The 71928-nt window shown below is 49.2% G+C and overlaps 1 protein-coding gene across 1 annotated transcript; it reads right to left on the bottom strand.

Moving 5' to 3' along the window:
* Positions 1–13690: 13690 nt before the first annotated feature.
* Positions 13691–60134, bottom strand: LOC144278447 (uncharacterized). The gene is given in 6 exon segments (XM_077839748.1): positions 13691–15033; positions 17496–17609; positions 52898–53024; positions 53723–53811; positions 55255–55394; positions 60094–60134. Coding segments are annotated over 5 exon segments (1338 nt in total). The 5' UTR covers positions 55268–55394; positions 60094–60134; the 3' UTR covers positions 13691–14038.
* Between the last annotated feature and the right edge of the window lie 11794 nt (positions 60135–71928).

Here is a 71928-nt window from a genome sequence, read left to right on the forward strand (position 1 = left end):
CAAGGCTTGCAACTTGTCCTGGGCATAGGTTTGTGTTGCAGCCTGGTTAGTAATCCGCACTTTTAGTTGCTACATTTCCACCAGCTGTTGGGTACACACCTCTTCCCTTTTTCCCAACTCCTCTTTCTGTCCCGACAATATTTGATACTACATGGCTGCTGCAGTCCAAATTAATCCCACAGCTGCCCCTAGGTTCTTACTCTTCTGCTTTTTATACTCTGCATATAGGTTGAACAAATCCTGTCAAGTCTGCATGCTTCTCTGAAGCTCCACCATGGAACCCCAGGGATTGTATCCCACCTTGGTGAGAGCCCTCTCCAGCCAGGAGAGGTCTTCACCCCCCTCTGAAAGAGGCAGCAGGGTTCCATCCCTCTTGGTTGCCTCCCCTGTGGCTTGGACATCAGGTTCACCTGCCTCCCGTGACGCCAGCTGACCGGGCAGATGGATTACCATGTCCGCACTCCCTAATGCACATATGTCTGGCCTTGAACCCATCATTGATGCCATCCCCCTTGACTGCGGGACTCCCGAGTCCGCAGCTGTACCCTTCTGGTTTTTGAACATGTTGTTACAATCCCTTAGTATAACCTATAAGATTTTTTTCAATCACTTGAAATTTTACGTTGCCCACGTTGGCACCGAGGCCAGGAGGGAGAGACACTAAGCCTCCCTCTGTATTATTCGGTCCAATGCCACTGAGGGTCCATACACCAAAACCCTTCCTGGGCAGAGTGAGACACCCTATGTCCTCCTCTTCAACTCAGTCATACTACGGCTGAAGGCATATACACCGAGGATTATATGTGTGGAGCGAGACTCCCTGAGTCCTACTACTACTACCCCGGACTTCTACAACTGGAAATATACCCACCTGCACCCTACCCACACCAACCAAGGTGGAGAGAGGAATGCTAAACCTCTCTCCAGTTCTCAGACCTACTACGGTTGAGAGTGGGGACACCTTTAATCATAAAATCCTCAACATGTAAAACCAACAGTGCCGGACAGAGCAAACATGAAATACCAAGGGCAAAACAGTTGGTGCACCCCACAGGGCTCCCCCGCTCTGCAATTCTCCACCAAAACTGTGACAGATTTCTGTTACCAATCTGCCTGAGGTGTCAGGTGATCAGGCTGAGGCCCCAGGATCGTTGGGGGGGAGGTGATGGAGCACATCAAGCAACTGAGTTTTAAAGCTTTATTGATAAAATAATAAAATAACAGCAGAGAGTGCTTGGGGGGGGTGTTCCCCACATCACTCAGAGGAAGGAAAAAAGCCCCAAACCCTAACCCACTTTCATACTCACACACGCACTCCCTGAAGCTGGCCAGGCCTGGGTGTAACGTAAGAAGAAGAGGGGGAAGGGTGGATGGGAGTTCTGTCCTGTGTGCACAAGTCATCCAGGGTTCATTGTGATCTCTGAATTATTCCAGCTCTCAGGAGGGTTTTAAGTCCTGGGGTCCTTTGGGGGTGTTCCATGCCATGACCTCTGTTTCTGGTGCTCTTTGTGCCAGTCCAAACCGGCTTTCTGTGGTCTTCTTCACTTTCCCAAAACACAACAGCTACAGGGACACGAAACTCTGTTCCCCCCCTTGTCATTTTGCCTGTGTTTTCCATCTCTGCAGCCCTGGTTTTCTCTACCCTGGCTGTGGCTAGGTGAGAGAGAAACTTCTTGTCTAGCGCTGTGACCTTGGACTGGGGCCAGCATCTTATCATTGGACTGAGCTTGCTAACTGCAGTGTTGCGTTAACCTGTTCTCTGCTCTCTTTCTCCTTCCCCCTTTGGCCTCTTGCAGCCTGCAAAAGAATTTTCCACTCCCCATTCACACCTTTGACCCTCCTAAAAATGCTTTGCAATGCTTACAACAGTGTTAGCAACATGCAGTGCTGATCTGCCTTCCCAGGGGAATCCCTGGGGTGGAGACACAGGCTCTGGGAGGGAGTTTGGGTGCAGGCATCATATGGTCACACTACACCTAATCTCACAGCATCCACTGGACATTTAATGAGTTTTATTTTTTATTAGTGTCATCTGTGATTTATAGATACAAAATCCTTCAGGGATTGTCACAAATCAGTGTAACATTCTCAGCTGTGGGTGTGTATTGGCTGAGCCTGGAACAGGGGGTTGGGGTGCAGGAGTGAGGGGTGCAAGTTCTGGGAAGGCGTTTGGTGCAGGAGGGGGCTCTGGGCTTCTGCAGGGGATTGGGGTGCAGGAGGGGATTAGGAGTGCAGGCTCTGAGGGGGAATTTGGATGCAAGAAGGGAATCCAAGCTGGGGCAGAGTGTTGGGGTGTGGGAGGGGATGCAGGGTCTGGGAGGGAGCTCCAGGCTGGGGGTTGGAATAGCTCAGTGGTTTGAGCATTGGCCTGTTAAACCCAGGGTTGTGAGTTCAATCCTTGAAGGGGCCATTTAGGGATCGGGGCAAAAATTGGGGTTGGTCCTGCTTTGAGCAGGGGGTTGGACTAGATGACCTCCTGAGGTCCCTTCCAACCCTGATGTTCTATGATTCTATAGGCTCTGGCTGGGAGGTGTTTACTACAGGCAGCTCCCAGTCAATGGCTGGCTGTTGGCACACCTGTGCATGCAGCCCCTGGGAGGGAGAGGGGCAGTGGGGACAGTTCTGTGGGTGGGGGAAATACATGGAGCTGCCTCATGCCCCATCCCTTCCCCCAGGGGCCACAGAGATGTGCCAGCAGCCAGCCGCTTCTCAAGTGGCTTGAGGCCATGTGAGGCAGACAACCTCTGAGCCCCACTATGCCACTGGACTTTTAGCAGCCCAGAGATCATGATCAACTGGCCAAGGCTCCAGGATAGACCAGTGATTGCAATCGACAAGTTGGTGACCACTGTTGTAAGGAGTAAAATTAAATGGCCACACGATTGTGCCAGAGTCTAAGACATGAAAAGCTCCATGATACCTCAGTCCTCATTGACTCTGAAAAGGGATTTATTTCAAATCCATTTATTTCTGTGGCTGGTAAACTATAAGGACCAAGTGATTTCAGTAGTTGTGACACTGGGGTTGTGGATGCTGTAACCATATTTCAGATTGAATAATGATTTTATATCTGATTCAAGGCAGGAGGGCTGTCCCTAGCTATTTTGGTGTCCCATGCAGCCCCCTCCCCCCCCCCCCGCCCCGTGGGGGAGCTGTGTGGAGCCCCACCTCAGACCTCCACAGGAGTGGGGGTTGGCCCCAGACCTCCGTGGGGGATGGGGGGGCTGCCCACTTCCTGCAGAAAGTGGAATGACCCAGCCCCAGCCTGCTCTGCTCCCCTGGTTCCCAGGCTTGGGGGAGGGGGGAACCACTCCCCAGCACTCACTGGCAGCGCGGCTGGGAGCAAGGGGAGCAGAGCAGGCTGGGTCCAAGTCGCTCTACTTACCGGTGAGTGCAGGCCCGACCGCTTCTGGAGTCCTCAGGGGAGTGGGGGCAGGGCTGGGGCAGAGCAGGGGTTGAGGCCCTGGGGAAGAGCAGGGGCTGGAGCAGCACACAGCTGTGCAGGGCACCAGGAAATTTGGTGCCAATTTCCTGGTGCCCTACGCAGCAGCGTACTTTGCGTATGGGTAAGGACAGCCCTGCAAGGCAGTTTCCCGAAAGCAATGGTTCTTCCCTAAAATTGGTGAAAATGGGCAGTAGGGGATCTCCTTAATCTGCTTGGGAACCTCTCTGGGTCACATTGTCAGTTCTCCTCTGTTTTCCATTGCTTCAAGTGCTTCTGACTCCTTGAGGAGGTTTTCCTTGCAAGGTCTGTGTGTGAATCTTTGTGTGGATATAAGCAGAGTCAGGATGAGCTCCACCCTGACATCCGGTGGTGAGGTGTGGCAAGTTGTGGAAAAGAACTTCAGGGGCTGATCTCATTTGCATAGGCACACCCACCCCGCCTAGAATGAGGCCATAACTGCACAAATGGTCACTTTGGCTGTTGTGGGATCCCCAGTGTCTCTGTTATTGGAGCGGGAAGAATAAATTATTACCCTGATTATGGGAACTGTGCTTGGAACTGTACTTATTATGATGGAGGGACTCACCATCAACTTAGTAGCACTCGATAGGCAAGGGACATGGGTTCCAAAACTCTGTGAATTGAGAGAGGCTTGAGACAGGTATTAGTACCTGGTGGTGTGGGTCCGAAACACCAATTGCACCTCTGTCTCTCTCCACTGTGGAATGTCAGAGCTAATTTTGGGTCTATTAAGAGTCTTGCTACAGATACTGTGCTGAATTCACTTTGGCCTTATGGTGCACCAGCACTAAGGCTCCCACTACTATGAGCTGAAATCACTGAGCACTGTGTCAAATAGTGGGGAGCTGGAAAATCTAGTGTGCAGTGGTGCTGTTTGTGGATAGGCTGGCGGAGCATTTGTGAGATGGCGAGGTGAGCTGTGCAGAGCGGTGCCATTTGTGAGACAGCAGAGCATTCGTAAGATGGCAAGGCGAGCTGTGCAGAGCGGAGCTGTTCGTGAGATGGCGGAGTGGAGCGTTTGTGAGACGGCGAGCTGTGCAGAGCGGAGCCCTGTGGGGCAGTCAGCTTCAGGACACGTAAGGTGCCCCTTACCTCTTTCCCCACACACAGGCACGTTTTAGCCAGACTGGGGAGTAACACTATGCAGATGAACTTTTGAACTCTGGGGCTGGACTTTTTGGACTTTGGGTGATTTGTGGATTGCTGGACTCAAGAGACGTTTGGATTCTGGGACTCAAGAACCCGAGGGAAAGGATGTGACCCACTATGCTGGAGTGGGTCTTTGCTCATGGTTTGGTTAATGAACACTAGTTGTGGTGTTTCCCCAATTTAATGCTGATGTTGTTTACCTCATGTTATTAAAGATTCTCTGCTACACCGAGACTCTGTGCTTGCGAGAGGGGAAGTATTGCCTCTTTGAGGTGCCCAGGGGGTGTGTAAGATTTTCCCAGGTCACTGTGTAGGGGCTCGAGCCAGTTTTGCATTTGCTTTGATGAGAGGGAACCTCTGTGTACTGAACCCAGCCCTTGCTGCTATCAACTTGGCCTGGCAGAAGGGTTACATGTAGAAAGGAAAGGGCTGTCCTGAGCTGAAGGAGTGAAATGGTTTGTTGAGAGAGATGGGGGAAGAATAAAATAGTCCCAGAATCAGGGAGGCAGAGGGGCCTGGCCCCCAACTTTTAAAGATGGGGGGACTATGCCCTCCAACTCTCTACCGGCCCTAAGGGCAAGGGATTGTGGGAGAGGAGCAAGCAGGGGGCAGGTTCTTGAGGAGATGGGGCAGTGCAGGGTTGGGATATTGGGGGAAGGGTGGAAGCTCAGGGTGGTGTGGTGGGGCAGAGCCTCAGGGGGCAGCATGAGGGGAGGGGCCATAGTTTGGGTGCCTGTGGCCCACAACCTTTTAGGGGGCTTCCATCACTCCTGCCAACAAGGATGAGAAAAGATTAGCAGGCTATTGTTTTAACTACTTGGCCACTTTGTCTGGTGGGCTTGTTGTTACTTAACCGTTTCTAAGGTCTCTGTTGTCTGTAACCTTTTCCTTAGTTCATTGGCTGACTGAGGGTGGTGCGGGGATGGTTTGGCTTTTGAAAAAAACTTTCTCTGTGGTATTATAAAGGAAAAAGTGACAGGTAGAAAACCCCCACATCATTCTTGGTGCAGGGAGCCAGGTTTCCTGTTCAAATTCTGTATTTCACAAATGTCCAGGTCTGGAAATGTCCAACAAGAGCAATTCTAATGGGAAGATGGACACAGGGCACTTAACCTACACAGACATCCTATGGAGGTGGGGTGGGAATTAAGAATATTTTGAGGATCTTTGGGGAAAAGAGACTTTACTGACAAGGTTTGTCTCTGTTCCTGTTTCACCTTGTGGTGTTGTGTCAAGGAATCACTATTTATATTTCTATTATATTAATTAAACCCTAAACATTATTTAAATCAATCATAAACATTAGTGTCACTTGAATTTCCCCACTGCTAGCAAGAATGAACTGAATTTTATGACTTTCTGAGAAGGGCAGAGATATTAAATTGGGGGATTTCAATTGCTGCATTTGTGAGTGGATGTTTTACACTCATATCTCTATCTTCAATCACTTCAATGAGAGAACCTGGATTTGTGCAGGAAATGGCCCACCTTGATTATCATACACACTGTGAAGAGAGTTATCACTTTGGATGGGCTATTACCAGCAGGAGAGTGAGTTTGTGTGTGTGGTTTTTGGAGGGGGGTGAGGGAGTGAGAGAACCTGGATTTGTGCTGGAAATGGCCCACCTTGATTATCACACACATTGTGAAGAGAGTGGTCACTTTGGATGGGCTATTAACAGCAGGAGAGTGAGTTTGTGGGGGGGGGGGCGGAGGGTGAGAAAACCTGGATTTGTGCTGGAAATGGCCCAACTTGATGATCACTTTAGATAAGCTATTACCATCAGGACAGTGGGGTGTGAGGAGGTATTGTTTCATGGTCTCTGTGTGTATATAATGTCTTCTGCAGTTTCCACGGTATGCATCCAATGAAGTGAGCTGTAGCTCACGAAAGCTCATGCTCAAATAAATTGGTTAGTCTCTAAGGTGCCACAAGTACTCCTTTTCTTCTTGAGGGTGAAGAGGCTCTCTCTTTAGCCAGCTGAAGACCAAAATGGAGGGGTCTCCCAGAGGTTTAAATAGACTTTCTCTTATGGGTGGAGACTAGGATTACCATATTCGAACATCAAAAAAGAGGACACTCCACAGGGCGGCTATTTTGCTCATGCCTCCCAGCCCCGGCCCAACTCCACCCCTTCCCCGCCCCCATTGCAACCCCTTCCCCAAAGTCTCCACCCCAACTCTGCCCCCATTGGACCCCTTCCCCAAATCCCTGTCCCGGCCCCGCCTCCTCCCCTGAGCATGCCATATTTCCCCTCCCCCCTCCCTCCCAGCCATGCAAAACAGCTGTTTAATGGCGCAAGCGCTGGGAGCTAGGAGGAAAGAGTGAGCACTCTCTCGAGTGATCAACATTCACTTTCATAGAATCATAGAATATCAGGGTTGGAAGGGACCTCAGGAGGTCATCTAGTCCAACCCCCTGCTCAAAAGCAGGACCCATCCCCAATTAAATCATCCCAGCTAGGGCTTTGTCAAGCCTGACCTTAAAAACTTCTAAGGAAGGAGATTCCACCACCTCCCTAGGCAACGCATTCCAGTGTTTCACCACCCTTCTAGTGAAAAAGTTTTTCATAATATCCAACCTAAACCTCCCCCACTGCAACTTGAGACCATTACTCCTTGTCCTGTCCTCTTCTACCACTGAGAATACTCTAGAACCATCCTCTCTGGAACCACCTCTCAGGTAGTTGAAAGCAGCTATCAAATCCCCCCTCATTCTTCTCTTCTGCAGACTAAACAATCCCAGTTCCCTCAGTCTCTCCTCATAAGTCATGTGTTCCAGACCCCTAATCATTTTAGTTGCCCTTCGCTGGACTCTCTCCAATTTTTCCACATCCTGCTTGTAGTGTGGGGCCCAAAACTGGACACAGTATTCCAGATGAGGCCTCACCAATGTCGAATAGAGGGGGACGATCACGTCCCTTAATCCGCTCGCTATGCCCCTACTTATACATCCCAAAATGCCATTGGCCTTCTTGGCAACAAGGGCACACTGCTGACTCATATTCAGCTTCTCGTCCACTGTCACCCCTAGGTCCTTTTCCGCAGAACTGCTGCCTAGCCATTCGGTCCCTAGTCTGTAGCTGTGCATTGGGTTCTTCCGTCCTAAGTGCAGGACCCTGCACTTATCCTTATTGAACCTCATCAGATTTCTTTTGGCCCAATCCTCCAATTTGTCTAGGTCCCTCTGTATCCTATCCCTGCCCTCCAGCGTATCTACCACTCCTCCCAGTTTAGTATCATCCGCAAATTTGCTGAGAGTGCAATCCACACCATCCTCCAGATCATTTATGGAGATATTGAACAAAACCAGCCCCAGGACCGACCCCTGGGGCACTCCACTTGACACCGGCTGCCAACTAGACATGGAGCCATTGATCACTACCCGTTGAGCCCGACAATCTAGCCAACTTTCTACCCACCTTATAGTTCATTCATCCAGCCCATACTTCTTTAACTTGCTGACAAGAATACTGTGGGAGACCGTGTCAAAAGCTTTGCTAAAGTCAAGAAACAATACATCCACTGCTTTCCCTTCATTCACAGAACCAGTAATCTCATCATAGAAGGCGATTAGATTAGTCAGGCATGACCTTCCCTTGGTGAATCCATGCTGACTGTTCTTGATCACTTTCCTCTCATGTAAGTGCTTCAGGATTGATTCTTTGAGGACCTGCTCCATGATTTTTCCGGGGACTGAAGTGAGGCTGACTGGCCTGTAGTTCCCAGGATCCTCCTTCTTCCCTTTTTTAAAGATTGGCACTACATTAGCCTTTTTCCATTCATCCGGGACTTCCCCCGTTCGCCACGAGGTTTCAAAGATAATGGCCAACGGCTCTGCAATCACAGCCGCCAGTTCCTTTACTTTCTTTCTCAAATGATCAACATTCACTCTCTTTCTTGAATGATCAACTATTCTTTGGAGAAAAATAATAATGGCAAAATCCCAAACATTTTTAGATATTTAAAAATTCCTCCCGGATGGCGATTTAAGAACCAAAAAGCCGGACATGTCCAGGAAAATTTGGATGTATGGTAACCTTAGTGGAGACCCCCTCCTCTCTCCTATGCAAAGCCCAGCTACAAAATGGAGTTCTGGAGTCACTGGGCAGTCCATGCATGACAGTTCCTTACCAGCCAACCACATTCCTGGGAAAGCTCAGATGTGGATTGGCATTTCCAAGTTCATTGTTGGCTTAAGGGCTTCTTGGTTGGGCCCTTACTGAAAATAGTTTTTTCTCAGGAAGCTGACCAACTGTTTCACTAAAACCTACTTAGAATCAGACAAGTATACAGCCAATATTCACAACTTCGAATACAAAAATGATATATGTATGCAAATAGGATGACTAGATTCAGTAGACCATAACCTTTACAGAGATATGTTACATGACACATGTAGCATAAAACATATTCCAGTTATGTCATATGCCCATAAAACATTATGGGTTACAGTGTCACAATGTCATCTGCAAACTTGCTGAGGGTGCAATCCACACCATCCTCCAAATCATTAATGAAGCTATTGAACAAAATTGGCCCCAGGACCGACCCTTGGGACACTCCACTTGATACCGGTTGCCAACTAGACATGGAGCCATTGATCACTACTCGTTGAGCCCAATGATCTAGCCAGATTTCTATTCACCTTATAGCCCATTCATACAGCCCATATTTCTTTAACTTGCTGGCAAGAATACTGTGGGAGACTGTATCAAAAGCTTTGCTAAAGGTAAGGAATAACACATCCACTGTTTTCCCCTCATCTAGAGCCAGTTATTTCATCACAGAAGGCAATTAGGTTAGCCAGGCATAACTTGCCCTTGGTGAATCCATGCTGACTGTTCCTGATCACTTTCCTGTCCTCGAAGTGCTTCAAAATTAATTCCTTGAGGACCTGTTCCATGATTTTTCCAGGGACTGAGGTGAGGCTGACTGGCCTGTAGTTCCCAGGATCCTCCTTCTTCCCTTTTTTAATGATGGGCACTACATTCACCTTTTTCCAGTCGTCTGGGATCTCCCCCAGTCACCATGAGTTTTCAAAGATAATGGCCAATGGCTCTGCAAACACATTCGCCAACTCCTTTAGTAACCCTCGGATACAGTGCATCCAGCCCCAGAGACTTGTGCTCATCCAGCTTTTCTAAATAGTCCTGAACCACTTCTTTCTCCACAGAGGGCTGGTCACCTCCTCCCCATGCTGTGCTGCCCAGTGCAGAAGTCTGGGAGCTGACCTTGTTTGTGAAGACAAAGGCAAAAAAAAGCATTGAGTACATTAGCTTTTTCCACATCCTCTGTCAGTAGGTTGCCTCCCTGTAGCGAGGCAGTGTGATGCCCCACCACCCCGCAGAGGGAAAAACCTCCCCAGATACCAAAGTGGGCAGAGCCAGTGGATCCTGTGCCCGCCCCCCCAAAACTCCAGGCTCAGGACAGGAAGTATAAAAGCCCAACCCCAGAGCTCACTTGGGCAGCAGCTGCTGGAGAGGCCAGACGCCTGTGGCCTGGTTCTGGCTTGGGAGACCCTGGCAATTACTGGCCAACCAGAGGACTAGCCAGACTGGCCAATGCCTAATGCCGACCGGTGAACGGAGGAGCTGCCAAGCCTACCCGTCGCCACCTACCCAGAGGAGCTGCCAAGCTTACCCCTTGCCAGCTACCAGGAGGAACCCATGGTGCTGGAATCCTCTGAGGACACCACCCTGACCCAGGTATCCTACGAGGGGGAGTCCGGAAGTAGTCTGGGGGCAGCTGACCCTCGTCTGGCTGCAGCACCGCCAGAGCCCATGTCAGTGTGTTGCAGCCAGGATCCCACTGACTCAGCAGTAGGTCTTCTGCTGCTGCTAGGATGCAGTGGAGTGGGTGGGCCTGCATCCCCCCGCCACCCACCTGCAGTCTCCCCCTCTCCCTGGTTGCTCAAAGCCAGGAGCCTGGGGTTTGCTGTTGAACTATTTGCTCAGTCCCTGCCTGAGCTTCTGATGTTTGCAGGCCTTGCCCTGTCTCAGGGCACAGGCTTCTCTTGAACTATTTGCTCAGTCCCAGTCTCAGGGCCTGACCCTGTGACTATTTGTTGCTCCCCATTCTGACCCAGGGCATGGTCTTATATTGTACTGCTTTCGGGGCCCTGCCTGAAGGTCTGGGCCAAAGACTGAGTATTCCCCAACTCCGCAGAAAGGGTGTAGTGAGGCGGGGTGGTGCCCCACCACCCTGCAGAAGGCCAAGTCCCCTTACACTCCCCCATTCAGTAAGGGCCCCACACTGTCCTTGACCACCTTCTCGTTGCTAATATACCTGGAGAAACCCTTCTTGTTACTCTTAACATCCCTTGCTAGCTGCAACTCCAAGTTTGATTTGGCCTTCCTGATTTCACTCCTGCATGCCTGAGCAATATTTTTATACCCCTCCCTGGTCATTTGGTTGACCTGGTGGCTGGTAGGGACTTAAGCCTGGACCCCAGAGGGCCTGAGGGGGCTTGGCAAGGCAGGTCCTGCCACCCCCTTTCCTCTTCCCTCTTTGGGGCTCTGGGTTGACCTGGTGACCCGGGTGCCTAGCCAACAGGTCAACCCATTGTACACTATGGGTTGACCAGGTGGCTGGTTTGCTTTCCAGCTCATGTGTCACCCCCCCTCCAAGGGCAGTGCAGTAGTGACTGTGAGGATCACAGAGGGGGTCTTAATAGTAGAGATGGAGCAGATCTCGGGGAGGCTTAATAGTTGTACCCTGGGCAGTCGGGGGGGAGGCTTAATAATTATCCCCTGGGTGATGAGGGGGTCAGTTGTCCCCTGGAAAGTTGGGTTGTCAGGGGGAGGGGATCAGGTTTTATAATTAGTGTCCAGAGGGTCCCTGGACCTGCTACTGCCAACGCTGAGAGGCAGCCTCCAAGGCTAGGAACACAGCACTGAGGTCGGGGAGAGAGAAGGAGGAGCAGCTGCTGGGGTGGGCACAGGGGGTCCCTGGACCACATCCTGCCACCGGTTAGAAGCTTGTGTCCCAAGCTGAGAAGGGAGCACCCAGGTTGGGTAGAGAGGAGCAGTAGGAGCACCTTTCCACAGTTCTTGTAGGGTCGAAGGATTCCCTCCAGCGACTTGGTCTGGGGCCCCTGCGCAGGAAGCCAGGGAGTGGTGGGGAGTTAGAACATGACTCTCCAGCCCCGGGTGCCTGTCAGGCTCAGCTAGGCATGAGGGGCCGGGCCCTTATGTTCGATTTAGGTTAGGCCTGGCATCAGGTCAAGATCTGGGGAAAAGGACTGGAAATTTTTCTTAGTCCCCACTTGGCCACCAGGTCAACCACAGTCTAGCAAACAGGTTGACCTGATGCCCGGTAATATTGTGGTACTATCATGGATGTCCACAGGAGGGAAGAACCCAGGCAGGCCTGGCCTGCCATAGGTGGCCATGGCTGATTCTGGGGTGGTGCCTGCTCCCAGCAGCAAGGTTCAGGGGGGCTGAGCAACACTGGACAAGGCCTCCCCAGGGCTTGGGGTGCCTCCTGCAGTTTTGGGTGCTCTGGGTCCCACATGGAGGAGGCTGCACACTCACTATCCAGGCCAGCCAAGCCAGGCTAGCCCTCACCTGGGAAGCTGCTGGAGGATTTGGGGTGGCTCTGTGGGCCAGCAGCTGGGTGCAGGGGGTTTGAGCAACTCCAGGTGAGTCTGCCCCAGGACGAGAGATGCCTCCTGCAACTTCGGGGGCTATGGGTACCCACTGAGGAAGCCCAGGGGAGCTGGACACCCAGTGCCCAGCCTGCTAGGCCAGGCCTTGCCTGGGTAGGCGCTGGAGGATTTGGGGTGGTTCTGTGGGCTGGTGGCTGGGTGCAGGGGGGTCCAAGCAACTGATGCTGCTGGATACTGATCAGATCCAGCAGCTCTGAAATGCTCCAAATAGGATAGATTTCCAAGCACGAGGCCCCAGTGGTCAACTGGGAGGATATGATGTGAGCACTTCATGCCAAGCAAACAGGAAGAGGAATTTCAACAATTCCTGGGCCTTTAAAGGGAGGGGGTTTACCTAGCTACAGGGTAGTGGAGTTGAAACTGTTGACCAGAGGGGTCAGGATAGGCATTGTGAGACACCTTCCAAAGCCCAATCACAGCACTAAAATCAAGCACAGTGTCTACACTAGCACTTCGGTGACAAAACTTTTGCGTAAAAACCCTTAGAACTCTCATAGAAGTGGTTTTATTATGTCGGTGAAACAGAAGAGTTCCATTGCCAAAAGTGCCTTTGCAGCATGTATACCTCTCTAGACAAGGCCTTAGGTACAACATGGGAGAATGATGTTTGTTTTCTGGCCAATAGAGGTCTGAGTTTTATTGCCTAAAAAGTTCAGACACCAAGCAGTGTGTAGTGTGGAAATTGGGGGGGCGGGGGGAGAGGGGGTTCTTTTGTTTTGTTTTTCTCATTTTAAATGTCCTTGATCATTTTGATGTGGGAAATGTTTGTACAAAGCCAAGGACACATAAGAAAAATTAAAAATTTCCACAGGAGTGAACAGGTTTCCAAATGCCAAGGCAGGAGCGGAGATTTACATGAAGTGGGTTTAGGGAATAAGTGAGAGGCTTTTGTTGCAGCACAGAGGTTTTGCAGTGTCATTTTTCCCAAGTGACAAGTCCCGCACATTGCCCCCTTGTGCTGCTGCCCCAGATCAGCCCCCACTGTCACGCCTAGCTGTCACACCTCCCGCTGACAAACACCCCTGTACATCAGAGACAAACTCTCTTAATCTGCCCCTTCTCCTAGCTAAATCCTCATCCTGCAGAGCCCCAGAACAACTCCCACCTAGTTGGATCTCCTAGGTCTCTGTGCAGGGGAAGCAGCAAGTTCCTTCCACATTAGTATCATGATATGCCCACTTATCACAGGGGAGATTGGGGCATGATTCCCTGATGGGAAAGCTGCAATTTTGACACTAAAGGTATGTATACATTGCAATTAAAATGGGTGTCTGGTCTAGGCCAGCTGACTTGGGGTTACAGGGCTTGTCTGGAATGGTGGTTGAACATCCAAAATATTTAAATAAATGGTATTCTATTATTAACGGTGTGATTAAAAATGCAATTCATTTTTTTTTAATTTCAGGATTAAGTGCAATTAATTTTATTTGATTCACAGCCATAGTTTTTAATATCAGGATAGTGAACTGAAGCTAGCTAACTCCATGGAAAATCCTAGTAGAGTCAAGGTCCAGGTAAATTTAACTTCCATGTACCTAGTTGAAGTCACTCCTAGTTACCCCACCTGGGGCTGATGGACATTCCTATTGGAGAGACACACACTTCCATGACATAGCACAAAGGAGTTGATAAAAAGAGTGTGGGATTCATCCCAAGGAAAGGTGAGCTGCAAAAGGGAAAAGCAGACAACTCAAGTGGAGGAGTTGAGAGACCACAGTGACACAAATGCTGCTTTAAAGTTCAGTATGTGGAAATTAGCAAATGGAAAACAAAATCTTTTCTTAGCCCTAGACAATGTTTTTATGGTCTTTAACTCCCTTGCAGATTCTCTGATGACAAATAAGGGCTGAGCTCTGACGGAAGAATTTCCCACACTTGGAGCATTCATAGGGTCTCTCTCCTGTGTGTATCCTCTGATGTCTAATAAGGTGTGAGCGCCGAGTGAAAGTTTTCCCACACTGGCAGCATTCATAGGGCCGTTCCCCTTTGTGGATTCTCTGATGCTTGATAAGGGTTGAGCACCGAGTGAAAGTTTTCCCACACTCACAACATTCATAGGGTTTCTCCCCTGCATGGATCCTCTGATGTTGAATAAGGTTTGAGCGCTCAGTGAAGGTTTTCCCACACTTACAGCATTCATGAGGTCTCTCCCCTTTGTGGATTCTCTGATGTCTAATAAGATGAGAGCTGTGAGTGAAGGTTTTCCCACATTCACAACATTCATAGGGTTTCTCTCCTGTGTGGATCCTCTGATGTTGAATAAGGTTTGAGCGCTCAGTGAAGGTTTTCCCACACTTACAGCATCCATAGGGTTTCTCCCCTGTGTGGATCCGCTGATGATTATTAAGGGTTGAGATTCGAGCAAAGGTTTTCTTACACTCACAGCATTCATAGGGTCGCTCCCCTGTGTGGATTTTCTGATGTCTAATAAGGTGTGAGCGCCTACTGAACTTTTTCCCACACTCAACACATGTGGTGTTTCTCTCTCCCATGGGGATTCTCTGCTGGGCCGTAGTTTCCTTGAGACATTTGTGAGTTCCCCGATAATAACCAGATTGACCAACTTTCTGTGTTGGCTGGTTTCCCTGCCACGTCTCTGGAATGTGCTGACTCTCACAGGCTTTTCCCTGATCACAACTCCTGGACACAATCCCTTTGCATCTTTGCAATAATGCACCATGTGATTCCACTTCCTCATCATCTTCCTGCTGAGGATTCTGCTCCACGATCTCACTCTCTAGTCCAGCACCTGTAGGGACAGAGAAAGAAAAACCATCAGAAACAGGAATGGAAAAGGGGAGAAAAAACTGGAAGAACACCTGGAGATGGGGAGGGGAAAAAAAAAAAAAGAATAGGCACTGAATTTCCCCAAACTCTTCCCCAAAGGAGAGACAGGAAGGGATGAATTCTTCATCCAATCCCCACCCAAATACTCAGAGAAGGGAGTGCAGGGAGGGATCTACTGCCAGGAGTTAGTCTGAATGGTAGGAAGTAGGGCTATCAATTCACTGCAGTTAAGTCAAGTGATTAACGCAAAACTAATTAACTAGATTGAAAAAAACAAAAGAAAAGTCACGATTAATGGCAGTTTTAATCCTGTGGTTAAAAAATAATAGAATACCGATTGAAAATTATAAATCTTTTTGGATTTTTCTTCTATATTTTCAAATATATTGATTTCAATTACAATACAGAATATTAAGTGTATAGTGTTCATTTCACATTATTTTTTATTATATTTGAACTGTAATAAAGATCAACAAAAAAGTGTGATGTGAATTGAAAAATACTAGTACTGTATTACAAGCTCTTGATCATACAAGTGCACCTTACAAATGTAGAATTATGTGTGTTTATTTTGTTAATTATGTGTATTTATTGAAAACCAAAATAATGTAAAATCTTAGAACCTATAAGTCCACTCAGTCCTACCTCTTGTTCAGCCAACCGCTAAGACAAACAAGTTTGTTCACATTTATAGGAAATAATGCTGCTCACTTCTTATTAACAATGTCACCTGAAAGTGAGAATAGGCATTCACACTTTGTTCACACTTATGTTGTAACTGGTGTTGCAAGGTGTGACAGGTTGTCATCCCCAGGATGCAGTCTGGTAGCTGTGGGAATCACTTTGCCCCCATAACCATTAAGCTGGGCTGGTCTCTCTCACGCTGCTCTGCTGGTGATTCAGCCAGCCTCTCCAGGCCCTGTTATCGCCCAACATGACAGCAGGTGGTGCCACACACTCAACTGAGCTACCTAAGTACTTTACCTAAGCCACTCAAGGATAGACAGAAGACAACAGCCAATTCCCCAGCACTGCACCCTTACTGGAGTATAAATGCAGTATTATACTGTCTTGCACTGCACAGGGATCAATAAAATGTAAGCTCATCAATATAGGTCACTTTCCCCTTGACGTTGGAAAGATATGCAACAGCCTTTGTTTACAGAGCTGAGATTTTTCAGACACTTCACTTAAAACAGATTGGGTAAGGTAAGACAAACAAGTTTATTCACTATAGAAAGATAGATTTTAAGTGAGTATGTGTGACAGCAAAGAAATCAAAGCATATTAAACAAAAATGCAAACTAAGCCTAATGTGCCAGATAGATAATTGCTAATTAGCAATTTCTCACCCTGACTGATGACACAAGCAGGCTTACAGATTCTTAAGGCACAGACTGCAATTGCTGTGCAGCATGGGTTCCCCCTTCCCCATTTCAAGTCCTTTGTCTTTCAGAGCTTGTTTCAGGAGTTGAGTTCTGGGGGAGTGAAGACCAGTCATAATGTCACTCCCTACCTTATATAGTCACTTTATACGGCGGGAACCCTTTGTTTCAAGCTAAATTCCCAGCCCAGTTTGTGGAAAAATACAGGTAACAAAATGAAGTTCAACTCTCATGTGGTCTGGTCACATGCCCTTGCATGCCTTGCTGAGTCACAGCAGTCATTACTCATAGGCTGGCTGAAACATTCACAGGAAGGCTAAGTTATTCCATGGTCCATCCTCTTTGCTGATGTGCCATCAGCACTGTCTAGCTTCTTCATTGTTGTACCTGAAAAGCTAGTTGTGGATGTTACCCAGAGCAAGCACATTTGAAATACAGATACATAGTCAGTATTCATAACTCCAGATACAAAATTGATACATGCATACAAATAGGATATTCATATTCAGAAAACCATAACTTTTCCATAGACACCTCACAAGACACATCTTGTACCAGATACACCATAATTATGTCACAATCATATCCTAATTACACCACTACGATGAATATGGGGTGCAGTGTCACACAAGGTATTTAGTGCCAGAGATGCAAAACATTCGTATGCCCCTTCAGGTTTTGACTTTTTATCTTTTTTACCATAATAAAAATATAAAGTGAGCAACTGTACACTGTGTTATCATTGAAATCAAAAAGTAGGAAAATGTACAAAAACATCCAAAATATTTATAATAAATTTAAATTGGTATTCTATTATTGTTTAAATGTGATTAAAACAATTGCAACTTTTTTTTAATCCCGCGATTCATTGCAATTATTTTTTTAATCCTTTGAAAGCCCAAGTAGGAAGTCATGAGCAATATCTGCCCTAAGGATATGACACCTGCTGGGGACAATCCTGAACCCAGAGATCTCACAAGGTCTTTGTTGGGAATCCCAGCAGTTTCCTTCAGGCACTAACAGTTTAACAACCCCTCACCTGTGCAGTTGCCTCTCAGGATCTCTTTTTCCTCTGAGCCCTGGAGATCTTGGGACAACGGCTCTTCCCCTTGTTCCAGCTGGGAAGTGAAATCAGGTTTGGAAACTGGAAACCCTGCTCAGGGGAAAGAAGACAAGGAAGATCAGGTGAATTAATGGGACTTATGTCCCACACAAAAACTGTTATTTCAATCCCAGCCCATTTTAAATCAATAAAATCTTGGAGTCAGCTCCCCAGATGCTCAAAAGTCCAGGACACTCTTTTTATGAGGGATGTAACTGATCCCATATCTACTGGGAACGCACACAGCCAGACATTCATGATCAAAGGGACTCCTAAAACCCAAAGCAGCTAACTCCATGTCCCAGAAAGGGAAGACTCTAGACAGAGAGGAAGTCCCCTGGACCTGCTTCTTACTGACAGAGGCAGGCCCACAGACAGTGCAGGAGGGGGAAAGGCATGAGACCTGATAGCTGAGGGAGTTGGCACTCAAAGAGACGAGGAAGGGCACAGAGAGGCAGCTTGCCCTGCTAATCACTATGACTCCCTACACACCTTCCTCTAGCTGCTCTCACCCTTCCATACCTCTTAGGACCAGAGGAGAAACCACTACTTGTGTTCTCTCCTCCCCTCTCACCGTCCATAGCACTCCTTGCTACCAGTTTCCCCAAATTTCCTGCTCCCCAACCATTTCCACCCCATCATCCCAACATCTCAATTGTTCCTTGGTCCTGATTCCCCAAGAGCTGCTACCAGAAATGTGTCCCTTTGCTCCCTCCCATTGCTAGCACCCCTATTTCCTGGGGCACCTGCTACCCAGCACCCATGCTCCCTTTTCTCTAACCAGCACCAACCCTTCCAGATCCTTGAGTTCCAGTTCTCTCAGCCCTCCACAGCATCCTAACTTCTTATAGCAGCTGTTCCATGGTATCCCAACCCCTTACCACTGCTCTCAGCCGTCCAGGCTCACAGAAGCGCTTTGCCCCAAACCTTCCCATGCCCGGCTTTCTAACACCCTCCCTCCGACTGCCCAGAACCTCCCCATTATTATTTCCTATTACTGTAGCGCCAGTCATGGACCAGTATCCAATTCTGATGGACATTCTACAAACAGAGAACAAAAAACTGTCTCTGTCCCAAAGATCTGACAATCTAGGAAAAAAACAAGGGACAGATGGATACACACAGACACGGGTGCAATTTTCTGGACCATCCTTACTAAATTAAGTCAAACCTTACTGAATAAATTTCACTATCGTAGGAGTTCACTGCATTAACAATATGTGTGCACACTTATTACTGTGGGATAGTCTGTAACATCTCCAGGCAGAAGACCTGGCAAACATGAACCCTAGGAAGTGTTATGAGCTTCAAAGGACCCTTTGAAATAATGTCCTAGACAAGTTAAGTGGGATACCTAGGAAATCCTTGAGGGGAGGGGAAAGCAACTTCTCACCTCCAGATCAAACCTATGGAAGCTGCACCCTCAGGAAGACGAGTTCAGAGGCCCAAACTGGAGAAAAGGGTGACTTACAGATGCATGGGCATGCTTGTTCTGAGCTAACAACCAGTACCTTTTGACCACAGAAAACTCTTGGTGAGGTTTGAAGGTCTGTTCACCTGCCTGAGCCATTGATGGGGTTGGGGTGACCTCTGGTAAGCTTATTAGCATGAGTACAGGTTCTTTTATTTTTTTTAATATATTCTCTCTGTAATGACTTTGCCTTGAGAATCACTGTTTGCTGGGAAAGGGCTGTTTGATAACTTAACTAGGGGTATTTATGCTGTTCATAGCCTCTGAGGAAGGAAGACAAAGCAGGCCTGCTGAGGAAGAGGATCTGCCTTAGTGGGGAATTCACACTGTAGGCAGGGAGCAGTGCAGCCTGGAGATACAACAGTTAGTAGGCAGAGAGATGTGGGTTTCTACCCAAGAAAGGTGCCAGCTGGGCAGCTTGAGAGTGGGTGCCCTTGCTGGATCACAGAGAGGAAATACAGGTGCGATGGCCCTCAATAGTGAGAGCAGAAGCACAAGGAAACAGTAAGACAACATTTGTAATCCTGATAGTGATCTTAGCACACAACCTGCCAAACCTTTGTCATGTGTTTCTAGGCTTCATAGAACAAGGGAGTTGTATGGAAGGATGGGAAGGAGGATAACCAGGTAGGCTTGGGGATGTTTATGAGGAGTTCCTCCAAAGAGCAAGGAACAGCATGTGAGAAAGCCCTGAACCACAGAAATGTAAGGGTGGAAGGGAGCTCAAGAAGTCATCAACTCCAGCCCCCTGGTCTATGACAGGGTTGTTTCAGATTTGAGGGGTGCATGTACCCCAGAATATGATCATAGAATCATAGAATATCAGGGTTGGAAGGCACCTCAGGAGGTCATCTAGTCCAACTCCCTGCTCAAAAGCAGGACCAATCCCCAATTAAATCATCCCAGCCAGGGCTTTGTCAAGCCTGACCTTAAAAACTTCTAAGGAAGGAGATTCCACCACCTCCCTAGGCAACGCATTCCAGTGTTTCACCACCCTCCTAGTGAAAAAGTTTTTCCTAATATCCAACCTAAACCTCCCCCACTGCAACTTGAGACCATTACTCCTTGTCCTGTCCTCTTCCACCACTGAGAATAGTCTAGAACCATCCTCTCTGGAACCACCTCTCAGGTAGTTGAAAGCAGCTATCAAATCCCCCCTCATTCTTCTCTTCTGCAGACTAAACAATACCAGTTCCCTCAGCCTCTCCTCATAAGTCATGTGTTCCAGACCCCTAATCATTTTTGTTGCCCTTCGCTGGACTCTTTCCAATTTATCCACATCCTGCTTGTAGTGTGGGGCCCAAAACTGGACACAGTACTCCAGATGAGGCCTCACCAATGTCGAATAGAGGGGGACGATCACGTCCCTCGATCTGCTCGCTATGCCCCTATTTATACATCCCAAAATGCCATTGGCCTTCTTGGCAACAAAGGCACACTGCTGACTCATATCCAGCTTCTTGTCCACTGTCGCCCCTAGGTCCTTTTCTGCAGAACTGCTGCCTAGCCATTCGGTCCCTAGTCTATAGCTGTGCATTGGGTTCTTCCATCCTAAGTGCAGGACCCTGCACTTATCCTCACTGAACCTCATCAGATTTCTTTTGGCCCAATCCTCCAATTTGTCTAGGTCCCTCTGTATCCTATCCCTGCCCTCCAGCATATCTATCACTCCTCCCAGTTTAGTATCATCCGCAAATTTGCTGAGAGTGCAATCCACACCATCCTCCAGATCATTTATGAAGATATTGAACAAAACTGGCCCCAGGACCGACGCCTGGGGCACTCCACTTGACACCGGCTGCCAACTAGACATGGAGCTATTGATCACTACCCGTTGAGCCTGACAATCTAGCCGACTTTCTATCCACCTTATCGTGCATTCATCCAGCCTGTACTTCTTTAACTTGCTGGCAAGAATACTGTGGGAGACCGTGTCAAAAGCTTTGCTAAAGTCAAGAAACAATACATCCACTGCTTTCCCTTCATCCACAGAACCAGTAATCTCGTCATAGAAGGCAATTAGATTAGTCAGGCATGACCTTCCCTTGGTGAATCCATGCTGACTGTTCCTGATCACTTTCCTCTCCTCTAAGTGCTTCAGAATTGATTCCTTGAGGACCTGCTCCATGATTTTTCCAGGGACTGAGGTGAGGCTGACTGGCCTGTAGTTCCCAGGATCCTCTTTCTTCCCTTTTTTAAAGATGGGTACTACATTAGCCTTTTTCCAGTTCTCCGGGACTTCCCCTGATCGCCATGAGTTTTCAAAGACAATGGCCAATGGCTCTGCAATCACATCCACCAACTCCTTTAGCAGTCTCGGATGCAGCGCATCTGGCCCCATGGACTTGTGCTTGTCCAGCTTTTCTAAATAGTCCCGAACCACTTCTTTCTCCACAGAGGGCTGGCCACCTCCTCCCCATACTGTGCTGCCCAGTGCAGTAGTCTGGGAGCTGACCTTGTTTGTGAAGACGGAGGCAAAAAAAGCATTGAGTACATTAGCTTTTTCCACATTCTCTGTCACTAGGTTGCCTCCCTCATTCAGTAAGGGGCCAACACTTTCCTTGACTTTCTTCTTGTTGCTAACATACCTGAAGAAACCCTTCTTGTTACTCGTAACATCTCTTGCTAGCTGCAACTCCAGTTGTGATATGGCGTTCCTGATTTCACTCCTGCATGCCTGTGCAATATTTTTATACTCTTCCCTGGTCATTTGTCCAATCTTCCACTTCTTGTAAGCCTCTTTTTTGTGTTTAAGATCAGCAAGGATTTCACTATTAAGCCAAGTTGGTCGCCTGCCATATTTACTATTCTTTCTGCACATCGGGATGATTTGTTCCTGCAACCTCAATAAGGATTCTTTAAAATACAGCCAGCTCTCCTGGACTCCTTTCCCCCTCATGTTATTCTCCCAGGGGATCCTGCCCATCATAGAATCATAGAATCATAGAATATCAGGGTTGGAAGGGACCCCTGAAGGTCATCTAGTCCAACCCCCTGCTCGAAGCAGGACCAATTCCCAGTTAAATCATCCCAGCCAGGGCTTTGTCAAGCCTGACCTTAAAAACTTCTAAGGAAGGAGATTCCACCACCTCCCTAGGCAACGCATTCCAGTGTTTCACCACCCTCTTAGTGAAAAAGTTTTTCCTAATATCCAATCTAAACCTCCCCCACTGCAACTTGAGGCCATTACTCCTCGTTCTGTCATCTGCTACCATTGAGAACAGTCTAGAGCCATCCTCTTTGGAACCCCCTTTCAGGTAGTTGAAAGCAGCTATCAAATCCCCCCTCATTCTTCTCTTCTGCAGGCTAAACAATCCCAGCTCCCTCAGCCTCTCCTCATAAGTCATGTGTTCTAGACCCCTAATCATTTTTGTTGCCCTTCGCTGGACTCTCTCCAATTTATCCACATCCTTCTTGTAGTGTGGGGCCCAAAACTGGACACAGTACTCCAGATGAGGCCTCACCAATGTCGAATAGAGGGGGACGATCACGTCCCTCGATCTGCTCGCTATGCCCCTACGTATACATCCCAAAATGCCATTGGCCTTCTTGGCAACAAGGGCACACTCTGACTCATATCCAGCTTCTCGTCCACTGTCACCCCTAGGTCCTTTTCCGCAGAACTGCTGCCTAGCCATTCGGTCCCTAGTCTGTAGCGGTGCATTGGATTCTTCTGTCCTAAGTGCAGGACCCTGCACTTATCCTTATTGAACCTCATCAGATTTCTTTTGGCCCAATCCTCCAATTTGTCTCGGTCCCTCTGTATCCTATCCCTCCCCTCCAGCCTATCTACCACTCCTCCCAGTTTAGTATCGTCCGCAAATTTGCTGAGAGTGCAATCCACACCATCCTCCAGATCATTTATGAAGATATTGAACAAAACCGGCCCCAGGACCGACCCCTGGGGCACTCCACTTGACACCGGCTGCCAACTAGACATGGAGCCATTGATCACTACCCGTTGAGCCCGACAATCTAGCCAGCTTTCTACCCACCCTATAGTGCATTCATCCAGCCCATACTTCCTTAACTTGCTGACAAGAATACTGTGGGAGACCGTGTCAAAAGCTTTGCTAAAGTCAAGAAACAATACATCCACTGCTTTCCCTTCATCCACAGAACCAGTAATCTCATGATAAAAGGCGATTAGATTAGTCAGGCATGACCTTCCCTTGGTGAATCCATGCTGGCTGTTCCTGATCACTTTCCTCTCATGCAAGTGCTTCAGGATTGATTCTTTGAGGACCTGCTCCATGATTTTTCTGGGGACTGAGGTGAGGCTGACTGGCCTGTAGTTCCCAGGATCCTCCTTCTTCCCTTTTTTAAAGATTGGCACTACATTAGCCTTTTTCCAGTCATCCGGGACTTCCCCGGTTTGCCACGAGTTTTCAAAGATAATGGCCAATGGCTCTGCAATCACAGCCGCCAATTCCTTCAGCACTCTCGGATGCAACTCGTCCGGCCCCATGGACTTGTGCACGTCCAGCTTTTCTAAATAGTCCCTAACCACCTCTATCTCCACAGAGGGCTGGCCATCTCTTCCCCATTTTGTGATGCCCAGCGTAGCAGTCTGGGAGCTGACCTTGTTAGTGAAAACAGAGGCAAAAAAAGCATTGAGTACATTAGCTTTTTCCACATCCTCTGTCACTAGGTTGCCTCCCTCATTCAGTAAGGGGCCCACACTTTCCTTGGCTTTCTTCTTGTTGCCAACATACCTGAAGAAACCCTTCTTGTTACTCTTGACATCTCTCGCTAGCTGCAGCTCCAGGTGCGATTTGGCCCTCCTGATTTCATTCCTACATGCCCGAGCAATATTTTTATACTCTTCCCTGGTCATATGTCCAACCTTCCACTTCTTGTAAGCTTCTTTTTTATGTTTAAGATCCGCTAGGATTTCACCGTTAAGCCAAGCCGGTCGCCTGCCATATTTACTATTCTTTCGACTCATCGGGATGGTTTGTCCCTGTAACCTCAACAGGGATTCCTTGAAATACAGCCAGCTCTCCTGGACTCCTTTCCCCTTCAAGTTAGTCCCCCAGGGGATCCTGGCCATCCGTTCCCTGAGGGATTCGAAGTCTGCTTTCCTGAAGTCCAGGGTCCGTATCCTGCTGCTTACCTTTCTTCCCTGCGTCAGGATCCTGAACTCAACCAACTCATGGTCACTGGCTCCCAGATTCCCATCCACTTTTGCTTCCCCCACTAATTCTACCCGGTTTGTGAGCAGCAGGTCAAGAAAAGCGCCCCCCCTAGTTGGCTCCTCTAGCACTTGCACCAGGAAATTGTCCCCTACGCTTTCCAAAAACTTCCTGGATTGTCTATGCACCGCAGTATTGCTTTCCCAGCAGATATCAGGAAAATTAAAGTCACCCATGAGAATCAGGGCATGCGATCTAGTAGCTTCCGTGAGCTGCCGGAAGAAAGCCTCATCTACCTCATCCCCCTGGTCCAGTGGTCTATAGCAGTTCCCGGAGGGAGTCAAAGTCTGCTTTTCTGAAGTCCAGGGTCCATATTCTGCTGCTCTCCTTTCTTCCCTGTGTCAGGATCCTGAACTCGACCATCTCATGGTCACTGCCTCCCAGGTTCCCATCCACTTTTGCTTCCCCTACTAATTCTTCCCGGTTTGTGAGCAGCAGGTCAAGAAGAGCTCTGCCCCTAGTTGGTTCCTGCAGCACTTGCACCAGGAAATTGTCCCCTACACTTTCCAAAAACTTCCTGGATTGTCTGTCCACCGCTGCATTGCTCTCCCAGCAGATATCAGGGTGATTGAAGTCTCCCATGAGAACCAGGGCCTGCGATCTAGTAATTTCTGTGAGTTGCCGGAAGAAAGCCTCGTCCACCTCATCATCCTGGTCTGGTGGTCTATAGCAGACTCCCACCACGACATCACCCTTGTTGCTCACACTTCTAAACTTAATCCAGAGACTCTCAGGTTTTTCTGTAGTTTCATACTTGAAAGTCATACTGCTCCCTTACATACAATGCAACTCCCCCACCTTTTCTGCCCTGCTTGTCCTTCCTGAACAGTTTATATCCATCCATGACAGTACTCCAGTCATGTGAGTTATCCCACCAAGTCTCTGTTATTCTAATCACATCATCATTCTTTGACTGTGCCAGAACTTCCAGTTCTCCCTGCTTGTTTCCCACGCTTCTTGCATTTGTGTATAGGCACTTGAGATAACTTGCTGATCGTCCCTCTTTCTCAGTATGAGGCAGGAGCCCTCCCCTCTCACGCGCTCCTGCTCGTGCTTTCTCCCGGTATCCCACTTCCCCACTTACCTCAGGGCTTTGGTCTCCTTCCCCCGGTGAACCTAGTTTAAAGCCCTCCTCACTAGGTTAGCCAGCCTGCTTGCGAAGATGCTCTTCCCTCTCTTTGTTAGGTGGAGCCCGTCTCTGCCTAGCACTCCTCCTTTTCCTGATACCCTTTCTCCCCGGTGGGTGAGCAACTGGCCATTGTGAATCTGTTAATTAGTCAATACTGTTCTAGAGGTTAGGTGAATATCTGGGATGTTCTAAACTTATTGCTTATGTCTGTGTGTTCTTAAATCTAATAAACTGCAGTGTTAGACAAATGTTAGACAAATGCTTACTTGCATTTAATTCTTGATCAGACAGAATTGCTGTGTTCCTATTGATTTATTACTGACACCACGTAGAGTGAAATAGTTAAGTTGCCCCTGCTGTGGGTTCTGAAAAGCCCGGATAACAATGGGACCAAGTAAACCTAGACCATCCCTCACAGGTGTTTGTGAAACCTGCTTTTTAAAACTTCCAATGATGGGGAATCCACATCTTCACTTGGAAGCCTACTCCACAGCATAACTATCCTTATAGATTTAGGTTAGACATTAGGAAAAAGTTTCAATCCCCATTGCTGCATAGTAAGCTCATTAAGGACCTGGCTGAAGAGACAGGAGAAGTAGTAATGGGTTTGAATTGCAGCAAGGGAGATTTAGGCTAGACATTAGTAAAAACTTCCTCACTAAGAGTAGTTAAGCAGTGGACCAAATTACCCCAGCACAGAGGAATGAACTTGATGACCTTCAAGGTCTCTTTCAGTCCTTTGTTACTATTAGGGCTGTTGATTAATCACCGATAACTTACGTGATTAACTCAAAAAAATTGTGACTAAAATAATCACGATTAATGGCAGTTTTAATCACACTGTTAAAGAACAGAATACCAATTGAAATTTGTTAAATATTTTGATGTTTTTCTACATTTTCAAATACATTGATTTCAATTACAACACAGAATATGAAGTGTACAGTGTTCACTTTATATTATTTTTATTACAAATGTTTGCACTGAAAAAAAGATAAACAAAAGTAGTAATATTTTTAATTCACTTTATACAAGTACTGTAGTGCAATCTCTTTATCATGAAAGTGCAACTTACAAATATAGATTCTTTTTATTACGTAACAGCACTCACAAACAAAACAATGTAAAACTTTAGAGCCTACAAGTCCACTCAGTCCTACTTCTTGTTCAGCCAATTGCTAAGAAAAACAAGTTTGTTTACATTTATGGGAGATATATTACTGCTGACTTCTTATTTACAATGTCACCTGAAAGTGAGAACAGGCATTTTTGGCAGTTTTGTAGCCGGCATTGAAAGGTATTTATGTGCCAGATATGCTAAACATTTGCATGCCCTTTCAAGCTTCAGCTATCATTCCAGAGGACATGCTTCCATGCTGATGATGCTCATTAAAAAAAATACGTTAATTAAATTTGTGACTGTATTCTTCAGGGGAGAACTATATGTGTTCTGCTCTGTTTTACCCACATTCTGCCATATATTTCATGTTATAGCACTCTTGGATTATGACCCAGCACATGTTCAACGTTTTAAGAACATTTTCACTGCAGATTTGACAAAACGCAAAGAAGGTACTGTGACAGGGTCAGGCCAGATGGCTACAGGGGAGTGATCCTGTTGGTATCCAGGAGGTGAGCGGGCTTCTGCCCACCCACTACTAAAGGACCTCCCCCACAGCCTAAGGAGAGGATCCACAAGTCCGGGATTCCAAATAAGCGCGGGAGACAACTAATGAGATAACAGGAACGGGACTGAAGTCAAAGGGCTAAATGAATGGAACCTGATGGGGACACCGAGCAGAGAACCCTGGACAGCGCCCACTGCTCCTTGAAGGCGTCCAGGAAGCCAGCTGACGCCACCTAGAGGAACTCTGCCCAGATGCATGAATGGACTGAGGAACGGAAATAGGTCCCACAGTCGCAGGAAACCCCATTGGCCAACCTCCTCTCCCTGGTTTTGTAGATGGCCATTTTGGCCAGGGCTAGGAGAAGGTTGTCAAGGAGGTCCCGTGACTTTGTGGAGCCACGGATAGGGAGGGCAGAGATGAACAGATGAGGGGAAAAGTGTAGCCAGAAACATAACAAAATATCTAGGAGGAGCCGGAATGGGGGCTGCAAGCTGGAGCACTCCAAGTAAACGTGCACCAGGGTCTCCCTCACACCGCAGAAGGGACAGGTGTCTGGGACAGGGTAAACTGTGACAAATACATGCCCGTGCTCACGGCCCCGTAAAGGAGCCACCAACTGATATCCCCACCAGGTCTGGGGACCAGGGGAGAGTATAGGCTGGCCCACCAGGGTTTCTCACCCTCTAAAGGTGGCAGGAGGTCCTGCCATTTTGTGTCGGGGCGAGATGCGAGGGTGAGGAAGTGAAGGATGTGGAGCACGAACGTGTATAGATGTTTTCCTGGTGCAGTCTGGAAACAAACCAGCTGCAAGTTGTGCAGCCAGCTCACAGTGAAGGGGCGGGGGGGGGCAGTTGAGTCCATGGGGCTGGGGCCCAATGAAAAGGTCCAGAGGGCCTAGGGTGGAGAGTGGGCGGGGGGTGCCCTTTCACAGGACCTGGTTGAGGTAGGCCTGAGCAGTGGGCAGTAAAGCGGCCCTCACCTCCTGAAGTATGCGCCGGGGAGTATGAGGTCTGGAGAGCCCCATGCGCCAAGCGAGCATCAGGGATCCAGCCTTTCTCCCTGGTCGTAATCCAGGAGGTCTCCAACTCTGGGGACTTCTGTCAGGACCAACCTCTGGTGAACCCAGGGGGACTCTGCCACCTGCACACAGAGCTGGGGGTTGTGTAGCAGGGGCTCTGCAAGATCTGCCCCCTCGGTGGCTGCCACAGACCTGGTCACTGAGAAGAGTTTCCAGGCCTGGAGAAGGTCCTGGTAGAAGACCGGCAGCCCAGAGAAGTCTCGTGGAAGAACTCTCGGATTGAGATAAAGGAGCTCCGGTCCTATCGGAGCCCTTGGAAGCGGCGCAGGAAGGCGTGGGCCAGTACTCTCCACACCAGAATACCTGCACCATAAAAGGAGCCTCTGCAGGGCCTGGAGGCAGAAGTCATGGACCTGACTGCATAGGAACTTCGGGCTCTGCCCTCCCTCCTCCAGGGGCAAATGGAGGACCCCTGCAGAGACCCAGTGCACTCCTGGCCAAAAGAATTCCAGAATCGATGTCCGGAGGTTGGCCAGGAAGCCCGGGGATGGGACTAGGGTGTTGAGCCGGTACCAGAGCATGGACAGGACTAGTTGATTGAGCACCAATGCCCTCCCTCGAAGGGAAAGGCACCGGAGTAGTCCTGTCCATTTCTGGAGCCGCTCTATCACCCTGCCCTCTAAACCGTGCCAGTTCTCTGGCAGACACGGATGTGTGGCAGAAAAGTAAATGCCCAGATAGAACAGCAGACCCACGTTCAGGATGGCCTGAAGCATGGGTGGGAGGGAGCTGCCCCAGTTGACCAGGGCAGAGGAGGCTGCAAAGTAGACTGCCTGGCGAGCCTCCACCCATGCCAAGTCACCCAGGTCCTGGACCACGAGGAGCACATTGGCAGCGTATGCCAACAGGACCAGCCACAGCTCCAGCTCTCGCAGCACCAACTCCGTCAACCTCCAATGGAGGAGACAAAGGAAGGGCTCGATCATCAGAGAGTACAGCTGGCCCGAGAGGGGGCATCCCTGCCATACTCTCTGCCTGAAGCTGACCGGCTCTGTCAGGATCAAGTTGAGCCTGACCAGACACACTGCAAAGGCATGCAGCACCTGGAGAAAGCCCACAAACTGGGGTCTGAAGCCTAACGCTTGCAGAGTGCCCAGGAGATAGCCGTGGTCCACCCTGTCCAACGCCTTCTCCTGATCCAGGGACAGGAGGGCGAATGACAGACCATCCCTACACCCAAGCTCCAAGAGATCCCGGACCAGATACAGGTTATCAAAGATGGTATAGCCCAGGACAGTGTAGGTCTAGTCTGGGTGGACCATGTTCACCTGCACAGACCCCAGCCGCAGCGAGATGGCCTTCGCTATGACTTTGTAGTCCGTGCTGAGGAGCGAGACGGGATTCCAATTCCGTAAGTCGTGGAGGTCCCTTCTTCGGTAATAAGGTGAGCATGGCTCACCTGCATGAGAGAGGGAGGACCCTGCTCTGCAAGGACTCAGCCCAGACGGTGACTAGGTCCGGGCCAAGGACATCCCAGAACATGTGGTAGAACTCCATGGTCAGCCCATCCATGCCTGGAGATTTATTGGTGGGCATGCGGTGGAAGGCTTCCAAGAACTCGGCCTGAGTGAGAAGCAGCTCTAGCCGGTCTCGGTCGCCCGCGCTGACCATCAGAAGCCTATCCCAGAGCACTCTGCAAGCGTTAGGATCGGTCAGATCCGGGGAGAAAAGGCCTGCATCGAAGGATCTGGCCCTCCCACACATCTCTGCCGCATCCATGAGGGGGGTGCTGTCCTCTACCAGAAGGCAGGTGACATGCTTCTTGACCCCCCTCCTTTTCTCCAAGGCATAGAAGAAGCGGGAGCTGTGATCCATCTCCCAAAGGAGGCAGATGAGGGATCGATCAAAGGCACTCTGGGCACAATGGTCTTTGAGGGCCTGGAGCTACTCCTGCTTCTCCCGTCACGCTCCACAGAGGGATGGATCCTTGGGGCTGGCAGCCAGACGCCTCTCCAGCTCTAAGACCTCCCGTTCCACCTGCTCTATGGCCGCATCCCTCCGTTGGCTGGCGCCCCGGGTGTAATCACAGCAGAAGAGCAGGGTGCGCACCTTCCCAATATCCTGCCACTGCCGTGCTGAGGGAAAAGCATGCCTGTGCCCTCACCAGGCCAGCTAGAGCTCCCGGAAGGATGCCACGAAGCCCACATCCTCCAACAAGCTGTTGTTGAAATGCCAATAGGTCGGCCCTGGCCTCTCCACGCAGAGAGAGGCTGTCACGGTGGCTAGTTGGTGATCCAAAAACAGGGCTGGCCGGATACTGGAGGAGTGGGCCCATGAAAGGTGGAAGCGTGACAAGTAGATGCAGTCCAACCGGGAGTGGTGCAACTGATGGGCCTCCACCCGGACAAAGGTGAATGTCAAGACGTTGTCTGGGTGGTGGTCGCACCAGATGTCCACCAGGGAGTGATGGTTGACAATCTCCTGGAGGACATCCATGATGGCCAGGCACTGCTCACGAGCGGTCCCGCTCCTCGAGGGTGGTGTTAGAGTCCCCACCCAGGACAAGGCACTCGCAAGGATCCAAGGAGCCGAAGAAGGCGGATGCCTGCTAATAGAAACGCAGCCGCTCCAGTCCTGATGTTCGGGCATAAACATTAATGAGGCTGACCATGAGCCTCTCCATGCAGACCTGGAGTTGCAGTAGGTGGCCCGGCACAGCCTCGGTCACCCCCAGCACCTTGGGCCATAGGTCGGGGGAGAACAGGGTAGACACTCCAGCTGTACGAACTGTGAGATGGCTAAAGTAGACCCTGTCCCCCCACTCCAGCCGCCAGCTATCTTCAGCAGCCAGATCCGTATAGGTCTCCTGCAGGAAAACCACAGAGTACCCCCCTCCTGAAGGAAGGAGAGCACCTGGCACCTGTGGAGACCCATCCTACAGCCTCAGGTGTTCAATGTTGCAAAGATGATGGGTGCTGTGAGGAGGGCTGGGGGGGATCCTCGCCTGCAGGGACGCTCATGGTCCCCCTTGGGCTGTGCAGCAAACCGGGACCTACCCCGTAGGTGAGCCAGGAGTCATGGAAGCCGAAGACCCGCTGGTAGGCTGCAGTGGCCTGCTTCCCAGTCCTTTTACCCTCCCCCATAAGGGCCCTTGTGGCCCGAAGGATTTGGTGAAGAGCTGGAGAGCGAGCTGCACCTTGTTGTGGGAGCCACAGACGTCTTCAAGAAACTCCCGCAGCTCTTCTCTCAGTGTATGGGGGGCCCCCGGCCTTTCGCCGGAGGGGCAGCCCTGTGGCCCACCAAGACGGGCAGGCAAGGGGCAGACTCCCGACATGGCACCTGATAGATTGGCGCCACTTAGCCCACCTCAGACCCGGCTCAATGGGGGGCAGCAGAGGGAAGATAGCAGCCCCTAGTGGGTCAGGACAGGGGAACATGAAGGCTGCTCCCTGGGGGCCATCCTCTGGGAAATGGAAGATGGCCCCAGGGGCGGCAATGGCATCACGGGAAGTGGAGAGGATAGGCACAGGGTTGGCATCAGAGGCAGGGGAGGGGTCAGGAACAAGTCGGGGAGAGGGGCAGAGGCGGGATCCTGGGCCCCAATAGTTGGGCCGTTGGGAGGTGGCCCCTCTCGGTCAGGCTCAGGGGTCTGGGGAGTGTGAAGAGGGTCCCAGTGATGCTGGACTCAGGCTCTGTGGTGGGTGTGATAGCCATGGCATCACGAGGTGGATGATCTTTGGTGGGGCCCCCAACCGGGAAGGAGGTCAGTTGCCCTGCACCAATGAGGGGTGCCCCGGTGACTTGGGTCCTGGCCACGAGGCACTGGCCGTCGCCTCAGTAGGCTCAGCAGCCATCAGCAGGGCGCTACCTGTTGCTGGGAAGATGGAAGAATCCAGGGGAACCTTGGAGGTTGGACCAGAAGCAGTGGTTAGGAGAAGGGAGCATGGGGAAAGGGAGGGCGGGGTGAGGTTGCCTAGATCGAGGCCTGCTGGCAGATGGTCGTCTTCCCCCTGGGCGACCAGGGTCAGACCCAGGGCCTTGATCTCCTCGTAGATGGAAGGGAGATCAACTTCCACCACCCTAGTGTTCTCCCTGCCAGTGCCTGAAACGATGCTCGCCTCGAGGCTCCAGAAGTTAAGGGGGCAGGAGGGGCTCCATCGGGAGCCTCCGTGGGAAGGGACTCCAATGGAGGGGTGACGCTTCTCCCCGGTGCTGCCACATCTTCCCCAGCCAGTGCATGGAATACACCCGTGGGCAAGGCGGAAGGCTCGGTATCGGTGCCCCCCTTCCTGGCCTTCCGGGGGGCCTCCGCATCTGATGGAAGAAGCAGAGCTTGAGTCTTCTGCTTGCCCCGCTTCCCCTGTACTAGGGCCCAGCCCTCCATGGCATCATCTAGGGGCTGGCTAACAGGAGTTGGGTCAGGGAGGTAATGGTGAGGCAGCACAAGGGAGGAAAGATTCCCCCTGGGGTGGGCCCTCTCCTATGCCCGCCGCTATCCCCACCGCACCCTCCTCCACAGGTCCCACCAGATTGCAGGCAGCAGAGGTGGGGCTCTCCCACTCATCTGGGCGTACTGGGGGAGGTGCCCCTTGGGCCTGAGTGGGAGCAGCGGTGGGCTGGGAAGGAGGAGGGGTGGCTCCAGGCAGCCAGGGGCACTGGCGATGACGGGGCCAGCGCCCTGCCAGGGCTCGGGGGTCCCGGACACTCCTCCATTCCGGGCCAAGGGGCAGTCCCTCTGGATGTGCCCCATTGCCCAGCAGAGGTAGCACTGGGCCTCCCCCATTGAATAATGTACCTGGTAGCTGGCCCCCTAGTAGGGGACCAGGAAGGACCCCTCGAGCGCCTCTCCATCATGCGCCAGCAGCGGCAGTTGAAGCTGCACCTGCCCGTGGAACATGAGGATGTGATGGAGAGTGGGGTCTTTGCAGCCCAGTGGGAGAGGGCTAACAATGGAGATCGGTTTCCCAGGGTAGAGAGGGCCGGTAACAGGGCAGCATCGGAAAGGAAGGGAAGGACAGAAGTCAGGACTATTCAGATGCCCAGGTCCTCTAGCGGCTGTAGGGGGATGAACACCCCCTCTCTACCTACCACCAGGTCCTTTTCCACTGCCTCCTGGGAGGCGGCCTCTGATGCTGGGAAGATGACAACCTTTCAGTACATTTTGGAGGCCACCACGATGGCCGTGGACCCCACCACCTCGCCAATGCCCGTATGTAGGTTTTTACATGGGGTGAAGTGGGTACCAGGAGACAACAGACACCGTGCTTCCTGGTCAAGGTGGGGAAGGGGCCCCGGCCGCTATAGATGGTAGCGGAGGTGGTGGTCAGAGATGACGTAGCGGCAGGTGGCTGCCACCACCTGGGCGTATGCCCTGGGGGCAAGGAGAGGGGCACCCACAGAGCTGGTGGAGGGAGCAGCGGGGAGGGACACCGTGGCCAGTGGCAGGGCTGCGGCAGTGGGGGCAGCCCCTGCCATGGAGGGCTTGGTTTTTTTGGTGGGGCCCTTACCCTTCTTTTTGCCCTGGCCCTTCCTGCCAGTTGGGGGGGCTCCCCTAAGAGTCAGAGGGGGCAAGGGATGTGGCAGCAGCGGAGGTCACCCTGTTGCCCACCGGTGCCCCAGCGGGGGCAATACCAGGAGGTTCGGCAGCTGAGGTAAAGGCTAGGGGGGATGACAGGGGGGCAGGCGGTGGCTGGGTCTGCTGGAGGGGCCCCACCCACCATAATGAATGGTGAGGGAGAATGGAGTAGAAACAAGAAGACGACGGAGGAGGGATAAGGAGAAGCAGATCAATACTCCTCCCCACTAGGCTGCGGGCAGGGGAGGAGGGTGCCAGAAGGGGAGGGCTGGATGCAGTGGGGGCTATCAAGGACTTGGGAGGGAGGGGTGTTAGTCACCGATTCGGAATGGGATTCCAGGTCCTCTAACTGCACTAGGGGATCGGGGAATATAACAGCATGGGGGGAGTGCAGTGAGATAGGGGTCAAACTCAAACAGGGGAGGGGCATGGGAGGGGGCATGGGCGCACGAAGGGAGGGGCTAATCATGGCAAGGGCAGAGCCGCAGGGGGAGGGAAACAACCAGGATGGGAGTGGGACAGAGAAACCAAGGGGTTAGCTTCAGGACTGGGGCGGGGCAAACAAACAAAGGCTGCAGAGGGAAAAGGGTGGGCTGGCAAACAAACTGGAGCTAGCAGGGGGCTGGGGCAAAAAAAGAGGGGGGGAGGAGCAAATGGCTGCAAGGGGAGAGGGGGAGACTACTGCAGGGGTAGCTGTGGGTAGTCCGGGGAGGGTGCACGTGCGCCTGTACAAAAGAGTCTGTTTAGGCTGGCTACTGCTTCTGGCCCACATGGTGGAAGTAGGGTGTGGCAAGCCAAGCAAGCAGTTGAGTCCCAGAGGCAGGAACCGAGGCAGATAGTAAGCAGCCAGTGGGGAGGAGCGCAGGTGGGGGAGGGGACAGTGGTGATGGCAGGGGTTGGGGGGACACACAGATGGACCAGGGGCAGGCTCCACGCCACACCCTCGAAAGTCCCCACAAATACAGTCAAAACCCCCACCACAAGAGCATAGTTCAAAAGTTACTCAATCCTTGATGGCCCCCTCCACAGTGGTCTGCAGAGTCTCTGCATGCTTCCCCAACAGCAGAAGATCCTCTTTGTGTTCCTCCTCCAGGGTCCAGCAGCTCCCAGGCAGCAAAGGCAGCAGCAGCTCCAGCAACTCCAGGTAGCAGTCCATTGGACAGGCAGGCAGAAAGGACCCCTCACAGGTGGTGGAGTCCACAGCAGTAGCAATGGCTGGGGCAGGGGTCCCTCACTCCCCTCCTCCGGGGAGCGGGCCAGCAGGTCCTCCCAAGGGACTGCAGCAGGAACAGCAACAGAGGGTTGGGGGGGGGCGCAGGGTCCACCAGCCAGCCAGCAACCAGGTAGCAGAGAAGGGGTGTTGGTGTCTGGCCCAGCCAGGGGAGCAGCTGTAGCAGCAGCTGCAGCAGAGAGAGCTCAGGGTCTAGCAGCATCAAGCCCGAAGGCTACAGGAGAGTGACAGAAGGTAGGTGTATTAGCCCCAGATTAAGCAGGTCCTTTTCTCTGAGTAAGAAAACGGGCTGTTCCAGAACAATCAGGAAGTTGCTAGAATCAATTAGGACAGGCAGGCTAATCAGGGCACCTGCTTTAAAAAGGACCTCACTTCAGTTGGTGAGGTGCGTGCAAGGAGCTGGGAGCAAGAGGCGCACAAGGAGCTGAGAGCGGGAACGTGTACTGCTGCAGGACAGAGGAGTATAAGTGTCATCAGGAGGAAGGTCCTGCAGCGAGGACAAAGAACGTGATCGGAGGCGGCCATGGGGAAGTAGCCCAGGGAATTGTAGCTGTCACGCAGCTGTTACAGGAAACACTGTAGATAGCTGCGATCCACGGGGCTCTGGGCTGGAACCCGGAGTAGAGGGTGGGCCCGGATTCCCCCCAACTTCCTATTTGATACAAGAGGAGTTGACCTGGACTGTGGGTCCCACCAGAGGGGAAGGTCCCTGGCCTGTCCCATGACCCACTAGGTGGATCAGTAGAGACTGCAGGGATTGTTCTCCTCCCTTTCCCCATGCTGGCCAGTGATGAGGTTAGCTGAGTGAATGGCAGGTTTGAGCCACTAGCAAAAGTGGCCAAACTGAGGGCTGCCATAAATCTCTGAGGCGAGCAAATCCGCCAATAAGCGCAGGACCCACCAAGGCAGAATAGGAACTTTGTCACAGTACCAATGTGAGATTTCTAAAGATAGCTACAGCACTTGACCCAAGGTTTAAGGATCTGAAGTGCCTTCCAAAATCTGAGAGGGACAAGATGTGGAGCATGCTTTCAGAAGTCTTAAAAGAGCAACACTCCAATGCGGAAACTACAGAACCCAAACCACCAAAAAAAGAAAATCAACCTTCTGCTGGGAGCATCTTACTCAGATAATGGAAATGAACATGCATTGGTCCTGTCATAAATATAAAGGGAAGGGTAAACACCTTTAAAATCCCTCCTGGCCAGAGGAAAACCCTTTCACCTGTAAAGGGTTAAGAAGCTAGGATAACCTCGCTAGCACCTGACCAAAATGATCAATGAGGAGACAAGACACTTTCAAAGCAGGAGGGGGGAGAAACAAATATTCTCTCTATCTGTGTGATGCTTTTGCCGGGAACAGAACAGGAATGGAGTCTTAGAACTTAGTAAGTAATCTAGGTAGATATGCGTTAGATTCTGTTTGTTTAAATGGTTGAGAAAATAAGCTGTGCTAAATGGAATGTATATTCCTGGTTTTGTGTCTTTTTGTAACTTAAGGTTTTGCCTAGAGGGATTCTCTATGTTTTGAATCTAATTACCCTTAAGGTATTTACCATCCTGATTTTACAGAGGTGATTCTTTTTACTTTTTCTTCGATTAAAATTCTTCTTGTAAGAAACTGAATGCTTCTTTTCATCGTTCTTAAGATCCAAGGGTTTGGGTCTGCGGTCACCTATGCAAATTGGTGAGAATTTTTATCAAGCCTTCCCCAGGAAAGGGGGTGTAGGGTTTGGGAGGATTTTTTGGGGGAAAGACTTTCCAAGCGGGCTCTTTCCCAGTTATATACCTGTTAGACGCTTGGTAGTGGCAGCAACAAAGTCCAAGGGAAAAAGAAAAATAGTTTGTACCTTGGGGAAGTTTTAACCTAAGCTGGTAAAAGTAAGCTTAGGAGGTTTTCATGCAGGTCCCCACATCCGTACCCTAGAGTTCAGAGTGGGGAAGGAACCTTGACAGGTTCACACTGCTTTGGATAGTTATTAAGCGGAACACGTCTTCAGCATGGACGCATGTCCTCTGGAATGGTGGCCGAAGCATGAAGGGACATATGAATCTTCAGCGCTTCTGGTATGTAAATATGTTGCGATGCTGGCTACAACAGTGCCATGTGAATGCCTGTTCTCACTGTCAGGTGACATTGTAAACAAGCAGCAAATGTAAACAAACTTGTTTGTCTGAGCGATTGGCTGAACAAGAAGTAGGACTGAGTGGACTTGTAGGCTCTAAAGTTTTTCATTGTTCTGTACTTGAATGCAGTTATTTTTTGTACATAGTTCTACATTTGTAATTTCAACTTTTATGATAGAGATTGCACTACAGTCAATTAGGTGAATTGAAAAATACTATTTGTTTTTTTACAGTGCAAATATTTGTAATAAAAAATATAAAGTGAGCACTTTACACTTTTTATTCTGTCTTGTAATTTAAATCAATATGTTTGAAAATGTTGAAAACATTCAAAAATATTTAAATTGTTTAACAGAGCAATTAATTGTACGATTGCCATTAATTTTTTTAATTGCTTGACAGACCTGATTACTTATTCTACTAACTTCAGTGGACAAAGATCAATTGACCACTGTACTCTTAAGAATTGCCATTAACATATATGAAGACTATTTTCAGGTCCCCCCCTTAGTCTTCTTTCCTCAAGACTAAACGTGCCAGGTTTTTTTAACCTTTCCATTTGTGTAAGGTTCTCTAATCCTTTCATCGTTTTTGTTGTTCTCCTTTGGATTATTTTGAATTTCTCCACATCATTCTTAAAGTATGGCACAAAAAATGGACATAGTACTCCAGCTGAGGCCTCACCAGGGTTGAGTAGAGTGGGAAAATTACAGTGTCTTACAAATCAAATTACAGTTAGTAGACCCCAGAACACTATCTTTTTTGCAGTTGCATCATATTGTTGACTCGTATTCAGATTGTAATCCACTATAAGACCTACATCCTTTTCAGCAGTTCTACTTAACCAGTTATTCCCCATTTTATAGCTGTGTATTTGATTTTTCCTTCCGAAGTGAAACACTTCTCACTTGCCTTCATTGAAATTAATCTTGTTCATTCAGACCAATTCTCCAATTTGTAAAGGTAATTTTGAATTCTAATCTTGTCCACCGATGTGCTTGCAACCCCTCTCAGCTTGGTGTCATATGCAAACTTTAGAAGCATACTCTCAACTCCAATATCCAAGTCATTAATGAAAACATTGAATAGTATTAGACACAGAACTTATCCTTGTGGGACCCCACAAGATACACCCTCTAAGCTGAACAGTAAACCATTGATAACTAGTTTAAAGACTGTACTGAAAGAGTAGTTGTGATCTACCTAGATCATATTTTTCTAGTTTGCTTAGGAGAATATCACATGAGGCTATGTCAAAGCCTTACTAAAATCAAGATATATCAAATCTACTGCTCCCCCCCCCCTCCACAGACCCACAAAGCACAACCACTAATTGTAACATATAAGTAATGTAATAGAATAGTAAATGTTATGTAATGTTACCACAAAAGTGTAACAGATAACCTCGACCCTATCTTCTTGGGTCCATTATTACAGGGGATCTGAAATACTACTTGAAATATATGTGGTATGTTTGTATGAGGGAAGGTGCAGGGCACTTATACTGCACAGGGGGCAGTGGGGCAAATGGAGCACCAACACATTTCCTCTTTATGCCTGGCCCTATCAGGAAATGTGCCACAATATGTCCTATGCTTTTCCAGGATACCAGGACAGAAGGATCCCAAAGAAAAAAAAAGGGGTGGAGTGTTAGTCCTGAAATAGGCAAACAAAACCCAAAATTCTGTTTGAATTTTGAGGTCTTTAACATACAATTGTGTCTTATATCTTTGTTCACATATGTGAACAAGGAACAAAGATGCTGTGTGTTGCTTCTGCCTACAGCCACATACAGTTTTTTAGTATAATGAGAAAAGATAAGAAATAAAATTAAAGTGTTGCTAGATACGGTGGGAGTTTGATATGTGAGTGTGTAATTGACGGCCGCCCAACTCCTCTCCCATGACAAGGTCAAGCAACCAGTTGGGAGGGGCAAGAGGCACTGGGGAGGACAGGGGAACTATAAGACACACAAAAAGCCAAAGAAAAGGTAACCCTGGCTGGTACATAACCTCACTCCCTACCCCTCCCACGGGGTACAAAAGAGGTGGTACCAAAGCCCTCAGACTCAAGATCCTTCAAAATGGAACTTGACCGTAGATGGCCAGGGGTGGTGCCAAGGGCGTGCACTACAGGTATAATTAAACCTACTAAAAAGGAGGGGGGTAGGAAGGGGAAGGAAAAGCTCTTCTGGTGTACAGAACTATGGTTATGCTGCTTTTTAACCCCAATAAACATCGCATTGCCTGCACCTTGGACTCTGGCCTTCTGCCTGGGTGACAAGAACCAAGAGGGGGATGGGGGGTGGAGGGGAGCCCTAGCATAACCCATTCAAAGAACAAAGTTAAGTTGGCTTGGCATGATTTGTTCTTGACAAATCCATGCTGGCTATAACTTTTGACGCTATTATTCTCTAGGTGCTTACATATGGATTGGTTAATATGTTTCAATTGCTATCCAGGTATTGAAGTAGGAGTTGACTGGTCTTGACTTCACTAAGTCCTTTCTGTTCCTGTTTTTAAAGATACATATTAAAGATATGTGTCCTTCTCCGGGCTTTTGGGACCTCATCCCTTCCCCAGGAGTACTTAGAGATAATTGCTAATGGTTCCAAGATTGCTTCAGCTGGTTTCTTAAGGATCCTAAAATGAATTTAATCAGGCCCTATGACTTGAATACATTCAACTTATCTAAATATTCTTTGACCTGTTCTTTCCCTATTTTGGCTTGTCTTCCTTCCCCTTCACGGTTAATATTGTGTTAAGTATCTGGTCAAAATTTACCCTTTTAGTAAAGACTGGAGTAAAATAGGCATTAAATAACTTATGACATCAAGAAAGCTCAGATATTAGTTTTTGCACCCTCCTAAGTAGAGGAGCTACACCTTCCTTTGTCTTTCTCTAGCTCCTAATGTATTTATAGAAATTTTTCTTATTACCTTTCTGTGCTTGCTAGGCGTAACTCATTTGTGCCTTAGCCTTTCTGATTTTCTCACTACTTACTTGTGCTCTCCTTCTATACTCCTCCACCACATTTTTGTCCACGTTTCCACTTTTTGTAGGATTCCATTTTGATTTTCAAGTCATTGAAGAGCTAATGTGGTGCTATCTTGGCCTCTTACTATTCTTTCTTTCCCTCACATCAGGTTAGTTTGCAGTTATGACTTTGATATTGCCTCCTTGACAAACTGCCAGGCTCCTGAAGACATTTTTCCTTTAGATTTTCTTCCCATAAGATTGTACCTACCAGTTCTCTTAGTTTGTTGAAGTCTGCTTTTTAGAAGTCCTTATTCTGCTGCTCTCACTCCTTTCTTTCCTTGGGATAAAAAAAGCTATCATTTCATGTTCACTGTTAGGATATAGATATTCAGGCCTGTCTGTAAAGGCCTAAACTCTAAGAATTTAGGTGTATTCTTATCACTTGGCTAGTTAGAGGTATAAAAGAAAGAATCAAAATCACTCTCTGCCGGTGTAAGGTCCTTCTCTTACTGTGACAGTATGAGGCCCTGTTCTTAAGCTGAGGCCTTTGTCTAAGCAACAGAAGCAGCCATAAGCTGGGAAGCAACCGGTCACATCCTCACATCCCAAACTAGTCACTTTGAAAGAAGGTGCTATTGGGCTGTTAGGAATACAATCCTATCCTGATAATGCCTATCACCCCCAGAGAAAGGGAAGTGCCTAGAAGATGTAAAAGGAAACTTCGTTTGATAGCATCCTGTCTGGCAAGAACTCATTGATCAATAGCTGGGACGTGAAATCCTCACTTCTGTATTGTTCCGTCATTATAGTTCCCACTTTGCTATTGTTTGTCTGTATAATCTCTGCCTGGTTCTGTGATTGTTCCTGTCTGCTGTATAATTAATTTTGCTGGGTGTAAACTAGTTAAGGTGGTGGGATATAATTGGTTACATAATCATGTTACAATATGTTAGGATTGGTTACTTAAATTTCAGGAAAATGATCAGTTTCAGAGTAGGAGCCGTGTTAGTCTGTATTCGCAAAAAGAAAAGGAATGCTTGTGGCACCTTAGAGTCTCTAAGGTGCCACAAGCACTCCTTTTCTTTTTGAGGAAAATGATTGGTTAAGGTATAGCTAAGCAGAACTCAAGTTTTACTATAGTCTGCGGTTAATCAGGAAGTGGGTGGGGGAAATGAGAACAGGGAATGGGGGTTGGGAAATTGGAATCATGTTTGGCTAAGGGTAGGAATGGGAACAGGGACACAGGTGTAAGGCTCTGTGGTGGCTGGGAAGGAGGACACTAAGGAAGGAAACTGGAATCATGGTTGCTGGAAGTTCACCCCAATAAACATCAAATTGTTTGCACCTTTGGACTTCGGGGATTGTTGATCTCTGTTCATGTGAGAAGGACCAGGGAAGTAAGTGGGTGAAGGAATGAGCCCCCTAACATTCACTTTCACCCAAATTGCCTTCCACCTTCAGATTTCCTGCCAATTCCTTCGTTCTAGCCCCACAGAAGTCTGAAATAGCTGTCCCCATGGTTACTTCTGCCACTCTCTTGAGCAAAAAGGCTGTCCCCAGTACACTCCAATAACTTACTAGACATTTTGTTTTTTGCTGTATTACTTTTCCAACAGATATTGGGGTAGTTTTAAGTCCCTGTAGCAAGGCGAGACTCACTGGCACAGAACCTCCTGCTGGTTGTCTCAGGAATTAGCTCTTTCCAGGCTTCAGAACGCCCTCGGCAGGTCAGCGGCTCGCCTGCTACTGGCCCCCCATGTCCCTCCCGGACCCCAGTGCTCTTTTACCTTGGGGCCCTGCCCCCTGGCAGTGCCCCCACACTCTGGGTCTCCCCTCCCAGGGGAACCCCCAATCCTCTAAACCCACCTTCCCTCAGTGGCTACTGCCCATCATCATCTAGCCCCCACTTATTCGGGCAGACTGCAGTCCATAAAGACTACTCATCATTGGCAAGGAAGTTAGGACCTGCTGCCTTTACCTATCCTCAGGCTGCCCCTCCACAGCCCCAGTACCTTTTTAGGCCTTTAACAAGGCCTGCAGGCTGGAGCTCCCTGTGCCCTTCCCCAGCACTTCTCCGCTTCAGGAACCTTGCTCCCAGGCAGCTAGCCCTTCCCACTCCAGGGTTAGAATAAGACTCCTACAGTTTCTAGCCCACAGCCCTCTTATAAGGGCCAGCTGGGCCCCAATTAAGCCAGCCACACCTGTGGTCAGCTACATTGTCAGCTTCCCCTAGCTGTTCTCACTCCTCTTCCCCTAGCCAGAGCCCTCTCCAGGGCTGCTTTTACTATTGGCTCCCCAGGGCAGCCCTCTCCCAGGGCTGTTTTAACCCCTTCAGAGCCAGAGCGGGGTGACCACCCCGCTACAGTCCCATTTGACTACCCCAGGTCTTGTGTTTTGGATATTTCTATTACTTGCTTTAGAAATGCCTCATCCACCTTCTCATCCTGATTTCATGATCTATAGTAGACCCCGACCATGAGGTCGCCCCTATTTTTTATTCCTGTTATCTTTACCTAGAAAACCCAGCTGGTCTGCTTCTCACCCTTTTCTGGACCTGAGGACAAGCATATATATATTTTAACATATAATACAGCACCTCCTCCCTTTTTACCCAGCTTCTGCTCTCCTGAATAAGCTAGACTCCTCTATACCAGTGGCTCTCAAGCTTTCCAGACTATTGTACCCCGTGACAGGGTGTGCATACCCCCACTAGGCAGAAAAGGATTAATCCCACATTATGGGCACAGGAAGTCCTGCCCCTCAGATCATGCTGGGCATGGTCCAACTGTTGTGCTAGTATAAAGGACAGCAACCCAGCTCAGTCTGCACTGACTGCTAAGGAGGAAGGACACTTGGTGGAGGCTCCAGCCCAGAAACTGTTATAGCCCTTGTCTGCAGGAGCCAGAGATCTCTAGACATAGACTGGAGACCTGCTGCCTACAGCTTAACGTCTGGAGTCAAAGTCCCAGGGAGTTACTTGCTCTGAGGAGCCCAGAGACCCCAACATCATACGGACTGCAGATTCAGGAAACTCGGTAGGAAGTGACCCATGGAGGTAGAGTGAGTGGTATCTCCCACCCATGTAAGGTCAGCATGTTGCGACTGGATTCCACACTGACCCAGTGGTGGACCACACTGCCACTGTTAGGGCTCTGGGCCAGGACCCAGTGCAGTTGGGTGGGCCCGGGTCTCTTCTTTCTCTCTTCCTTCCCCACACAGCTGCCAGTGCAAGTCTGGGGATTCAGGCTGAGAGGATGTCTCCCAGAAGCAGTGCAGTCATAAACATAATGTGCTACTGCCAAGGCTTTGCCTTTTGTAGTGTGATCCCCACAGCTCCACTTCACTGAAACAGGTCCTGCTGGAGGCAGCATCCCTTGTATTATGATGGCACTTCAGTCAGTCCAAATGATTTCAGACTGCTTGTAAACACCATCTCTTCTGGGGTACTGCAGCCAATTGGTATTTGCAGCAACCCAAGACAGCCTTTTTAGAACAAGACCGCATTGCTTTGGCAACTGGAACACAGGATTTACAGATCTCGTCAGTCCAGTAGAACAAAACTGAATTCTATATTCATTTTGGCAGAGTCATCTGCCCAGCTTTTCCAAAACCTCCTCGATTTCATCTCTCTCTCTGTATCTCCTTGTCTCAGTCTTTTTGCCCTGGATAGCAGCAAGCTTAAAGCCCAGTTGGTTTGTACACTAGTTCCTGTGACCCAAAAGTGCAGTGCAGTTGTGTTCCCATGTTCTGCTTCCCTTGGATCCCAGTCATTACAAATTAATGCCCAGTCTGAGACTTCCATTATCCAGTGTGCTTCATTCACATGTGGACTGTTCTTGATTAGTGTATCCATATAAATGGAGTCAGGCCTACCGTGACACATGGCCAGCAAGGGTTAAGCCCCTCACAGGCTAACTGACCCAGATTCAATCTTTCGAAACATGTTAGAAAGGGAATGGCCCTAATTACCATGTTAGATAGGCTAGAACTTTGAAATGCAAACCTGTATTGTTAGAGAATTAGAGGCGATACTAATTGTATGTGTTTACTTTTATCTTGTTAGATGTTAGCCATGCAAATAGACAGTTCCTGTCTATTACCATAACTATAGAGTCAGAGATCAAACAGGAATATTAACATTTAGATGAATCTTGAGTGAAATAATGTCATTGTCTGTATGTCTCAAGTTTGATAAACTACACCTTTAACCTGATATAACGCAGTCCTCGGGAGCCAAAAAAATCTTACCGCGTTATAGGTGAAACCATGTTATACCAAACTTGCTTTGGCCTCGAGCATTTCCGTAAATAGTCACTTCCTGCCCCCTGACTGACCCCTCAGAACCCCCAACCCATCCAACTCCCTCCACTCCTTGTCCCCTGACCGCCCCCTCCAGAGACACCCCCCCCTTCCTAACCCACCCCGGACCCCACACCATACCCAACCTGCCTGACTGCCCCGACCCCATCCACACTCCCGCCCCGACAGCCCCCCCCGGGACTCCCACGCGCTATCCAATGACCCTGTTCCCTATCCCCGACTGCCCTGCCCCCAGAACCTCTGAACAATCCAACCCCCCCTGTCCCCTGACCACCCCCCACCTGTGAGACCCTCTGCCCCTTATCCAACCCCTCAGCCCTGGCCCGCCACCCTTAACACGCTGCTCAGAGCAGCGTGTCTGAGCCAGACATGCTGACGCGCTGATCTGCCGGAGCGCGGAGTCCCGCCCCCCAGAGCGCTGCTTTACTGTGTTATAGCTGAATTCATGTTCTATTGGGGCGCATTACCTCAGGGTAGAGGTGTACCTTATGTTAATCCATGTGGTTAGTTACCAGTGATGCTAAGGAAATAGAAGGTTTCTTCAAAGGCCTATTGTTCACCCAGGACTGTATGGTCAAGAGGCTGCCAGAAAACTGTATTTAAAAACTCTTGGGACCTGATATTTTCATCTCAGATCCGCTTGATGCTTTATGTAGGGGAAGCTTGGATCTCCAGTCTTACCTGGATCACCCTGGATATGAACATTGGACTATGGTCTAATTCTGAAAGAACTCTTTGCAACTACAAAGCTCATCATCAAAACTGATCTCAAAACTGTACTCACGTCTTTGTGTATACTGATCTTTTAACCAATAGTCTTTCTCTTTTTTAAATAAATGTTAGTTTACTTCCAAAGAATTGGCTGTGAGTGTGTATTTGGGCCTGTGGCAGAGCCAGGGGTTGAGCAGTGAGCAGCCCGTTATATTGGAAAGTGGGCACCTACAGCTCCAGCCCCGGAGTCGGTGCCTAGACAAGGAGCCGGATATTAGTTTCTGAAGAGCCGCATGTGGCTCTGGAGCCCCAGGCTGGCCACCCCTGCCCTAAAGAAAGGCCTGTGTTGCAGCTTATGTGCAGTGCATAGACGTGAGTTACAGTAAGGGTGGCGTCTGCAATGATACAGAAAGGGGTAGGGGATGGCTTGGGGGAAATATGAAGAGCTGTGTTTGTGACCGGGATCCCAGGGGAGCCAGATGAGGTCACTCAATTAGGGTGAACTGCAAAGAATGGGGCAGGCAATGGTGGATATTTAATACTTAGGTTTACCAGGCCAGCACAAAACAGCTTCTATTATACCTCACTGGTTACTCAGAAGTCAACAACACAGTTCCCTTAAAGTAACCCAGCCTCTGGCCTCCACCTAGACACCCAAGTCAAATATGGTGAGGATTAATGATAATCTTATTCATCATATAAAAAAGTTCTACCAATCCCAAAGAATCTGACACCTAACATCCCAGGTTAATGAATATTCCAGATCTTACCCAAATACACACTTACAGCCAATTCTTACTAACTGAACTAAACATTTTTTAAAAAGAAAGAGTATAGGTTAAAAGATCAGCATACAAACAAACATGAGTACAATCTTGAAATTCAGATTCATAGAGATGGTGAGCTTTGTAGGTGCAAAAAGTTCTTTTATAATTTAGTCAATAGGTTATTGTCAAATATCATATTCAGGGTGTTCCAGCTTAGGACTGGGATCTCAATCCTTATGTTTTAAGCTTCCCCTGAATGAAACCTCAAGCAGATCTGAGATGACAGGATCAGGACCCAAGGGTCTTTTATACAATTTTCTAGCATCCACTTGACCATACAGTCCTGGGTAAACAACAGGCTTTTGATGTAACCTTCTGTTTCCTAATCCACACATCCTAATTAACTACATGGATTAACATAAGAAACTGCTTAATGGATAAGTAGTTATCACAAACTTTAAAAAGACACATCGACAATGACATTATTTCACCCAAGACTCATCTAAACGTTAATATTCCCCTTTGATCTCTGAATCAATAGCTACAGTGATCGACAGGAATTGTCTGTTTACATGGCTAGCATCTATAAGTAAACACATTTAGTATCACTTCTAACAACATAGGTTTGCATTTCAAAGTTCTAGCCTATTTAGCATAGAATGGCCCTAATTACCATTCACATACTTTCTAACATGTCCTTAAAGGTTGGCTCTGGGTTATTTAACCTGCAGCTGTTTAACCCTTTCCGGCCATGTGTGACACTTTGTATAAGATTGGTTGCAATTATATAACAGTGGTAGCAATAATGATTTGCATGATTAAATTTTAATTAGATAATGTCACATGTGTTTTGGCCATTTTAGCTGTTGAGCTTGAGCTGATGGCTAGATGACCATGAGTAGTGTCAGGCTGAGATTTCAGTTTGGAAAGGTAAGACAGGTCTGGACCAGAGAGTTAGACGTGTCAGTCGCCAGCATAGAAATAGTAGCGGAATTTGTGTTTGTCGATGAGATTCCCAGTGATAAGGTACAGAGGAAGAAGAGAAGTGGACCAAGGACAGAGCCTGTGTAATCCCCACAGAAAGTTGGAGTGGGGATGAGGAGGATTGTCCAGGGACACACTGAAGGAGAGATTAGAGAAGCAGGAGAGGACAAAAGAACATCAGAATTCAAGAAGACAGCCATGGTCAGTGGTGTCAAAGGCAGCTGATAGGTCAAGGAGGAGAATGATAGAGTATTGGCTCTGAGCTTTGCATAAGGAAAGGTCATTAGAGACTTTCACAAAAGCAGCCTCAGTGGAGTGCTCCATATGTCATCTTGAAATCTTCCCACCCCACCAGACCCTTCCTAGAGTAACCACTTCCCTACCCCTTCATTCCACCTGTCCCTCTACCCTAGTATTCCTCACTTCCAGCTAACCCAGATCACCCACCCACCCACCCTCTACAACAGCACCACTGCTGGGCCCTCCACCCCTTTTTCACCATTCCCAGTCCCCCACTTGCCCAGCTCACACCATTACCAGTTCCCAGGAGCTCCTCTCCCTGACTCCCGTCATCCTCCTCCTTCCACTGTACTCAACCATCCCTGATTCCCTCTAATCCTCCACACCTCTCTCTGCCTTGTGGCACCCCACAAACTCCAGCTGTCCATCTTCTCCCCTCCTCATGCTCCCTGCCCTCCTTTGTCTCAAGGACTCCTGAATGAGACTCTCACACTGTCTCCTAGCCTCAGGTGGCTGCACATGATTGCAACACCCTCCAGGCATTTAGAAAGTTATCACAGCAGGCCACCAGCTCCACTAGATTTAGGATTCAGCATTACTTTTTGTTTAAAGGCCAACTATTCTAATTTCTCTAAAATGTACATGCTTACTCACATTGCCATGAAATATACTGCTCATTATGTGGGTGCAGGACAGGATTAGTGGTCCAAAGACAGGGTTAATTGCTCCAGAGATTCCTGAAATACAGCCCTTCCAACACAAGCTCTTGACAAAAATCACCTTGTTCTTATAACAGTTTCTTGCACACATCTGAGGCTCAAACTATGGTTTTGATTATCCCCTGACTAAAGTCAGTCACTTGGTATCTATCTCAGCTGGTGTACAGAGCATACTGCCTCTTTGGGAAAGTGGTATTAAATAAGTTAATTATTGTACAACTTTGAACTTCAGATCAGCAAAAGCCAAACTAATAAGAACAACCACACAGGATCAGCACAATGGTCTGTCTATCCCAGTACTGTATTCTGACAGTAATCAATACCAGATGCCTCAGAGGGAATGAACAGAAGGGGGTAATTATCGAGTAATCAATCTGCTGTTGTCCACACACAGCATGTGGCAATCAGAGGCAGAGCATGGGACTGCATTTTTGACCATCTTGGCTAATAGCAGTTGATGGACCTATCCTCCATGAATTTATCAAACTTTTTTTAACCCAGTTATAATTACAGCCTTCACAACATCCCCTGGCAATGAGTTCCACAGGATGACTGTTCACTGTGTGAAGTAGTATTTCCTTTTGCTTACTATAAATTTGCTGCCTATTAATTTCATCACGTGATCCCTGGTTCTTCTGTTATGTGAAAGGGGTAAATAGCACTTCCTTATCCACTTCCCCACACCATTCATTTTCTATTCCTGTATCATATCCCCACATTGTTCATCTTGGAAAAGAGATAACTGTCTTATTATTCTCTCCTCCTATGGATGGTATTCCATACTCCAATCATGTATGTATTTATGTTTGTTTGTTTGTCCTTCTCTGTACTTTTTCCAATTCTAATATTTTTTTTTTGGACAGGGTGACTAGAACTGCATATAGTATTTAAGGTGTAGCATATCATGGACTTATACGGTGGCATTATATTTCCTAATATTCTGTTATCTTTTTTGATTGCCACTGCACATTTTGTGGATTTTTTTTAATGAACTATCCACAGTGATTCCAAGATTGCTTTCTTGAATGGCAACAGCTAATTTACACCCCATCATTTTGTATCTATAGTTGGGATATTTTTTCCAATGTCAGGTTTCAGAGTAACAGCCGTGTTAGTCTGTATTCGCAAAAAGAAAAGGAGTACTTGTGGCACCTTGGAGACTAACCAATTTATTTGATGAAGTGAGCTGTAGTTCACGAAAGCTTATGCTCAGATAAATTGGTTAGTCTCTAAGGTGCCACAAGTACTCCTTTTCTCTTTTCCAGTGTGTTACTTTGCATTTATCGACACTGAAGTTCATCTGCCATTTTGCTGCCATGTCACCCAGTTTCGTGAGATCTCTTTGTAACTCATCGCAGTCTGCTTTGGCCTTAACTATCTTCAGTAATTTTGCATCATCTCCAAACTTTGCCATCTCGTTTCCATATTTTTCCAGTTCATTTATGAATCTGCTGAACAACACTGTACAGATCCCTTAGGGACCCAACTATTTACCTTTCTCCATTGTGAATACTGACCATATATTCCTACCCGTTGTTTCCTATCTCTTAACCAGTTACTGATCCGTGACTTCCCTTTTATCCCATGACTTCTTACTTTCCTTATGAGTAATGCTATGATTTAGTCACAGAATCCATGACTTTCCGAGACCTCCATGATTTCAGTCTGCAGCGGTGGAGAGCTGCGACTGTATGGAGTACCCCACAGCTCCTGGTTGCTGCAAGCAGCGGGAACCCCGGCAGCTCTGACGCAACCCGTGGTGGGGGACCCCTGGAGCTCCTAACCCCCCACCCAGCTGCCTGATGCAGCCTGTGTGGGCACCCACAGATCCTCACAAATATTTTTAGTAAAACTCAGGGACAGGTCACGTTGTCAAAGGCGTTCTGCAAGTCCAAGTACATTATATCTACAGGACTACCCTTGTCCACAAGTTTGTTGACCCCCCCCCCCCCCCCCCGAGAATTCTAATAGATGTAGCATGATTTCCTTTAACAAAATCCACGTTAACTTCCCCAACAAATTGTGTTCATCTAGGTGTCTGATAATTCTGTGCTTTCCTACAGCTTGAACCAATGTCCCTGGTACTAAAGTTCGGTTTACTGGTTGCTAGTTGCCAGGATTGCTGCTGAAGCTTTTTAAAAATAAATTGGTATTACATTAGCTATCCCAAGTCACCTGGTATAAAGGCCAATTTAAGTGGTAGGTTACATACCGCAGTAAGTAGTTCTGCACTTTTCATATACGGGTTCCTTCAGTACTATTGGGTGAATGCCATCTAGCCCTGGTGACTTATGTTTAAATTTTCAATTTATTTGAAAACCTCCTTTATTGACACTTGTTTAGCACCTCAATCACCGAGCAGCCCCACCAATTGTCTGGCAGGCTCCCTGCTGCTGATGTACTTCAAACAATTGGTGTTCATGTCAGTGACTTTTCCTAGTTGCTCTTCAAAAGTCTTTTTTTGGACTGCCTAATTATATTTTTACACTTGACTTGGCAGAATTTTCCTCAGTAGGGTTTGACTTTCAATTTTTAAAGGATGCCTTTTTGCCTCTAATTGCCTTATTTACTCTGCTGTTTCATCTTGGTGATATTGTTTTAATCCTCTTACTGTTTGGGGTTTTTTTCCCCTTAGGAGTACACTTATTTTGAGCCTCTGACCGTGTTTTGAATAAGTTTCCATGCAGCTTGCAGGCATTTCACTTTTGTGAGCGTTCCTTTTAATTTCCATGTCACTAGCTTTCTTTTGTGTAGTTCCCCTTTCTCAAATTAAATGCTACCATGATGTTCTTCGTATTCCTACTCCCCCCCCCCCCCCCGATGTTAAATTTAATTACATTATGGTCTCTATTACAGAGGTGGGCAAACTACCAGCCCGCGGGACCATCCTGCCCAGCCCTTGAGCTCCCAGCCAAGAAGGCTAGCCCCTGGCTCCTCCCCTGCTGTCCCTCCTCCCCTGCAGTCTCAGCTCACTATGCCACCAGTGCTCTGGGCGGTGGGGTTGCGAGCTCCTGCCGGGCAGCACGTTGTTGTAAGCAAGACACGAGAAGTAATTCTTCCACTGTACTCTGTGCTGATTAGGCCTCAAGTACAGTATTGTGTCCAGTTCTGGGTGCCACATTTCAGGGAAGATGTGACCAAATTGGAGAAAGTCCAGAGCAGAGCAACAAAAATGATTAAAGGTCTAGAAAACATGACCTATGAAGGAAGATTTGAAAAATTGGGTTTGTTTCTTCTGGAGAAGAGAAGAATGAGAGGGAACATAAGTTTAAGTACATAAAAGATTGTTACAAGGAGGAGGGAGAAAAATTGTTCTTAATCTCAGAGGATAGGACAAGAAGCAATGGGTTTAAATTGCAGCAAGGCAGGTTTAGGTTGGTCAGTAGGAAAAACCTCCTAAGTGTTAGGGTGGTTAAGCACTGGAACAAATTGCCTAGGGAGATTGTAGAATCTCCATCATTGGGGATTTTTAAGAGGAGGTTAGACAAACACCTGTTAGGAATGGTCTAGATCGGGGGTCTCAAACTCATGGCCCGCGAACCTCCCCAATGTGGCCTGTGGGGCTCCAGTAGTTTTGGCCCCACCTGCCTCCCCCAGGCAATTTAAAATAGCCTGGGGCCCCAGCAGCACAGCGCAGCTGAGCAGCATCTGCCTGCTCGCCCCACATGTCTGACCCCTCCCACTTCCAGACTAGCCCCCTCCCTGCGGCACCGGGGCAGGGCTATGTTTCCACGCGCTGCCCCAACCCCAAGCGTCCCTACGGCCAATGGGAAGCTGTGCGGGTCATGCCTGGGGGCAGCAGTGCGCGGAGGCCCCCCGGCCCACCCTGTCTTGGGAGCCCCAGGTAAGCACCATACCCCGACCCCTCCTCCCACAGCCTGCACCCCCACCCCCTTCCCAATCCCCTACCCTAGACCTCCTCCCCACTCAAACTCGCTCCCAGAGCCTTAGGCAGGTGGGGGGCAGAGTTTTGGGGGATGGGTTCTAGGTGGCATGAGTGACATTATTGGCCCGCTGGGAGGATGACAAGACTGGCACTGGCCCTAAGGTAAACTGAGTTTAAGACCCCTGGTCTAGAGAATACTTAGTCCTGCCATGAGTGCAGAGGACTGGACTAGATGACCTCTCAAGATCCCTTCCAGTCCTATGATTCTATAAACTATATTAAAGCAGAGTTAAGTGCTGCCTCATGCCCTTCCAGCATGTGGAGAGTGGTGAAAGTTAGTACATCTGAAAACCAGCAAATTAAGAACTACACACCACACCTGCAAAACGAAGCTCTGCTCCTACTCCCTAACCTTGGAGCTAGCAAATGTGACTGGGAATAGGTCAGTAAGGAAGGAGCAAAGGTTTACCAACTAACCAGGGAAGTGGCAAATTTTCCATCTCTTGAAGTCTTCAACTCAACATTGGATGCTTTTCTGGAAGATATTTTCATCAAAACGCAAGGTATTCAGCTCACTTCAATGGTAACTCGAAACTGTATGGCTTGTATGATACAGAAGGTCAGACTAGATGACCTAATAGTATCTCCTGGCCTTAAAATGTACTGTTCAATAGAAGGAAAGACTAAGAACATGCCATTGTTTGTGTTGTGTTCGACAGATTTGAATACCACCACTTATCTCCATGCACTTCAGCTATGCGCACTGTGTCAACTGTAGCTTTACATGAACAGTGGAGGGAACAGTTGGAGCAGCTTGGCAGAAATGTGACTGTGATAAGAAGAGAGGTGCATGTGACTCTTGAAGGAACAGGTATTCTTCACATCAGTGCTAAGTGTTGTAGGTTGTGTCAATGAAGGTGCACGAGGGTGTGTTCTTGCCACGAGGGTTGTCAGCAGTCTGGTGGCATATGTGCTAATGGTCTCCAATGCTCAGTGAGGATAAGTGAAGGAATCCAGAGTGTAAGGGTAAAGGGGTGGTGACAATCTGAAAGTCTAAGATGGATAGTGTGCAGTGGACTCAGTGTTTGAGTACAGGCCAGGGGTAGGTAGCTTCTGTTCCCTACACTGGACCTAACCAAGTTTTGCCTTTGCAAAGAGAAGGTGTTGGACTTTGTGTTATCCTGCTCCCGTCCTCTGTTTCCAAAGTGTTGTGTAGCAGGGGAGGGCAAAGTGCTAGTATAAGTGTCATTGGCCTGTTGGAGTGTTGCTGAAACAGGGCACAATTTGAGGTTGCATTGAGGGAGTTGTGAACCTTAGTTCTTCTTTCCCATTCTAATAACCGAGAGGACAGGAATCCTTACCCAGCGAGCTCACATTCTCATAGTTCTCCTGCATGACGTCTCTGTAGAGGGCTCTCTGAGCGGGGTCCAGCAGAGCCCATTCTTCTTCGGTGAAATACACAGCCACCTCCTCGAAAGCCATTGGCCCCTGAAAGAGCAACAGCCCCTCACTCAGTACCTACTGCCAACCCCACTACTCACAGGGGAGGAGGGCCAATCACTTGGGGTGTGGGTGGAACTATGCTGCCTGCCTCCCACAGCTTCCATCACATGACAGCAGCCAGAAAGCATCAAAGGGAAGGGAGGAAAAAGAGCACCCCCACTCCTCCCAGCAGAGAGAGGGGGAAGGAGTCTTCATATTCATCACTCACCTACGAGCCAGAGGCTGATACAGGAGATGGAGCCCCCAGCAGGGTCCAGGGACAACCCCCTGATGCAAATTGCAACATCCTCCTCATTGCCAGCAGCTGGAGAGGAGGGGATGGAGTATATTCCCTAGGCCTCACTGGTAGGTGCCCCTTTACTTCTCACAGCAGCCGCTGGCTAGTATTAAAGTCTGGTAAGTTTCCCTAGCCCAGTCTGGGGAGGTGGGCGGTTGTTTTCTGCATGACTAATTAGGGAATTCCCACCCACAAATCATAGGGGTCTGTTGCTGAGATCTAGGCATCACGGTAAACAAATCTTAGCAGGTTTATCATAGCCTGGCCCCCTCCCTTTCTCCACTCTGTGTATTTCCTGACCCCTCCCACTTCCAGACTAGCCCCCTCCAAAGAGCCCACCTCCTCTGTATTTACTGCTCTTCTCCCTCCAAAGAGAACCCACCAGCAACTCCCTGATAATCCCTACCTCAAATGGCTCCACTGCAGCCATTTCCCTTCCCTGGTCCCTGGAAGGACAGAATGAGCTGGAGCAAAACATGGATGTTACGCTGCAGCCTGTTAAGGCAAAAAGGGCAATTGGGGACATATCAGAACAGGAAATAACTTCACAGCACAAGTCCCCCCAGGATCTTTCCCTGCACATGGATGAACAGAACAATTCAAAACAGTGATGGAGGAGGGGGGGCTTTATCTACCTAGATATCTGTTAGAAAAGGAATTCAAGCAAACGCAAAGTGTCCAATAAGTTCTTGGAATGTACAGGGGACACCTGTTTTCTTTGAGAGGATGGAAGCATAATCATAAGTGGTTCACTGACAAACTGGGAGGCTGTATCTAACGTGGTCCCACAGGAACCAATCCTTGATCTGCTACTACTCAATATCTTCCTTAATGACTTGGATAATGGAGGGGAAAGTGTGCTTATTAAATTTTCAGATGACACCCAACTGGGAGAGTTGTAAACATGTTGGAGAACAGGATTAGAATTCAAAATGACCTTTATAAATTAGAGAATTGATCTGAATGAACAAGATGAAATTCAATAAAGGCAAGTGCAAAGTACTACATTTTAGGGAAGGAAAATCCAATGCACGACTACAAAATAGGGGCTGACTGGCTAGGGGGCAGTACTACTCAAAAGGATCTGGAGGTTATAGTGAATCACAAATTGAATCTAAGCCAGCCATGTGACTCAGTTGTGACAAAGGCTAGTTCAGTACTGGAATAGGTTACCGAGGGAGGTTGTGGAATCGCCACCACTAAAGGTTTTTAAGGATTGGTTGGACAAACACCTCAGTATTGGGGGCTGGACTAGATCATCTCATGGTTCATTTCAGCCCTACAGTTCTCAGATTCTATTCTGAGGAAATGTTTGGTCATTTTACTGACCTGGCCCATCCCACCAGCACTAAACAACAGAGATATTTTGAAATCCTACCAGTAACAAAGTCTGGGAACCAAATACAAGACAAGAGCAGAACAAAAGGAGTGACTTTGGGGGATTTCCCCTGATATTATCCCCAGGGAAGCACACTCCCACAGCCGGGGGCACAGTCAGAGTCAGGAATTGGCTTTTCCTCTCCCTGCATTTCACCTTGTTCACTGGAAAGTGAATCTGCCCAGGGATGCTGCAGTAAGTGTGTGTGGGAAAGTCAGAGATCTGGGAATCTCTCCCTAATTATTTCTCCCACTGCCCCTATCAATCTCTCTCTTTTTCTCCTTGTGTTTCCAATCTCCTGTCCTGCCCCCTCTGGCAGACAGCCAGACAGCCATTCCTGGGTGTTCGCTCTCCTGTGGCTGGATTGGCTCCTGCAATTGCTAAGGGGAGGAGAGTTGTGGGGTGAGGAGGGGCTGTTTGTACACAGTCACTTTCATACCCATCCCCAGCAGGTTCCCTGAGGTCTCTATCAATCACCTGGAGTCTCTGCTTCAGATGTTGGTGTGGGCAGAGCCTAGGGCTGGCCCGTGGAGCTAATTACAGCTGGAGAAAGTCCTCACCTTGCCTGGGCATAGAGGAAGCTTCACTCCAAGTCACTTCCAAGCCCAGACCCCACCGGGGGAGCAGCAGCTGCTCAGTCTGGGCTCCCAGATCACAATGCAGGCAGCAGTGTCTGACCCAGGAAGCTCAACCCCAATATCTTAAGACGAGAGAGAGACACAGTCAGACAGAGACAGAGGGATCTTCCCCCCTCTCACTCCTTTAGAACAACTGATACCCCCACCCCCCAGGGACATATCCTGATTTTATTTGCCCCCATGTTAATCTGGAGTCACTCCATGTTCTTCCTTGAAGTGTCTCTTGATTAACACTGGTCTCAGTGAGACCAGAAACATGGCTCAGGAGGGATGAGGCCAGAGTCCTTTCCTCCTCCCTCATTCCCTCCTTTTCTTCTGAGAACAGCAACAGTTTTCCCTCCAAAACCTGAAATTCCTCCAGTTTTGAAAATGGGGAGAGAAGCAAAGTCTGTCGTGATTTCATATCAGTATTTGATAAATGGATAGGGAGTTATCAGCTGCGCCTCCCAGCCATTCACACGGGATGGGGGGAGCCCTGGGCGAGGCTTCTTTAACAGGAAAATGGATGGCATGGAGGAGCCAAATTTTTTAAGACATTTCCATGCTCAGTGACTGGCAGATAATGGCCAATAGGTACCTACTCCCGAGATGATTACGTCTCAGCGCTGGGTGAAGCAACCCCTCATGGAGACCAATTGTCATGGGGGTTTGGGATACTGCTGGTGAACATGATGAGGGGAAAGTGAGAGGCTAATACAGTAGCATGGAGATTCTCAGCCACTCTGGGTACAGCCTGGACAACAAGGAGCCAGGCACAGACTGAGCCATCGTCCTGTGCCCACTGAGGAAAAGAAAAGGGTCCAGCCAACTGTTCTGTGAGCAGCTGGGAAACCCCATTCCCCCAAACAGGGGGAGGCCTCTGGCTTTGGTGTATATTAAATATGGGATAAGTCACTTTCATCAGCAAACACTGTAATGAAGATAAAGGGGGAAAGAAATGAGTCTCAAATGAGAGGAGAAAGCTGACCATTTAACTCCCTGCAACCGTCAGGATGGAGAATGACTAAGACAGGGGTGGGCAAATTACAGCATGTGGGCCAGATCCGGTCCCTCAGGGCTTTGGATCCGGCCCACAGGATTGCCACCCCCGTGGCGCCGTGGGCCCCATACTGCTCCCAAAGCAGCCGGCACCACGTCCCTGCGACCCCCGGTGGGCGGGGGAGGGGAGAGGCAGGGGGCTCCAGACACCACCCCCCACAGCTCCCATTGGCCGGGAACAGGGTACCACAGCCAATGGGAGCTTTTGGGGAGGTGCCTGGAAGCACAGCAAGCGCAACGCATGTGGAGCCCTCTGCCACCCCTCCCCCAGAGATGTGGTGTCGGCCGCTTCCGGAGTGGTGCAGGGAGCCTGCTCTGGCCCCGATGCGCACCGCTGCCAGCCGGATCCACTCCAGGTAAGCGGCACCAGGCCAGAGCCTGAACCCCTCCTGCATCCCAACCCCGTGCCCTAAGCCCCCTCCCACACCCCTGCCCTGAGCACCCTTGTGCACCCCAACCCCATTCCCTGAGGCCCCTCATATGCCCCAAGCCCCTCCATTGTCCCAACCCCTTGCTCTGAGCCCATTCCTGCACACCGCACCCCCTCCCACCCCCTGCACTCCCTCCCGCACCCCAACCCCCTGCCCTGCATGCAAATTCCCCACCCAGATGTGGCCCTCAGGACAAAAAGTTTGTCCACCCCTGGACTAAGGCAACAAATTCCCTCCAAAATAGGAGAACTCGCTGCAACTAAACCTCGGAACGTCTCCTAACATGAGAGGCTTTTTAGCAGACATTTAATAATTACATGGAAAACGACAATATCTGACAGCTGATGTCTATGTTAAGTCATTAAAGAGAAAAGGGTGGAAATCTGGAGAATTTTGGATCAATTTTCACAAAGTAGAGCAGAAAGTGGAAAAAATGTGAAGAATTTTATATCGATAGTCAATAGTAGGTAAAGAGGTAAAATGAGAGTGAATTTCATATTGTTATTTGACAAATTGAGAGAAAATGGAAACCTTTTCTAAATATATTCAAAAATTTGAAAAAAGGTCAAAATCTGAGGATATTTTATGTTAATTCATTATTAATGAGACATGGAAAAAATCTCAGGGAATATTAAATTAGAAATAGATAACTAGAGAGAAAGGAGGGCAAGATTTTAGGATATTCTCCGGAAGAAGAGATCTGTGTGTAACTCAGAAATGTGTCTCTTTCACCAATTGAAGTGGATCCAATAAAAGATATTACCTCACCCATCTTCTCTTTCTAAATGCAAAGCAATGCACATTGGAGAGAGAAACTAGAGCTACTTATAAACATTATTGCGTGGTAAATTAACTGTCACCTGTAGCCCATATAGCTAGCTTTAGCATTTATTTTATGCAGCAGTAATGCAAGGAACCCACAGGCCTGTCTCCTGTACAACACTGGCATCAGCAGTTAGCATAAGCCTTGAGGTCTATGAACTCTGGCACAGATAAATGGCCTAAGGGTCAGCCCTAAGGTTTGGGGAACTGGAAATAGAGTGTCTAAGGGGGGATTTCATCAGTAAAGACACCAGCCGACCAAAGGAACATGAGCTAACACGGGCTTTCGGATAGAACATCCACAGACGTCTGACCACAGGAGTGCCATGGCAACGTATTGACATATGTGACACTAAGATAAGATCATTAATACACTAACCTACAGGAGCACATCCCAACATTAGTAGGGAGAGGAAATACAAATGAGGAAGAGTGGAGAAACCCCTACTGAACATGCATTACACCTAGCAATGTCAGCATAACATATTCTAGGCTACACAACTCAGGAAAGGGATCTGCATGTTGCTGTAGACAGATCAATTAAAAGGTCCACTTAATGCACAGCTGCCAGCAAAAAAGTTAACATGTTAGGATTCATAAGGAATGGGATGGAGAATACCACCAAACATTTGTATATAAACCAAGGGAGCAACCTCTAATATCCTGGATCACCATGGCTACTACAGCACTGCACACAGGATATTTTATATCAATCTTTCAGAATTGGGGAAGAAATAGGTCTAAAAAGAAACATTTGATAATGAGAAAAACACATGTGGATCTGAAGAGAATTTATATTAAGTAAGTGAAAGTAGTTGGACAGTTTGACTGGATTGTATATGGAAGTTCAATAAACAGAGAGTAATAATTTTCCCCCCACTCACACCATTCACGTGGGCAGCAGGGAGCTCTTTGGGGAGGTGCTTTAAGAGGGTACGTGAGGGTAATATGGAGCAGGAAAACTCCCTGGCAGTAGGGAGGAGGCAGCAGCAGGGGCAGGCAGGTGACTGGCACCTGGGGGGAGCTGTGTTGGGCAGTTGGGAGTAGCAGTAACCTGGACTGTGTAACCTTGGGCTGGACAGTCTCCACTGGGGATTTTTTCCTCCTGTCCCCTTCCTTGCCTTGTTGCTGGCAGAGAATGGCCACCCCATCCCACCCCAGAGGCAGCTGTGTCTCAGGGCTCTGCAAGCTGCACCCATTAAGCCCCTTCTCATTTGGAGAATGATTCAGGACAATTTCCCGAAGAAAGAAAGAAAATTTGCTGCAGGTCATACGGGAGGGAAAATATCCCAAATCTGAGATTGTTAAATTAACATTGGAGAATTAAAGAGAAAATGGGGCAAACTCTGAAAAGGAGAATAGAGAAAGTGTCGATAATTGCTCCATCAGTACTGACCCTTCATGGAGCCATTGCTGCTTTTACACCTGAAAGGAGACTTCCTTTCTCTGACTCCTGCCCATGGGGCCATGGTCGGACGTGGTGACCCAGAGAAGCTGACTGGGGGCTGATGCAAGGTAAGCAAAACCGAACCAGCCTCCCAGGGTATTGGGTTGGAAGCCGGTATGGGCAGTGGGCCTGGATTCCCCTACATCAGTGGTTCTCAACAAGGGGTATATGTACACCTGGGAGTACGCAGAGGTCTTCCAAGGGGTATGTCAACTCATCTAGATAATTGTCTAGTTTTACAACAGGCTACATCAGTGGTTCTCAAATTTTTGTACTAGTGACCCCTTTCACATGGAAAGCCTCTGAGTGTGACCCCTTCTTATAAATTAAAAGCACTTTTTATATCTTTAACACCATTATAAATGCTGGCGGCAAAGCAGGGTTTGGGGTGCAGGCTGACAGCTCGCGACCCCCCTCCCCTTGTAAGAGCCTTGTGATGCCCTGAGGGGTCCCAACGCCCAGCTTGAGAACCCCGGGCTACATAAAAGCACTAGGGAAGTCAGTACAAACTAAATGTCCATACAGACCATGGCCTGTACATACTGCTCTGCACACCGTGCACTGAAAGGTAAGAGCAGTGTGCGCATTCCCGCGGGCGTATTTTATAATTAGATGATAAAAAGGAGAAAGACACCAGCCGCGTTCAGCCAGAGCGCGCTGTGACAGGCGGCGATTTCCAGACCGGAGACCTGGGGTCTGCAAGTGAACCGCTGCCGCCTCCAGCCCTGGGCTCGCCCCTTCGGCAGGAGACCCCCGCTCCGACTGCCAGAGGCTGGGCGGGGTGGGGGTGGGACGCGGCCCAAGACCCCTGGGCGCAGCCGGGCCCGGCCCGGAGATCTCGGGACACGAGAGTTCGCGTTAGCAGCCTGAGGGCCGGGCGCCGGCCGCGGGAGGGCGAGGGCGCAGAGCCGGGCGCCGGCCGGCCGGGACTGGGGGCGGCGGGGGCAGCGGGGGCAGGAGGAGACGCGAGGTTATGGCGGCGGCGGCCGGGGGGGGCAGGCTGATCCCGAGACCCTTCCTTACCTGGGCTCCAGAGGGCGGAAGAGCCCCGGGGCAGGCTGGGAGTTGTAATTCCTGGCTCCTCTCAGAGCGGAAGTGACGAGTCAGTTGCTCAGGCAACGCGCGCGCCCCCTACCGCGGGAAGCGGAAGTGCGCCGTCTGCCCACGCGCTCCCTCCCGATGCACAGTGGGAAGCGTAGTTCTCTCTCTCAAGCTCTCAAGTGGTCAGTTTGGATGAGCCATTGCCAGCAGGAGAGTGAGTTTGGGGGGGCGAGAAAACCTGGATTTGTGCTGGAAATGGCCCACCTTGATTGTCATACGCATTGTAGGGAGAAAGAACTGGAGGACTTGTGGCACCTTAGAGACTGACCAATTTATTTGAGCGTGAGCTTTCGTGAGCTACAGCTCACTTTAGATTGGTTAGTCTCTAAGGTGCCACACGTCCGCCTTTTCTTTTTGTGAATACAGACTAACACGGCTGCTACTCTGAAACCTGTCGTTGTAGCGAGAGTGGTCACTTTGGATGGGCTATTGCCAGCAGGAGAGTGAGTTTGTGGGGGGGGGGGGCGAGAAAACCTGGATTTGTGCTGGAAATGGCCCAACTTGATTATCATACACATTGTAAGGAGAGTGGGCACTTTAGATAAGCTATTACCAGCAGGAGAGTGGGGTGGGAGGAGGTATTGTTTCATGGTCTCTGTGTGTATATAATGTCTTCTCTATTTTCCACAGTATGCATCCGATGAAGTGAGCTGTAGCTCACGAAAGCTCATGCTCAAATAAATTGGTTAGTCTCTAAGGTGCCACAAGTCCTCCTGTTCTTTTTGCGAATACAGACTAACAGGGCTGTTACTCTGAAATCTCTCAAGCTCGGCCTTCTATGGGAGGAGGGGCCGCATGCGCCGGGCGGGCAGGACAGAGGCTGCGCCTCGCGGCCCCCGGGGATCTGCTTCCGGGCGGAGCGCGCACCTGGGCGGGGCCGGAGCCGCTGCCTTCACGCTAGTGCTGCCGCTGGGGTCAGTCTCCGGCGCCTTTCCGCGAGGCTGTCGCGGGCGCGCGCTGCGGCCGTTGGGCTCCGCGGCGCAGCTTGGAACCCTGCTGGCACCCGAAGCGGGGGTGTGCTGATCAGTCCCCGGCCCGAGGGAGAATCGCGCCCCAGCGCTGCTGCGGGTGGCGGCCGACGATGAAGGGAGGGTCCCATCTGCACAGACTCGGTTAATGATTTATTGTTGAGTCCGATTTTGGTGGCTGAAGTGAGGGAGGCCCTGAGAGTGTTTCCTAAAGAACAGGAGGACTTGTGGCACCTTGCAGACTAACCCATTTATTTGAACATAAGCTTTCATGACTACAGCTCACTTCATCGGATGCCGTAGCTCAGGAAAGCTTATGCTCAAATAAATGGGTTCGTCTCTAAGGTGCCACAAGTCCTCCTGTTCTTTTTGCGAATACAGACTAACACGGCTGCTCCTCTGAAACCTTTCCTAAAGATAGTGCCCCAGGCCCGGTAAGGTTACAGCGAATGATTTATGGGATATTTTTAACTTAGACACTTTAATCCGCACTAAGATTTTTAATATATGGTTTTTAAATTGGCAACTCCTGGATATTTTTTAAAGAAAATAGAACTATTTTAATCCCAAAAGTGCAAAAGGAGAAAGAATTTATGAAACTATCCTCATGGAAACGGTGAACAATAGGACCTGTGTGGAGAAGGCTGTATACGAGTATTTTAGCTAAAAGATTGACAATTACAGTTATAATTTGCAAAAAGGGCGCTCCAGGATGCGAAGAAAATATTTCAATTTTAGATAATTTAATAAGGGGAGCAAAGTGGAATGGAGATGAATTAGCTATAGTATTTGTTGGTTTGGCTAAGGCTTTGATTCGGTGGGACATGGGCATATCATGTCCGGCCTGAAAAGATTTGGGATTGATGAACACTTTATAGAAATTCTAAGGGACCTATATGATAATTACACTGCTGGGGTTTGAGTGGGTGATAAAAGTACTGAGTCTATTTGAATAAGGAGTGGGGTCGAACAAGCTGACTCTTTATCTCCAATTTTATTTAATATAGCCATGGATCCCTTGTTACCTAAATTGGAATCTGAGGGCTCGAGGTTTTATGTTCAAAGGAATAGTGTCACGTCATTGGCATTTGCCGATGATGTGGCAATTTTAAGTGGCTCTTATCGGGATGGCTAAAAATCTAGGGATTTTAGACTGCTTTTTAGAAATACTAATCTATGGTTTAATGTGAAAAAGACTAAAGGGATTCACATATTAGCAAAATATAAGAACTATGTGATCAACCCCAAGGATAATTGGAAATTAGGTACTGAAATTATTGACTATGTATATCTAGGAAAATTTTAAAAATACTTGGGGGTGAGGATAGACCCTTGAATAGGGTTTGGAGGAATGTCTCTTAAGGGTAAATTGATTGAATGGAGTGAGAGCTTGATGAAGGCTCCTCTTAAACCCACTCAAAAATTGATGATTTTACAAACATATTTTACCAAGGTTGTTTTGTAATTGAGCCTCCTTCTTATATTTTACGCGAACTTGATGTTTTAGTTAGGAAAGTAGTTAAACAGATTTTACACCTCCCACAGAGTACCACTGATGGGTTATTTTATGCAAGGGGAAGAGATGGAGGGCTTGCACTAACTAAGTTTAGTGTACAAATATCTAATATGCTCATTCGTAAATGGAGAAGGCATACTGTGTCTAGGGACGATTGGATAGATTTATCCTTTGTGTATACCTGTGAAATTTAATTTGATAAAATATTGATTCTTAGTGCAGCTACAGCAAATCTTAAGAAGCGGAGAGAGGAGGAATGTATTAGATGGTGTAACGAGATGTCAGGGGATAGGTATCAAGTATTTTAGAAATGATACAATTAATAATTCAATTTTGAAAAGATCTTGTATGATTAAATCTTCCTCGCTGATTGCCGGATTACAGTTAAGGGCTAATCTTTATCCAACAAGGGAGATATTGGCAAAAGGTAGAGAGGGACTAAATGCCATGTGCAGATGGTGCAGAAAGGTTAGGAAAACAGTACCACATATATCTGGGCAATATTTTAAAACTAAGGATGCTCGGCTAAGAAGACACAATAGGGTAGTCTCTGTGGTAATTGATAACATTTGCAAATTGGGGTGGAAATCAATAGTAGAACCTCATTTGAGAAATAGAGAAGGAAATTTGCAAAAGCCAGATATTGTTTTCGTAGAAGGGGATACTGCAGTGGTGGTTGATGTAACAGTTCATTAGGAAGATAATGCCAGGAGTTTGGAAAGAGCCCACAGGGAGAAGGTTGCCTATTACTCCGAGTTGGAGGACGACATTAAGAAGATATCGGGAGGCAGAAATGTCCACTTCTTTGGCCTTGTAATTGGGACTCGTGGCCAGTGGAGCAAAGGAAATGACTTTTATAGATTCATAGATATTAAGGTCAGAAGGGACCATTATGATCATCTATTTTGACCTCCTGCACAATGCAGGCCACAGAATCTCACCCACCCACTCCTGTGATAAACCTCTCACCTATGTCTGAGCTATTGAAGTTCTCAAATTGTGGTTTAAAGACTTCAAGGAGCAGAGAATCCTCCAGCAAGTGACCCGTGCCCCATGCTACAGAAGGAGGCGAAAAACCTCCAGGGCCTCTGCCAATCTGCCCTGGAGGAAAATTCCTTCCCCACCCAAAATATGGTGATCAATTGAACCCTGAGCAGATGGGCAAGATTCAACAGCCAGATACTCAGGAAATAATTCTCTGTAGTAACTCAGATCCCACCCCATCTAACATCCCATCACAGGCCATTGGGCATATTTACCATGAATATGTAAAGATCAATTATTTGCCAAAATTATGTTATCCCATCATACCACCTCCTCCATAAACTTATTGAGTTTAATCTTAAAGCCAGATAGGTCATTTGCCCCCACTGCTTCCCTTGGAAGGCTATTCCAAAACTTCACTCCTCTGATGGTTTGCAGACTTGTTTTATATGCCACTGCAGATATGATGGCTATGTTCAGTGACAAGTAGTGATCCTGGAGGTCCATTCGGTGTATCCTACTATTATTTAAACTTTAGTCATTTCTCCATATTTTAATTTTAATGGATTATTGGTTGTCCGTACCTCTATATCCATTTGCTACTTACTCACCAGTTCCTTAATATAAAAAGAAAAGGAGTACTTGCGGCACCTTAGAGACTAACCAATTTATTTGAGCATAAGCTTTCGTGAGCTACAGCTCACTTCATCGGATGCATTCAGTGGAAAATACAGTGGGGAGATTTATATGCATAGCATAAGCTTTCGTGAGCTACAGCTCACTTCATCAGATGCATAATTCGATAGCTGTAGCTCACGAAAGCTTATGCTCAAATAAATGTGTTAGTCTCTAAGGTGCCACAAGTACTCCTTTTCTTTTTGCGAATACAGACTAACACGGCTGCTACTCTGAAACCTTCCTTAATATAGTGGTTTTAACTCATTAATAAATACTAATGCAAGCAGAGTCAGGATGAGCTCTACCCTGACATCTGGTGGTGAGTTGTGGTGGGTTGTGGAAAATAACTTCAGGGGCTGATCTCATTTGCATAGGCACACCCACCCTACCCAGATGGTCACTTTGGCTGCTGTAGGATCCCCAGTTTCTCTTATTGGGGCAGGAAGAATAAACTGTTATTATCCTGATTGTGTGAATTAAGGACAGTGGAATTGTACTTGGCCTTTTGTTATGATGGAGGGACTCGCCATCAACAAAGCAGCACTTGCTAGGCAGGGTCATGGGTTCCAAAACCCAGTGAATTGAGAGAGAGAGGTGCAGGTATTGGTATTAATATTAATATCTGGTGGTATGGGGCCCTCAGGGAGGGCCTTACATGCCAATTGTACTGTCTCCTCTCTCCACTGTGGAATATCAGAGCTAGTTTTGATTCCATTATGAGTCTAGTTACAGGCTGCTGAGCTGAATTCACTTTGGGCCAATGATGCTGTCAAGGTTCCTCCCCCACTCTGAACTCTAGGGTACAGATGTGGGGACCTGCATGAAAAACCTCCTAAGCTTATCTTTACCAGCTTAGGTCAAAACTTCCCCAAGGTACAAAATATTCCACCCGTTGTCCTTGGACTGGCCGCTACCACCACCAAACTAATACTGGTTACTGGGGAAGAGCTGTTTGGACGCGTCCTTCCCCCCAAAATACTTCCCAAAACCTTGCACCCCACTTCCTGGACAAGGTTTGGTAAACAGCCTCACCAATTTGCCTAGGTGACTACAGACCCAGACCCTTGGATCTTAAGAACAATGAATAACCCTCCCAACACTTGCACCCCCACCCTTTCCTGGGAAATGTTGGATAAAAAGCCTCACCAATTTGCATAGGTGACCACAGACCCAAACCCTTGGATCTGAGAACAATGAAAAAGCATTCAGTTTTTTACAAGAAGACTTTTAATAAAAAATAGAAGTAAATAGAAATAAAGAAATCCCCCCTGTAAAATCAGGATGGTAGATAACTTACAGGGTAATTAGATTCAAAAACATAGAGAACCCCTCTAGGCAAAACCTTAAGTTACAAAAAAGATACACAGACAGAAATAGTTATTCTATTCAGCACAATTCTTTTCTCAGCCATTTAAAGAAATCATAATCTAACACATACCTAGCTAGATTACTTACTAAAAGTTCTAAGACTCCATTCCTGGTCTATCCCTGGCCAAGACCCAGCATACAGACTGACACAGACCCTTTGTTTCTCTCCCTCCTCCCAGCTTTTGAAAGTATCTTGTCTCCTCATTGGTCATTTTGGTCAGGTGCCAGCGAGGTTACCTTTAGCTTCTTAACCCTTTACAGGTGAGAGGAGCTTTCCCCTGGCCAGGAGGGATTTCAAAGGGGTTTACCCTTCCCTTTATATTTATGACAGATGCACCAGCACTGAGGCTCCCCTACTACAAGTTGAAATCACTGAGTACTGTGTTAAGTGGGGGTGGGGGCTGAAGATGTATTGAGGAGCAGTTCGTCGGACAGCTGAGGCAGCTACGGGACAACTGGTGAAGCGGAGCAGTCTGCGGGACGGCTGGAGCGGCTCACGGGATGGCTGGCAGAGCAGAGTGGCTGGCGGAGTGGAGCAGTTTGCGGGACGGTTGGTGGAGCAGAGTAGAGTGGAGCCCCAGGGAGAGGCAGGGCAGTTGGCTTTGGACCACGTAAGCTGCCCCTGACCCCCCCCCCCTTTCCACCCAGGCTGGGAAGTAAAACTCTGCAAATAAACTTTAGAACTCTGGGGCTGCACTGACCAGGGTCAGAGACTTTTGGGTTGTTGGAGTTTTGGGACTTTGGGTGACTTTTGGGTTGCTGGACTCCAGAACCAAAGGGAAAGGACACAGCCCAGTTTGCTTGCGGTGGGTTATGAACCCTGTTGGTGGAGTTTCCCCAACGTAATGCCACATTGTTTCTCTCTGTTATTAAAAGTCTTTTGCTACACGCAGACTCTGTGCTTGCAAGAGGGGAAGTATTGCCTCCTAGAGGCGCCTGGGGGAGTGATATATGTATTTGTCCTGGGTCACTGGGTGAGGGCTCGAGCCGGTTTTGCATTGTGTTATTGGAACAGAACCCCTAGATACTGAACCCGGCCCCTGTTGCTGCCAACTCTGATGGGCAGAAGGGTTATACTTATAAATTTGGATTGATATCCTATTTAAAAAAATTGTTTTAACTGGATTTGGATACAGACTGGCTGTGTATAGTAACCAGGAAAGGGCAGGTAGTCACACCTGTACATAAGTAGCCAAATGCCTCATCATCTTATTAGTGACACGCATGAATGGATGAACAAGATTCCCACTGTCCCTACCTATTATCTAGCAAAACCACAGCCAAGGGAATGAGCTTGGCAGAATCGGTGGGGAAAGAAGACCCTGTTGAGCTTGACCCTAGTCTGGCACTGTGAAGAGACATGAGAGGTGTAGAATAAGTGGGAGGCCTCTGATGAAATACCTCTACTCTTATCGTTTTTTCACTTACCCAGGGCAGCAAGCCCCAAGGGGCTCTTGCTTCTGGCTCCAAGTGCCCGGCATGTGCCAGTTGCGACCTGCTCCGGGGACAGTGTCAGGTGGGGAGTTTGACTGGGGTGGTACACCTGTCAAACCATAATGCAGGTGTCCTAAGGTGAGCTCAGGGAGGACAGAAACCTGTGGAGCAGAAGGGCAAAAGCTCACTTGGTCTTGATTTTCAGTATGAATACAGACCATAAAAGCTTAATAGTCGAGACAGAGCAGGTCCGGGCGGAGGCTTAATAGTCGTCTCCCAGGGGGTCTGGGGGGAGGCCTAGTAGTCATCCCCTGGGGGTAGGCTTACTAGTTGTCCCCTGGAAAGCTGAGAAGGGAGTACCCAGGTCTGGCAGAGAGCGGAAGCACCATCCCACAGTTCTCGTGGGGTCGAAGAGCTCCCTCTGGCAGCTTGGTCTGGGGCCCCTGCAGAGGAAGCCAGGGAGGGGTGGGGAGCCGGAGCCCGACTCCCCAGCCCTGGGTGCCCCTCAGGCTTGGCTAGGCATGAGTGGCCAAGCCGTGATGGCAGTCTAGGTCAGGCCAGGCATCGGTTCAAGACCCCAGGGAAAAGGGCTGGAAATTTTTCTAAATCCCCACTTGGCTACCAGGTCGACCCCAGTCTAGCAAACAGGTTGACCTGATGGCTGGAAGTTTTGTGGTACTATCACGGATGTTCACAGGAGGGGAGAACCCAGGCAGCCCTGGCCTGGCTTGGTTGGCCACGACTGATTCTGGGGTGGTGCCTGCTCCCAGTGGCAAGGTGCAGGGGGGCTGAGTGACACCACGCGAGTCCGCCCCAGGGCCGGGTGTGCCATTTTAGGTGCTGTGGGTCCCCCTTGGAGGAGGCTGCACACCCGCTATCCAGGCCTCGCTTGGGTGGCTGCTGGAGGATTTGTGGTGGTTTTGCAGGCCAGCGGCTGGGTGCAAGAGGGGGCAAGCGACTCCGGGCGAGTCCACCCAGGGCCAGGGGAGTCTTCTGCAACTTTGGGGGCTGTGGGTCCCCAGTGGAGGAAGCCGTGGGGAGGGAGCCATACACCCACTGCCCAGACCCGTGACCTCCAGCTGTGACCTCTGACTTAGCGGAACCAGGGGCTGAGGAGCGATGAGGAGCTTTCTGGGGCCCCTGTCCTTCCTCCCCAGGCGAATTCACATCCTCTTGGTGAGGCATTGGCCTCCACTGGGGTGGACCGAGGGGCCAGACGTGTGGGAAAGAACAAAGAAAATGCTGAAACCGCAGTGGACAGAAAGAAAGAAAACGAGAGAGCTGGCTCAGATTGGGAAAAGCTGCCTACAGCACCTGGGATTCCCATGCTGTGGTTGGGTGGGGTGGGGGTGCTGGGGAAAGTCATGCTTCCAGGGGCCTGATTGTGTCCTGCGGGAGCCACCCGCCACCGCTGCAGCTGGAAATGTTGAGCCCCGGTCGCATTGCCGTGTAGCAGGTCCCCCGTCTCTCATCGGCCCGATCCTTTTTTCCCTTTCAGGCTCCGGGGCTGGGCCTGGCTGGGAGGTGGGGATCGGAGCTGCCTTTGGCCACAGAACCTTCTCTGCAAATCCTCCCTGCACAGCCCTCCTTGGAGGCGTCGGGGAAATTTCTTTTTCAGACTTCCAGGGGCCCAATCCTGTGCGCGGGGAGGGGGAGAAGCAGTCCCTCGCTGCCGCTGGGGACCGTGAGCCCCGAGCTGCTTGCCTGACTGCCGGGTCCCAGGCTTGGTGGGCCTGATCCTTTTTTCCCCCACAACGGTTCCAGCGGCTCCCTCAGCTGGTTCGGACCCTGACCGTTGGGCTGAGTCTGGTCTGCCACGAGGAAACGGTCTAAGTCCCCACCTGGACACCAGGTCAATCCCAGCTCCCAGTGGCCACCTCATTAACCCCGGGACAGTTCAGCCACCTCGTCAACCCTAGCTGTCACCTGGCCCCCAGGTCAACTCCAGCTCCCACCCTGCCCCCAGGTCAACGCGGAGCTCCCTTCGGCCATCAGAGCCCCCTCCCTGGGTAGCCTTTCTCAGAGGTGGGAGAAAGGAAAAGAAAAATATTTTGGATTTCCGGGGGCCCGATTCTGTCCACAGTGGGGAGCAGCCCCTCGCTGCGGCCGGGGTTGGTGAGCCCTGGGAGACTTGCCTGGTGGCCAGGTCCCAGGCTTGGTGGGTCTGATCCTTTTTTCCCACAATGGTTCCAGCAGTTCCCCAGCCTGGTTCAGACCCTGACCGTAGGGCCAAGTCTGGTCTATCCTGGGAAAATGTTCACCCGGACACCAGGTCAACCCCCGGGAAGGGGCTGGAAATTTTTCTAAGTCCTCACTCAGCCTCCAGGTCAACCCCATTCAAGGGAATGGGGTTGACCTGATGGCCGGTTATTTCACGGATGTCCAGAAGGGGTCGCCCTAAGCCACCTCAGCCAACCGAGAGAATCAGGAGGTCAGACGCAATTCCAGGTTTGTCTTGCTGATGGGGCCGGTGGCTTTTTGACTTTGTCCTTTCAGAAACGTGCGTGGAGATTTGTGAGAACAGGGTTTTCAGGACGTTTGAGAACCAGAGATGAGCCTAGGGGACCAACCCAAGTGTTGTGCCCGACCTCTTTGCAGGGGGCAAGGCGCATGTTTGAAGGGAGGCACCCAGCCCTCCGAGTCAGCCTCCTTTCCCGGCTCTGAGCCTCTGGGGACCCGGGCATCCCTGCCACCCGCACCCATGGCACAGGCCCAGTGGCCAGGATGCAAGATCTGACTGTCGGCGCCCCCCGCAGGAAGGAGGACCCGCTCCTCTCTCACCTTCCAATCAATGTGGCGCTCATATTCGTGACGGGAAGGGCCCTTCGCAAGCTGGCACCCCAACCGCGGGGGAGTCTGGTGTTAGGCGGATTGTGACTCTCCTCCTTTTCGCACACCCAGATCCAGGGACCAATTGGGGCTTCCCTTGGGGGCCCGGGCATGTGCCCGACCCTTCCTGTCGGGGCCAGTCTGGTGGAAATCTATGCCAAGCGAGGTCGAGCAGCTCTGTCAGCCCACCCAGGGGTCTGAAAACCCAGAGATCTGTGAGGCTCAGCAGGGCCAAACACGGTCGCGAGAGCAAGCAGGGGCGCGCTGCGGTCCCCACCGCACCTGATGGGCCTACTCCATGCACACACCTGGCATGGGCCACGGGAGGTGGAGTGGCCGCCGTCGTCAGTGGGACCCACTTACCGCCCTCTTGCTGGAGCCCCAGTAACCCCTGCTGCCCTCCCTGTCTGGGTCACTGACTTCTTCTCTAGCAGGTTGCCTGGAAGGCGGCCACGGCCTCTACGCCACGCTGTCTCGTAAAGGGCCACCAGTTTGGGGGGGGGTGAGGTTGGTGGAGGGGATCTCTTCCATCAGTGGTGGTCCGCGGCCGAGCCACCCTCGCGCCTTCCTCCCTGCGTGTACCTGAGCCGCCCCTCTGAGATGCTGCCCACACGGCTGACCATTTGTCCTGGTCCCCAGGACCGTCCTCCCTGACTCCACGCTGCTTTAGTGCATGGGGAACAATGGGGATCGTGCTGGGTGACCGACCCTGGATGAGGAGCTGAATGCAAGTGTGCAGCCGCAATGGCGCATAGGGGTTTGGAGGGAGCAAAAAAGTCGGTGGCCGCAGTCACGTCCACCTCCCAGGCATGCCGGGAACAGAGGGAAACCCCGGAGTCCTGGGAGCGGGTGACGCCGTGGCAGTGGTTTCTCAGTGCCGCTTTTGGAACGATGCCCCTCGAGGTAATGCGGAGTCGGCTGGCGGGCACCACTCTGCGTGCAATCCATTGCGTGCTGCCTACCCCATAGGCTGGAAGCAACGGTGGGGGGTAGACACACCCCAGAGGGATTGAAACTGTTTCGCTCACACAGGAACCAGGTACCTAGCGCTCTCCATGAGCCGGGGGACAGGTGGATGGGCTGAGGTGGCGAGAGAAAGAGGGACCCATGGGCCCCCCCCACCCCGCTCCCACCCCAAAACCCACCTGAGGTCCCCTTCGGGAACTGCAGGCTGGGACTCGACAAGTGCAGTCAAGGAACGCCCCCCCCCCCCCCCCGCCGGCACAGCTTTGGTTGCGCCACCTCTTGAACCAACTCCTCTGCGCAGTTCTTAGGGCTAGTTCCCTGCCCTCCTGCCTGCCCTGGAGAGCTGTTCCAAGGGGCAACCGTTTAAGATGTCAAGGAACTGCTTCTCCATTTCCTGTCCTGCTGTGAGGTTCAACCCCTGCATACGTGCTGTGTGAAATCCTCCCTTGCTGTCACTGTATTCAACTCTGCCTCCAATCTCTCCAGCATTGCAACCTCAGTCTCTGGTCCTTGGTTTGCAGGCATTGTTTGCAGGTATTGACAAAGGGTCAGATCCTCAGTTGGTGTGAATCAGACTCCCTCGGTGTTTGTTGTGTTGCCTTACACTGCGTGAGATCTGGCCCTATGTGGCCCTCTGTAGGGCTGGCTGTGTGGGACTCAGCTAGTCCAGTGACAGGGCTGGGCAGGAACTGAGACCGATAGGAGAGAAAGCCAGCAGATCTGGGGGATTAGTTGCCAAACGGCCGGGCTCCTTCTAGCAGCAGAGGGGTTTATGGGCTGCCGGTCAGGTGCTAACGGCCCCGCTGGTGCTGTGCCATGGGGTCTGTGGTGGCTCAACGTGGGGCACTGGTGTGCCTGAGGCCAGGCCACTCTGTCCTGGCCGAGCAGGTCCGTGTCCCGTCGGAAGGGCCCGTTAGTGAGAGGCTGCTGGGGGCACTGGGCTCAAGCCGGATTACAGCCCCCCCCTCCCCCGTGAACTTTCTCGTGCTGCGCGCTGAGTGCTCACTAATTAGC

This window comes from Eretmochelys imbricata, chromosome 22, assembly GCF_965152235.1.
Source record: "Eretmochelys imbricata isolate rEreImb1 chromosome 22, rEreImb1.hap1, whole genome shotgun sequence".
Taxonomy (NCBI): Eukaryota; Metazoa; Chordata; order Testudines; family Cheloniidae; genus Eretmochelys; species Eretmochelys imbricata.